Genomic DNA, 72,089 nt, shown 5'->3' on the forward strand with positions numbered 1-72,089 from the left:
TTTTATCCTTTTACTGACCTTAAAAGATTGTGTTATCAATCCTAAACTGTAAAACAAAATACATTGGGTTGACTTTACCGGTTCGTCTCCCTGGTGTCATTGTGACGCTCTCTACTCGGTCCACCTTTTAGCTTGGGGAATTTTTTTCAAAGTAGTGTGGCTCAGCCTGGTCACAACTGCACAGCCACTGTAAGCAGCATATTAATAATGGTGCTGCCCTCCAGGAAAGGCTTATGTTTATTCTAAACTGTTTGGACAACAGTTTACAAAAAGGACATCAATCTGTCATAAAGAAGTAATAAAATGAAATGAACCACAAACTTGTCAGCTGAGTTCAAAATATTTTCTCAAAGATATCCGAAAAAACTGACTTTACTTTAAACTGCAGCAGAAAACCTGGTGTTCAGTACAGAACTTTTTACTTCCACCTTCACATCATTACTGCCAAAGTCTGACAGAACATCTTTGTCAAGTGTTTAGAAATTTCCTTCATTTTTACTCCATAAATAATTGGATTGAAAAGAGGATGATACAAAACTGCCTGCGTTGTCATTATCAAGTGCACGGCTTTCGGTAAGCTGGAGCCCACCCGAACTGTAATAACATCAAATGCACACAAACAGAAGAAACTGATTAAGACTAACAGATGGGGTAAACAGGTCTGTCCAGCTTTCCTCCTGACCTCTTTACAGCTGTGATAGGATATTATAAGTATTCTGGTGTAGGTAAAAAGTATGAATAGCAGGGGGAGAAGTGCAGACATGACGAGAGCAACAGCACCAAATACAGAGCGCATTTCAGAACCGACACAGTGAAGACTGTACATAAGATTGTTACATAATATTCCATTTAAATTCAATTTGCAGAGCTTCATATTAGCACTGAGTATTACCTGGACTGCGATAAGACAAGCAGGCAAAAGCCAAGCTATGCATAGAGAAGCAGTAACTGTCCATTTGGTCATGATAACTGGATACTGCAGAGGTTTACATATAGACACATACCTGTCGTGGGCCATCGCTGCCAAAAGTAAGAATTCTGAACCACTCAAAGAATAGAATAAAAAAAAGTGGAAGAGACAGGCTGAATACGATATGACCTGGTTAACAGATAAAAAGTCAGTGAGCAGTTTAGGGTAGATATTAGTGCTGAATACAACAGAGTTTAAAAGCAGAGCGGCAATGAAAATGTACATGGGTTCGTGGAGGCTTTTGTGTGTCCAGATAAGACATCCAATTGTTCCATTGCAGAAGATTATTAAAACATATGCTGTCATCATAATTACGAAATAAAGATACCTGAATTTTTGCAGGTCTACATGTCCATCAAAAGTTATATATGTTGTATTATGTGTGTTACTATTTCCCATTGTCGTTTAGAAAAATAATTGTTTCGTAAGAATAAAAAGTAAATATAAGCTGCGTGGATAAAATTTCACCTATTTGCATTGAAATCAAACAAGCACATTTGATGCTTGTTCAGCTCCAAAATACACTCAGTCTGAGCATGCTGACAGATTTTATTAGATTGCTTCATTCTCCATGGATCTAATTAAACTTCCTGTCAAACAGATTTCAAAAGGCAAAGAACTTTATGAAAACTTAGAGGCCCAAGTTGTTGCTTTGGTTTGACAACTTTAAATTAAGCATGTGTCACATGATACATAACACATTACTCGTATCCTTGCTGCTTTCCCTGGTGGTAAGTTTGTTTGCTGAATTTGATTTTCCTCTCTAGAGATGATAACCAGTACCACCAAGGTGGCAAATTAGTAAAAAAAAAATGTGTTGAGCAGACACGTGCTGTGAGCTGTAGGTTTAGGTACGGAGACATACACCAATGATAATTTATATGTGCAAGCAAGTGCCACGTGCCTGCTTTATCTCACAAAATCAACATCGTAAAGACACAAATAAAAAACTTGCAAAGCTTGCTAAATGATTCGATTTGGTAGAAGTCTCTGGACTCTCCCAGCTAACTTCGACAACCAGTAGCGTAAGTTGACAATTTATTTTGATATTCAAGTCCAGAAGAGTAAAAAAAAATAATCAAACCCCTTGATTCATTTTGTATTGATCATCTCAGATCAGCCTCTGCCAGAAACAAGCTAACAGAGAAAGCTCCACCCTCTGTTCTGTCTGATTGGTCAACGGCTAGGAGTAGTTACATTAGGCAGTGAAGGTGGGCGTGGCTTTCTTCTCGCAAATGGGCACAACCAAGTAAAGATGACCAATCACTGAGTCCCTTCCCTGGGACGTCGCTAAAATTTTGAAGTAGAAAAAGCTCTCTAAAACCATTTGTTTCTGTCGCCGTGGAAACCAAACATAGAGAGTGCTGGAAAACACTGTCACGGGGAGGAGTGGAAGGTGTGGACCCAAATGCAGAGATGAGGGAACTGGGATGCAGGTTGAAGACGGCTTTTAATCTTAACCGAGGCAAACAGGGAACAAACAACAAAGTACAACAAAATGATCCAGCAACCAAGAACTAAAACTGAAGGGTATAAATACACTGGGGAACCAAACAAGAAACAGGTGTACGGAATGAACTGAAACAAGACCAGGTGAACTCAATGAACAGGAAATCAATAAAGCTAAACAAGAGAACCAAACAGGAAAAACTACAAAATAAAACAGGAAACCTGAACTAAGGAAACACAAACCACCACATCATGACAGTACCCCACCCGTTAAGGGCCGGCCACCGGACGACCCAAAAAAGTCAAGACTCCAGAGACGGGTGGGAGGTAGGGGCCCTGGAGGAGGGACCAGGGCAAAACAGCGTCCAGGAACCCAAGGCGGCATAGTCCAGGAGGACAGCCGGGAAGACGGGGGCAAGCCTGGCTCTGGAGGGCGGCCGGGAGGCCGAGACGACGGGACAGAGGAGGAGCGTCCCGACCCGGGACCTACTTGGGACAGAGGAGGTGGACGGGATCTTGGTGCTGGCATGGGAGCCTGCAACGCCGGATGGGAGCTGGGCGCTGGCGTGGGAGCCTGCAACGCCGGATGAGATCTGGGCGCTGGCGTGGGAGCCTGCAGCGCCGGACGGGATCTGGGCGCTGGCGTGGGAGCCTGCAGCGCCGGACGGGATCTGGGCGCTGGCGTGGGAGCCTGCAATGCCGGATGAGATCTGGGCGCTGGCGTGGGAGCCTGCAATGCCGGATGAGATCTGGGCGCTGGCGTGGGAGCCTGCAGCACCGGACGGGATCTGGGTGCTGGCATGGGAGCCTACGGCGCCGGACGGGATCTGGGCGCTGGCATGGGAGCCTACGGCGCCGGACGGGATCTGGGCGCTGGCGTGAGAGCCTGCAGCTGGTTAGCTCCTGTTGTCTCCGGGTTAGCTCGGTTAGTTCTTAGCTACACAAAGCTCGGAGTTCGCTCGATGTCAATCATCCACCATGACGCTCCCAGCCCCCCTCTCAGCTGTACCTCTTTGCCCATATATATACTTTTCGTGTCAGACGACACGCATGCCTTTGCCAAGATGGTGACGGTAGGAACCGCCCACCGAGCTTTAATCTGGCTCTTCAGAAACCTATGGATGATGTCACGGAGACTACGTCCATCTTTTTATATACAGTCTATGCTTTGACCGTAATACAGCGAGTTGCAGCTTGTCTGCCTGGCCAGATGAAGGGGCTCTTCTCGTTTTTCAATTAAGCAATGATAAGCAGCAATAATGCCAATAACAATCATTTGTAAAAACTTTAGTGATTTATTTCCTAATTATGTTGACAGCATATATTTTAATCTTCTTAACTGGAGTTGGCGTCAATGTATCAGATGATTTTGACTCAGAACAATCGTTTTAGAGGTTTATTCGATCAGATCAGATCGGATCACTTGCATTGAAAGACCAGCTGACCAGATCCATGGTTTCAGATTTGGAAGGGAATGCAGAGAGACGCTCAGATAGATACTGATGAGGACAAAGAGCAGCAGGGCAGGGTGAATGTGGGAGGGAGAGACAAGCGTCCGCCTTCGTCGTAGCAGAAGGAAGTTCTTCTCCCCCACATCTTACTTTATGTATAACTCCTTATCTCTTTCATGCTTTTCTCTTTAGTTTACTTTGTTGGATAACTATACTCTTCAGTCATAATAATCACGAAATGTGTAAAATTAAAATTGCCAAATAAAATTGCAGCATAAGAGACAACAAAATACTCAATCTGTTTTTTATTCAAATCTCTACTTCTATCTTGCAAAGTGAGTTTAAGATGAGCAAAGTTTTATTCAGTTGCAGATTTACAATGATAATGAAGATAAATGACTGTATTAGATTTGATCCACTGGAAGGCAAAGAAGTGCTTTTTAAAAAAGATGATTTGAGTAAAAAAAATCTTATCTCACTCACCAACCAGTCATACTAAATATTACCTCTGCCAAGGTGGAAGTCAGAACTCAACAAGATATGGACGGATTTATATGAAATTTTAAGATGTGATCCAGATTGCCGGGATTCAAGAATTTTTTAAATGATTCTTTAATCCAGCAAGTTAGAAGCTTTAAGGTCAAAATTACCTCCAACTCAAAAATAATGTACACTATCAGTGTTGAAGTCTAGAGTATGCACGGGTATACGAAGTATACCTACTCCTTTTTTCAGTCAGCATTGAGTATACACACTTCTAAACCCCCTGTGATGCTGCTTTTAAACATGTACCTATGTCGCCCAGCAGCTCGGCTAAGTTTAGCTACATTGGTGCAGTTAACCATCAGCTACATTGGTACGGTGGCTGGGGGGGGGGGGGGGGGGGGATTAGGGTTGGGGATATAGGTGGGTAGGGGGGTGAGGGGATAGGGATGTGTGCGGATGAGTAGATGTGTGTGTGTGGGTGGAGGGGTATGGTGGTGGGTGGGTTGTATGTAATGGGGTGTGCCTGTGTTGGAGGAGTGAGGGTGTCTGTGGGGGGGCTGTGGGTGGTGGAGGGGTGTTTGGTGGGGCATGTGTGGTTGGGTAGAAGTAGAGGGATGGGGTGGCGGGGGGTGAGCGTGTGTGGGGGCGGGGTCGGTTGGGGTTTGTGTGACTTGGTATGGGTGAGTGAGTAGAGGTGGGGTGGGGTTGTGTATGTGATGGGAGATGTGTGTGGATTGCGGAGGGGTGTGTGGATGGGGGCTGAGAGGGGAGTGCGTGTTGGGGGAGGGAGGGTATGCATGTATATGTGTGTGTGGTTTGGTGGTGGGGGGATGGTGTCCTGTACCCAGGGAGCGCAACTGGCACACTGGGGTGCGACCTGGCTGCCGCTAGGTGGCGGTCTGGGGATCCTGGTCCTTCGTCGGTGGGGGCTGTGCCCTCTGCCTGCGGGGGCGGGGGGCTGCTCTCGGGCTCTTGGGGCCCTGGGGCCTGCGCTCTATCTGCCCTGGGTGGCCGGTGCCCGGCAGGATCGGCCCTTGCCGGCCTGGGCCTGCTGGGGCCTGTTCCCCCTGACTGCGGGACTCTGGTTGGGGACCTCCTTCGCCACTCCTGGGAGGATGCATGGCTGGCTCCGGAGTGGGGTGGTTGGGGTCTGTGCCTGGGGGTGACTGTCGGTTACCCGGGTCTCTGGGTTCTCCAGAGTAGTGGTCCCCATTTCTTGAGGGACCACTACTCACAATCATTGGCTAAAAAGAAAAATGACAACAATTTGGCGGAGGTTTGTGCTGTCTGAGTGCTTCTCGTGCCAGGATCTTCAAATCGGGTCTTCAAGGACGGGTGTTCTGCAGGTATTGGACGTTTCCCTACTGCAACACACCTGATTCAAATAAAATTGATCTCCACAGCTTGTTGTCAAGTTCTGCTCAAGGCTGTAATGATCCATTTATTTTAATAAGGTGTGTTTTTGAAGGACACATTCATTTCCTGCAGGTTAATGGCTTTCGAGGACCAGAGATTCCTGTTCTTGTCGTGTTTTTCGTCCCCGATCTGCTGGCACTCATCAGCTGGAACTCAGTCCGCCTGGGGCTTCCTGATTGCCTCTGCTGTGCTCATCAGTCTCATTCAGTTCACCTGGTCTTCTGGCCATTTTATCATGACTCACAGTCTACTTGAACACTTTCCAATCTCTTCCCCCCTGCCAGATTATCACCAGACCAATGTCTTTTTGTTGTCCAGCGGTCTATGGATTGCCTCCTGTTACCAACCAACCACTTAACTGGTTGAATAAAACTTTCTCAATTATCTTGGACAAAAAATAGTGAGGTTAAGACAAGTCTGTAGTTGGTTAGAGACAGGCCTGTAGTTTGGGAGACAGGTCTGTTGTTGGGGAGACAGGTCTATAGTTCAAAGGTGTCAGAATCCAGTCCTCGAGGGCCGGAATCCGGCAGGTTTTTGTTGTTTCCCTCCACCAACACAACTGATTCAAATCAATGGATCCAGCAGCTTCTTGTCAACCTGTTTGAGTGTCGGTCAGGTGTGTGTTGGAGCCCAGAGACAACAAAAACCTGCAGGATACCGGCCCTCCAGGACTGTAGTTTGACACCCCTGCTGTAGTTGGTCAGACAGGTCTGTAGTTGGTTAGCGATAGGTCAGTAGTTGTTCATCATTGAGGTGTCCAGAATCTTTTACATGAGGAGGCTTAATGGTAGCTATTTTTACTGACTAGGGAACAATCCCTGATGCCCGTGATCTCCACTTTCTACTGAGGTTAAAATTGTTTTTGAATAAGTCAGATTGTATCATGTTGATTTTAAATGACGAACTAGTTCTTGCAGAATCTTTTCAGCAATTACATATTAAATATTGACATAAAAGCAGAGTCATTCTTAGTTTTGGACAGACTAATTTTTTTGTTTGACTGCAGCTCTGATAAAAAATAAGATTTTAGGAATCCCTTTAAAATAAAACTAAGATTTTCAAAAGAAGTAAAATTACCAAATGAAATCTTTTCACACTGGAAGAAATCTTCAAATAAAGAAGCTTCTCCTCCTCCTTTCCTCCTGTTTCCACATTTATTCATGAAACTAATTTCTTTAAGAACAGCAGCACCTGTAACTTCTGTCAGCCATGTTTCTGTCAGAAAATAAATCTAAACTGTGAGAAATGATGAAGTCCTTAACTAACAGTGACTAATTGGACAGAGAACTAATATTGAGTATAGGTAGCTTTATGGAGTTTAGTCTGGTCTCTGTTCTATGCCGAGTTGTACATGGTACAGTTAACAGATGGGATAGATTCGTCACACAAGTTGACTGCTTTCAATTCTTCATTTTCTAACTAACACAGGAATCCTACTGGGCTTGTTCTGAGAACAGCGGTCAGTAGTAGGTCTACTAGACTTTTTCATTTTTTTTTCTTAAACTGTTTAATATTAATATTTTTTTTAAGGAACAGTTGGAACACCCTGAATTTCCCCCCTGGGGATGAATAAAGTATCTATCTATCTGTCTATCTGTCTGTCTGTCTGTCTATCACAGCATCATGGCCTGCTCTCTTTGTTTTGACTGCTTTGTGAACATCCTGCATGTCATTCTGTGCTCTGCTCTGCCAGGACAGATCATCTATGGGGAGGATGGTGACAGATGGTGGTACTGAGGTCTGGACTGCATAGGAACATCTTCTGGAGACCTTGGGTGATGTAGAAAAGAGGATCTGATGAAGGGTGAGAGCTGGGTGTTGTTTGTCTCTCTGCTGTGTCCTTCGCTCTCATCCGTACGCTCATGTTTGGGTTTGCCGTCCCAACAGCATGACGCACATGCACACCGAGTAATCTGCATCCAGTTAGGTTTGGATGCACCTCATCAGCACTTAAACGTTCCTTACAGTTCCAAAAGGTATTGAAGTTATGGATGAACTGTATCCCATGAGCAACACATGCATTGATAGTCATGTGTTCAGGCCCAGTTCTTTTCCCTGCTGTAGGAATGGGGCCTAAAATGAAAACATGTGCGCTCAAGAGTGACATATTCCCTCCAACAGCAGAGAAAAATCTTTCTTCTGGATCTCAGAGCCTGTTCTTCATCTCAGAATATCATAAGACCCCATGTGGACATCTGGATGTCAAGACAGAATGGTCTCTGTCAGTTCCCTGATGTCTCAAAATAAGGAATATTTTCTGTCCTTGCTTTCTCACATGCTGCAGTATAGAGTCTCCAATCAGAGTTTTATTCATGTCTCTATTGGTGGAGTTGTTGTTGACATCTTTGGTCCTCCTTTCCTCTTCCTCTTTCCTCTTGCCATTGTTGCTTCAGTACAGTTTTTCTCAGTCGCTTTAGTGCATTTCTTACATTACTATATAAATTTGTACAAATTTAGTGCATTTCTCAAAAAAAAAAACAGATTAGCAGAAACTGCAAAACTTTGTTGATAACCTGCAAAAGCTTGTCATTTGCTCAAAATGGATTTTCATTCCTCAAAAGCAAGTATTCATGTCAGTGAACGTGTCAGTGTCATGAAGATGAAAAGTCCTGACACCACTGTTTATGAACAAGATAATGAAGTGACTTTGTCATGTTTCCATTATGATAGTTTACTCTGTAAATGTTTTCCAATGCAAAAAAGTCAGATCTTTGTGACACTACCTGAAAATGCTCAAGACATCACTATATACTATTCGCACCGCCATTTGAAAACTACAGTAAAATTAGATTTTACTGTATTTAGTGAGGTAACTGAGTACAAGACACTGAAAATGTACGTTTCACATTTTTACTGCATATGCTCTTTGCAATTCTAATTTGTTCACAGCATTGTGCAAAAGAAAAAACACACCCTTATTTGCAACAAACAAACTCCCTTTGGGTAGAGCTGTGCACAACTGTAAATAATAATGCAGTACATATTTTGGAAATGAACACACAACTGTTGTGGAAAAAAGTCTGTCAATGACGAGGAGTCTGGTTCTGAAGTGATAAAGATTACAAAGTTTATTGAACAGAAAAAAAGAACAGAATAATACAAATTGCAATTTGGAGAGACAGTCCAGAGGTCTGACGGGCAGATGTCGGGAATGCTCTAATGGAGGTCCAGACTGAACTGAACTTTTACCCTTGCATAAGGGCGTCAATTGTCTGCCCTGAATCTATGTTATTCTAAACAAGAAATGTCTGTTGTTAGCTGTAGCCCTCTTTAAGGAAGAGAGTGCTCTAACTAATCAGATCTCAGATGTCTGAATGCAGTCAGGCCCGCTACACATTGCTATGTCTGTAAAGGGGAATAAGCAGACACTGTGTAACTCAGCTTAAGTTCTTAAGGTCATCCTGACCTTTTCAGGAAAGCCCACAAAGCCATAATCAGAAATACACGATAGGACTATGAAGTATATGAAAATCTACTATAAAATTTCTACGACACAACATATGTAGAACTGTAAATTATTCATGTGCATCCAGACGTTCCCCTCTGTCTGGCCACATATTTTCATCTACATTACAGCGAATATCATCTCTTGCAATGTAGTGAGGAAAGCATCTCCTCGAGTGGCGAATCCACCCTGCAATGATGTCATTACATGCTGCATCCATGGCCACTAGCAGGGCCATTTGGGTATGTGAATGCCAAATCTTTACTGTAACACTACAATGCACTAAATGTGTGAGGCAGTAAAACTGTAAGTCTAAAAAGTGACAAGTTCTAGTCCCACTGCAAGCTTTATGTATGACACAATGACAGTAGCGCAGTGCAGATTGTTTGGTGCTGAATTACTGTCCATTCATTCACACCTTTTCTCCCAACAAAATGTTTGAATAATTAAATTTACGGTGGTTTTTCCAACATTTGGCTGCACCCTTCAACCAGCCTCAGCCATTGTGAGGCCGTGATTGACGACATGATCCACAACTGTAGCCCTGATTTCATCAGTAATCCGCCCATGTAGTCGGCCTCTTCTTCCTTTTCCTCTGTTTTGTCCCCTTCCCATTCCTCCCCGCACCCTAGCCCCTCTTCCACGAAGCTGTCCTGCCATTTCTGTGTCACAGTATTGTAGAAATGGTACACACACTGTCCTGCTTGGTTCATATGTGCTTGTGAAATGGGGGTTCATGGGACCAAGCTCTTAGTGATTGTAGTGAAGTTGCTCATCATTGGTTGCAACCAATGCTTCAGACACCCCTTCTCATTAGTGAGAGCAGAAGTTCACTAGAGACAATTATTCAATATAGGAGACATTTTCAGGAAAAAAAATTGTTTCAAAATATTTATACAATTTGCTTGACATATTTTGACAGGTAGTTCAACATTTTTGTATGTAATGACTCAAGAAATGAAATGAGGACCATTAGTTTTACATGCAAGAACTATTCAGCATCACAAGTATAATTAATTTTGACTAACATGACCTTAGCAAATGACAATGTTGTAAAACAGCAGAGAGTTGTATGGAAGCAATTGATGAATGTTCAAAAGCATTTGTAATTTGTTGGAAGGAATGAGAAACTGCTATGATGATGTGCACAAATGACTAAATGTTGTGGAAGTTGAACTAACTGTTGTGTAAATGTAAACAGTGATGTGAAAAATGCACCAAAGTGACTGAGAAAAACTGTAAGTTACAGAGCAAACAGTGGGCCTCTTCAGCAACTGTTGTGACAACCAGCTTTGTTGTCAGGGCATATTTACAACTCTTTTAATAAGACTGTGCCATTCATGAGATTTTTCCAACTCCAGCACATCTGATTCAGATTTATTGACTTGCTTGTCAAGTTCTTTGCCAGCCTGTACTGCCAGTTGGGTCAGGAAAGCTGTCTGTAAACCACCAGTCAGTGATAAATGTTGAAAAGTGTGCCATGGAGATCGGATCGAAACCGAGGAGCAGTTGGAACATCCCGCATGTGGAAATTGAGACTTTGCCCACACTGCAAGGACAAGTGTCTTAATGTGACTTCTTTGCCAATATATGACTTAAATCTGATGTCTTTTTGACAGATCAACATCAAAACTCCAACAAAGGCAACTTTTATATGTGGTACTAAACTAGATACAGGTCCGTTGTTCTTGAAAAGAGAAATAGGGGATTGGAGGATTGTTTCCTGCAGTTTTGTTGTACAATGAAAATAAAGGGTTTCTGATTCAAATTCTCAATTCAAACTTTCACATTTCATTCTACTTTAACGTCACTGAAGTAAGGCAGAGGTCTACAAAGAAGGAGGTCTGACTAGACAAGTTCCAATAATGTGTGCCGAGCTTGTGGCAGCTTGTGTTAGAAAAACTCCTAACACTTGGAGGACTGCAGCCCTTGAGGACCGGAGCTGCAAACTCTGCATTAGGCAATACTGCTGTAAAGTGCAACATCATGTGCCAACTGCAGTAATACACAGCAGAAAAAAACTTATTGCATTAACATGTCTTTATAATGTGTTATGCATCAGATAGTTTTAGCTTGACAGATCAGCAGTTTTAGATGTTTATGTATTTCTTTCATTTTGAGACCATATATTAATGGATTAAACAAAGGATGATACAAAAATATCTGCAATGTCATTATCATACGCGCTGGTTTTGGAAAATTGGATTCTGTTCTAACAATGATTATATCGTATACACTTAAACAAGTCAGACTAAATAAAACCAGCAGGTGGGGTAAACAGGTCTCAGCTGCTTTTTTCCTCACCTCCTTACAACTTCGATAAGATATTATCAGTATTTTTGTGTATGTGAAGACAATGAAGAGCAGAGGAAGTATTATACTATTTACCACAGAAAACGCACCAAATATAGTAACTGATCTTGGTATGACACAGTGAAGTGAGTAAATTGCATTGTTACAAAATATTCCTTTTACTTCTAAGTTACAGAGTTTCACTTCATTGTTATGCAGCAGAATTATTAAGATCATAGATGGAAAAGCAGGTACAAACCAGGCTAAAACCAGGCAAATGATAACCGTGGTGTGTGTCAATATATTTGGATATTGCAGGGGCTTAGATATAGACACAAATCTGTCGTAGGCCATGGCTGCTAAAAGAAAAAACTCTGAACCACCAAAAAGGTAAAATAAAAAAAACTGAACGAGACAAGCTGAATAAGACATGACCTGCTTCTCAGACACAAAGTCTATGAGCATCTTTGGGTAGATATTAGTGCAGGTAAAAATAGAGTTCAGAAGCAAAGCTGCAATGAAAATGTACATTGGTTCATGGAGACTCTTGCGTGTCCAGATAAGACACACAATGGTGGCATTACTGAAGATTATTAAAATATACACAGTCAATATCATCACAAAGTAAAGATATCGGAATTTGTGCAGGTCTACATACCCATCAAAGGTTATATATGTTGTTGCGTTGAGGGATTTACTATTTTCCATTAAAGTTTCCTGAACTAAGTGTTCACTGACGAAACATAGAGACTGCAAAGTCAATACCAGAAACATGGATCGAATAAGAACAGCATTCAGCATATGTTCACCTCCAACATACATGAAGGAAATAATCTGAGTATGGTGAACGTTTTATGAGACCGTTTTATTCTCCATGGAACTAATTAAACTGTCTCACTTGGATACTTCAGCTTTAGTTTGACAACTTGTATTTAACTCTTTGTCATCATGTACTTTACATGCAATGTTTCATCATGCTGGTGCTTTTCTGTCTAGTTTCCTTTTTTTTGCTATACCACATATTCCACTTTAGTGATAACAGCAAGTACCACCAAACGTTCTAAATTAGTAACACAAGAATTTCAAGCTTTTCTTGGAAGTCCAAGCAAATTATAGCTTCTGTGAAAGACAATTTTTTGAAGGGGTAAACATTAGACAAGTTGAAGAATATCCATCCATCCATCTTCTGCCTCTTATCCGGGGTCGGATCACGGGGGCGGCAGCCGAAGCAGGGGAGCCCAGACTTCCCTTTTCCCAGCCACATTTTGCAAATCTCCGAGGCATTCCCAGGCCAGCTGAGAGATATAATCCTTCCAGCGTGTCCTGGGTCATCCCCGGGGTCTCCTCCCAGAGGGATGTGCCCAGAACACCTAACCAGGGAGGCGTCCTGGAGGCATCCTGACCGGATGCCCAAGCCACCTCAACTGGTTCCTCTCAATGCAAAGGAGCAGCAGCTCTACTCTGAGCCCCTCCCGGATGACTGAGCTCCTCACCCTATCTCTAAGGGAGAGCCCGGCTACCCTGCGGAGGAAACTCATTTCAGCCACCTGAATACGAGATCTCCTTTTTTTCGGTCACGACCCACAGCTCTTGACCATAGGTGAGGGTAGGAACATAAATTGACTGGTAAATCAAGAGCTTTGCCTTCTGGCTCAGCTCCTTCTTCACCACAACAGACCAGCGCAGAGTCCACATTACTGCAGATGTCCCACCGATCCGTCTGTCGATCTCGTGCTCCATCCTTCCCTCACTCGTGAACAAGACCCCGAGATATTTAAACTCCTCCACTTGAGGCAGGACCTCAATCCTGATCCGGAGAGGGCAATCCACCTTATTCCGGCTGAGGACCATGGTCTCAGATTTGGAGGTGCTGATTCTCATCCCAGCCGCTTCACACTCGGCCGCGAATCACTCAAGTGAGAGCTGGAGATCATGACCAGATGAAGCCAACAAGACCACGTCATCTGCAAAAAGCAGGGACTCAATCCTGAGGCCACCAAGCTGGATCCCCTCAACACCTCGGCTGCGCCTAGAAATTCTGTACATTTGAGTTATGAACAGAATCAGCGATAAAGGGCAGCCTTGGCAGAGTCCAACCCTCACCGGACACGAATCCAACTTACTACCGGCTGACACCTGTCATACAGGGACCAGACAGCTCATACAAGGGGGTCTGGTACCCCATACTCCCGGAGCACCCCCGGAAGGAGCCCTCGGGGGACAAGGTCGAACACCTTCTCCAGGTCCACAAAGCACATGTAGACTGGTTTGGCAAACTCCCATGCCCCCTCCAGGACCCTAAAGAGGGGATAGAGCTGGTCGACTGTTCCACGACCAAGACGAAAACCACACTGCTCCTCCTCAATCCGAGATTCAACTATCCGGCGGACCTCCTCTCCAGGACCCCTGAATAGACCTTACCAGGGAGCTTGAGGAGCGTGATTTCCCTGTAATTGGAACACACCCTCTGGTCCCCCTTCTTAAAAAGGGGGACCACCACCCCAGTGTGCCGATCCAGCAGCACTGTCCCAGATGTCCACGCGATGCCACAGAGGCGTGTCAACCAGGACAGCCCCACAGCATCCAGAGCCTTAATGAACTCCAGGTGGATCTCATCCACCCCCAGGGTCTTGCTGCCAAGGAATTTTTTGACCACCTCAGCAACTTCAGCCGCAGAGATAGGAGAGTCCACCCCTGAGTCCCCCAGCTCTGCTTCCCCATCATGTCAGTAGGATTGAGGAGGTCTTTGAAGTATTCCCTCCACTGACCCACAACGTCCTAAGTTGAGGGCAGCTGCTCCCCATCTCAACTGTACACAGTGTTGACGGAGCACTGCTTCCCCTTCCTGAGCCGCTGGATGGTGGACCGGAATCGCCTCAAAGCCATCCGGAAGTCTTTCTCCATGGCCTTCCCTATGCCCGAGTTTTTGCCTCGGCAACAGCCGAAGCCGCATGCTGCTTAGCCTGTAGGTATCCATCAGCTGCCTCCTGAGTCCCACAGGCCATAATGGCGCGATATAACTCCTTCTTCAGCTTGACGGCATCCCTCACTGCTGGTGTCCACCAACGAGTCCTGGGATTACCGCCACGACAGGCACCAACAACCTTACGGCCACAGCTCTGGCTGGCCGCCTCAACAATAGAGGCACGGAACAATCAATCAATCAATCAATCAATCAATCAATCAATCAAACTTTATTTGTGGAGTACTTTCACATACCTCAAAATAACCAAAGTGCTGTACAGGTAAAATAAAATAAATCAACATTAAAAGCACTAAAATAAAGACAACATAATAGTTAAAAGACAGAATAAGACAGAAAAGACCTACTGCCCCTGCTCTCCGGAGTTAAAAGCCATCATAAAAAGATGAGTTTTCAAAAGAGATTTTAAACCACTTAAAGTCCCAGCAGACCTCACTGAAAGAGGGAGACTGTTCCATAGTTTGGGGCCTACTGCAGAAAAGGCTCTGTGTCCACGAGTCACGAGTCGAGTCCTCGGGACTACTAGAAGCATCTGGTCTTCTGATCAGCCCATTCGGACTCAGTGTCCCCCGCCTCACTATGGACATGTTTGAAGCTCTGCTGAAGGTGGGAGTTGAAGCTCGCTTTGATGGGGGACTCAGCCAGACGTTTCCAGCAGACCCTCACAACGTGTTTGGACCTGCCAGATCTGACCAGCTTCCTCCCCCACCATCTAAGCCAACTTACCACCAGGTGGTGATCAGTTGATAGATCCGCCCCCCCTTCACCAAAGTGTCCAAGACATGTGTCCGTAGGTCCAACAATATGACTACAAAATCGATCATCAAACTGCGGCCAATGAAGTCCTGATGCCAGGTGTACATATGGACACTCTTATGTTGGAACTTGGGCTGTGTCTCAACCAGTGCACTAACATTACTTTGCGCACTATGTTTCAGTGCGTAGTGCGTTTACACTGACTTTTGTGCAAAAAACTCAGTGCACTGAAAGTACCCGGATGCTGCCCTAAACCCGCCCATAAATGCAGTGTGGAACGATGGACACTTCGCGCACTAAATCGACACCATTTTGCTGACATTGCGGAAGAGGATGGACTTTCCATCAGTTTACCAGGTAAATAATGGCGGAGTTTAACGCTGGTCCAGGCTGGGATTCATTTGTGTAAATGTAAGTATTAAATTATTCCATTACGATTGTGATGTATACTGCAACCTGCTAATCAATCCCTGACGACAGTTATGGATCTGACCATTTGTAGTGCGCACTACAGAGAAAAGTGCGTAGTGCACACTATGCACTATGCACTAACGAATTGAGACACAGCCATGGTGTTCATTATGGACAATCCATGACGAGCACAGAAGTCTAATAACAAAACACCATTTGTATTCAGAGAGGGGGGACTATGCCTCCCAATTACTCCTCTCGAGGTCTCACTGTCATTGCCCACATGAGCATTGAAGTACCCCAGCAAAAACAATGGAGTCCCCAGAAGGAGCACCCTCCAGCACTCCCTCCAAGGACTCCAGAAAGGGTGGGTACTCCGAACTGCTGTTCAGTGCATAAGCACAGACAACAGTCAGAACCCATCCCCCCACATGAAGGCAGAGGAAAACTACCCATTCATCCACTGGGGTAAACCCCAACGTGCAGCCACCAAGCTGGGGGCTGATGAGAATGCCCACACATGCTCTGCACCTCTGACCATGAGCAACTCCAGAGTGGAAGAAGGTCCAGCCCCCCTCGAGGGTACTGGTTCCAGAGCCCAAGTTATGGATCGAGGTTAGTCCAACTATATCAAGTCAGAACTGCTCAACCTCGCGCACAAGCTCAGGCTCCTACCCCACCAGAGAGGTGACATTCCACGTCCCTAGAGTAGGCTGCTGCAGCCGGGAATTGAACCATCAGGGTCACCGCCCCTTGTTGCCAGCCAGCTCACATTGCACCCGACCCCTACGGCTCCTCCCGCAGATGGTGAGCCCATGGGAGGTGGGGCCCATGTAACCCTTTCAGGCTGAGTCCAACTGGGCCCCACGGGCAAAGGCCCGGCCATCAGACGTTCGCTCTCGTACCCCACCCCCAGGCCTGGCTCCAGAGGGGGTTTCCAGTAACCTGCGTCCGGGCAAGGGAACATTTATGCCCAGGTTTGTGGTCATCATAGAGGTCAATTAGCCGTGCTTGGTCTGGTCCCTCCCCTAGACACCTGTTTGCCATGGGTGACCCTACCAGGGGCATAAAGCCCCAGACAACATAGCTGCTAGGATCTTAGGGACACACAAACCCCTCCACCACGAAAAGGTGACGGCTCAGGGAGGGGAAGTTGAAGAATAATGCAGGGATTATTGGTTTACTAAAATGTCGGGGCCTCGGATGAGCATAACGATACTCTGGATGTGATACTTCGGTATTTGCCAGTCAAGATATTGACTTCAATATTTTGAGTGTCCCAATTACACTGTGCAGATAAAAAAAAAAATCAATGTGTTGTTTTTTGTTTCACACATCAACTATAAAGCTCAACACTGCCCTCATGGTTTCCAGTGCCAGTTTCATGTTTTATGATTTAAACATAATCTGATCCGGATCAAAGAAGTGGACCAGGTTCGCCTCCAAACGCCCGTCTCAGCCCGTTTGAAATGGACCAAATACAGGAACTGCACTACCAAAAAAGTCACTTCGTCCTTTTGACGTAGCATTGCATTTTGGGTAAATACAGAGCGATCACTTTAAGAGTCCTCTGCCTCATCTGTGGTCTTGCTGTGTCCAATGTTGCAGTGTATTTCAGCAGGATACTTGCATAAAACAAAATTAAAAAAAAAAAACATGACAGTGACAGTTTCCTGCTCCATGTTTACCTCGCAAGAGGAGGAAACCTAGTTTTTTTCTTCATGTAATGTGAATTCACCCTTAGTATAACAGCACTGGGAAAAGAGTCTTCCTCCTCCCCTTTTGGCTTTGTCCCATTCTCAAGGGAATGCGAATCACATGCTCCCACCTACCGATCTGATACAAAATTTGCACATTTTTATTGGCACGTTTTACACTAGATGCCCTTTCCTAATGCAACCCCTGAATTTATCAAGGCTTGAGACCGGCCCTTGAACACGGGCTTGTGCCTCCTCAGGGCTGCATGGCAGGGGACTCCAACCACTGACCTTCAGGTCAGTAGACAACTGGCATTTTGCAGTATCAGAGTAATCTAATTAGTTACTTTTCCCACTTTTGCAAGATCATTACCATTACTGAACGTTAAAAGTGTCACCTTACTTCAATTTTATTCAATAAACTCCATCCATAATCCAAGCTGCACACGCTGACTCATCGTGAGGAGACCAGGCGGGTTAACAATAGGGGTGTTTTCACATCAGGACAGTCCGCTTGACTCTGTCCGATTGGGGACTGGGCCCAGTTGTAGGGGGGGTGTATCCATGTGGACTGAGATCATGTTCACGCTGCATTTTGGTCAAACAAGCCAAACCTTTACAATAATATATCCTCATTCCCACCAAAGGTGACGCTGCACTATTTAGCAAAAGTGAGGACAAGACCAGCGTGAAGAAGAAATCTCTGTTGCGAGTTAACACTCTGGGGACGCCGGCAACGTCGGCGATGCCAGGGACCATGTTGTGTTTAATCAAGCATAGCTTTCGAACCATAAAAGATAGAAACATACTTTTTTTCCCCTCTTAATTGGGAGACCCCCGGCTTTCAGACGGTAGTTCTGGCATCACTGTAGCCCATTCATAGGTGATACAGGTTTGTGTCAAAATATATGTTCCAATCAGAGCCTTTGTCTTTGGCGCATGACGTGTTTTTGTCCAATCAGAGCCGACGATGCCTCAGGAAACGCCTCCAAACAGTGTCAATCACTATGTATCGGTGTCATTAGCAGTCGGATAGCTGCCTTCTGTATTTACAAGGCCGATAAATTATGAAAACAACAGCTTTTACGCACGCATACCGTGTGTAATTGCTCAAACAAACATTTGCATTACTTAAGTAGTTTATTTCAACATAAACGACACGACAGCGTCGTAACAGATGTATAACTTGGTAACAGATACAGTGTATGTAGCTGACAGTGATTTCGTAAAGCTGCGGTCCTTCAGTCCCCTTCAGTAGTCATGCTTTGAAATTATAATACTTTATAATTATGATAAGCAAAGGAGCATCATTTACATAGCAGTTTATAAAATTTCAATCAAAATAAAAAAAAAGAAAAAAAAAACAAGGTATAGGACATTATGGGGCTTTGAAAGGTGGTGTTTATTAGCATTTAAACTAAACATATAGCAATATTTCTCTAAAATACCCTTGGTCCCCAGAGGGTTAAACATGGAGACTAAACTATCGCCGAGTTGAGTGTTTTATTTCGTCTCATGTGAGTATACTGCAGAAATACACTGCAATAATGGACACAGCATGAATAACAAACAAGGCAGAGGACTCTTAACGCCATCGCTATCGCTATGAAGACTCAGCTCTTCAAGGAACACTTCAACACTTAGTATAGCTGTATTTATTGGACAGTTTGAGAACTTAGCCCAGTTCTTTGCAACAAACTTTATGATATTAATTATTTGTATTATAACATAGGTGACATTATATGGTGGGAAGAGAGTAAACAAAAAAAAAGAAAAGCCTGTAGCACTTCATGCAAGGATCTGCATCCAAGTGGACAGTCCACTAGCACCTTCCTACGATGTCCTCTACTGTTTAATTTTGTGCTTGCGTTGTTCTCACTCATATGTAAGTCGCTTTGGATAAAAGCATCTGCTAAATGGCTGTAGAATAGAATAGAATTTACCCTCAATCCAATGCGACTTCAAATGCAGGAAGCGACTTTTTATTTTTAATCCGCTTCTTGTATTTGGTTTGCTTGAAACTGCCTGAGACCTACATTTGTTGGTGGACTGAGTCCGCTTCTTTTGGTCTGATTCAGAATTCGTTTGGCGCATTCACATTTCCCCAGACAAAGCAGACTTTCTAAGTAAAAAGACTTGGATTTGAATCAAAAAAGCTAATGTGAATGTGCCCAAAATGTAATTATGATTGGCCAGGGTGGAAATATTAGCACTACTTCACATTAACTGAGGTCAAACAAGCTGTTAAACTGATGATTTTTTAATAAAGAAAATACTTGAAATCCCGCAGCTGGTGTGTCTCAGGCATAGACTGTATATACAAGATGGATGGAGTCTCTGTGACATCACTCGTAGGTTTCTGAAGAGCTGAATTGAAGCTCACTGGACGGTTCTTACATGGCCATCTTGGCAGCATCACATACGTCGTCACTCCTAGAAATGACAAAAATGGGAGAGAGGTGGAGCTGAAAGGGGTTGCTGTGAGCATTGGGATGGATGATTAGAAACTGCTCAGTAAAATCCAAAGTGTTTGAGCAATAGGCTATGGCAAATTAATTTTTTTTTTTTTTCTTTTACACTCACGCAAATATTTACTTGGTAACTGGTTTTCATTACAGAGTAATTCAGTAACTAATTCAGTTACTTTTTGGAACAAATAGTAAATAACTATAACTTAATAACTTTTTTTTTTTTTTTGTCTTGTCCAGCATTTCAACAGGCAGAATGATTTTCTGGATGTCGTGTTCTGTTGGGAAAATTTACTTTGCCAAGGGAAGCATACAATGTTCCCCTTGATATTTTGGATTCTTATTTTAATTTTTTATTTATTTTGCATAATTTTTTGTATTACAAAGTTTGTATTGCTGGACCGGATCGGAGAAGATAGAAGAGGGACAGAAAAAAAAATTGTGAAGAAGAGAAAAAAGAAAAAGAAAGAATGAGACAGAGAACAACCTACAAACATAAACATAAGCACACATAAACATCCACCTATATATACAAATATACTTACAGCTATACACATTGTAGTCATGTTCCCCCTGCGGGAGGATGAAGACATCAACTGTCAGGGGAACCTAGAACTCACAAGCTAAATCAGACACAGAAAGTAAACAAACCTGCAGACGACTCAGTGACTGTGTCACATGCAGAACTTACAGAGTGGAACATGTTCAGAGAAGAGCGATCATGCCAATGTAACCCTGCCCACACAAAGGCAAGAGGAAGGCCAGAACCCCGAGGCCCAGGCAGCTGGCAGCCCTCCCCAAGCACAGACCCCAACCATCCTGCTCCAGAGCCAGCCATGCATCCACCCAGGAGGTGGAAAAGGATGACCCCAGCCAGATCCCCCACGGTCAGGTGGAACAGGCCCCAGCAGGCCTGGATTGGCAAAGTCCGGCTCTGCCAGCCACCAGCCACCCAGGGCAGGCAGAGCGCGCATCAATGACTTTTTTAAAGTAATGCTGCCAACACTGGCCCTAAAAATAGATGTAATAATGCATGAAAGTGATGCAGCAGACACACATAAGGCTCTGTATCTGTCTTTACTAAAAGAGCATAAATCAACCCTCAGTCATTCACTTCACTCACACAGAATCTCCAACTTCAGCTTTGATGTGAATTTTCCCATTATTTGATAAAACACTTTAAAGATTACTTTGAATAACAAAAAACATTTTTGGAAAAAAATTATTTTATCATATTCCTAAATATAAATTGTATAATATGAGCCGACCAGCACACAGCCTTTACATTTTATCTTGTTCTGTCAGTGTGCTTAGGGATTAAATATTATGATTAGAAGTGAAAGTATCTATTTTCTCTTGGTCAGAACTTGCAAGAATAAATGATCATTTAAAATAAAAATCTGTACAGCAGTCTATCACACACGAAAGGAAATTAATGGCACATTAATAGTGTTGGAAAGAATTTAATGAGGAAGTTCATCAATCTGAATCAGGTGTGTTGGAGTAGAAACATTTCTAAAATATGCATAGCAATCTGTCCTAAGGACCTGAATGTAGTACATAAAAAAAAAAAACAATACCTTCAAACTGTTTACTAGTTATTTTAAGGCTGACATGTACGTCATATACTGATGCTGCAAATAATCCAAAAGAATATCAGTTTCATACAAGATTAAACTGTGCAAACTGATATGATACACAACAGAAAAAGACAATATATGTGTACATGTCTTCATAATGTCTCCATTGAACATGTTATGAATCAGATGATTTTAGCTTGATGGAACAGCAGCTTTAGATGTTTATGTATTTCTTTCATTTTGAGCCCGTATATTATTGGATTTAACAAAGGATGATACAAAAATATCTGAAATGTCATGATCATACGTGCTGCTTTTGGAAAATTGGACTCTATTCTCACGATGATGATATCATATACACTTAAACAAGTCAGACTAAATAAAACCAACAGATGGGGTAAACAGGTCTCAGCTGCTTTTTTTCTCACCTCCATACAACTTCGATAAGATATTATCAGAATTTTTGTGTATGTGAAGACAATGAAGAGCAGAGGAAGTATTATACTATTTACCACAGAAAACGCACCAAATACAGTGACTGATCTTGGTCTGACACAGTAAAGTGTGTAAACTACATTGTTACAAAATATTCCTTTTATCTCTAACTTACAGAGTTTAACTTCAGTCTGTTGCAGAATTAATGAGATTGTAGACTGTAAAACAGGTACAAACCAGGCTAAAACCAGGCAAATGATAACCGTGGTGTGTGTCAATATATTTGGATATTGCAGGGGCTTAGATATAGACACATATCTGTCGTAGGCCATGGCTGCTAAAAGAAAAAACTCTGAACCACCAAAAAGGTAAAATAAAAAAAACTGAACGAGACAAGCTGAATAAGATATGACCTGCTTCTCAGACACAAAGTCGATGAGCATCTTTGGGTAGATATTAGTGCAGGATAAAACAGAGTTCAGAAGCAAAGCTGCAATGAAAATGTACATTGGTTCATGGAGACTCTTGCGTGTCCAGATAAGACACACAATGGTGGCATTACTGAAGATTATTAAAATATACACAGTCAATATCATCACAAAGTAAAGATATCGGAATTTGTGCAGGTCTACATACCCATCAAAGGTTATATATGTTGTTGCATTGAGGAATATTTTTCCATTAAAGTTTCTTGAACTAAGTGTTCACTGACGAAACATAGAGACTGCAAAGTCAATATGAGCAAAATGGATAGAAAAATAACAGCATTCAGTGTATATTCACCTCCAACATACATGAAGGGAAGGATCTGAGTATAATGAAGGTTTTATAAGACTGTTTTATTCTCCACGGAACTAATTAAACTTTCTCACTTGGATACTTCAAGTGAAACTTTAGTTTGACAACTTTTTAACTCGTCATCATGTACTTTACATGCAATGTTTCATCATGGTGGTGCTTTTGTGCTTAGTTTCCTTTGTTTGCTGGACCACATATTTTACTTCAGTGACAACAGCAAGTACCACCACAGTACCATTACTAAATTTGGCTGCATTCGCACCATAACGTTAAAACAATAAAACTGAAAAGTTTTCTTGCATTCTGACTTTTCACGGCTATGGTTTTGGTGGATAAAACTGCAAAGGTTTGACCAGCCTCCACAGTGAAATTTTCTTGCAATGCAAGGCGGTTCATGTCCATGTAAACTGGAAATGAAATTTATTTTATTCTATTCTATAGGCATTTAGCAGACACTTTTATCCAAAGAAACTTACATATGAGAGAACAACACAAGCACGAAATCAAACAGAATAGAACATCACAGGAAGGTGCTAGTGGACTGTCCAGTTGGACACAGGTTCTTACCTGAAGTACCACAGGCTTTCTTTTTCTTTTTTTTTTTTTGTTCTGCCTTCCCACCCCACAATGTTAAAAACAGGGGCAGCTGGCCAATAGAGGGCGCTAGGGCGCCGCCCTCCCAGGCAGCTCCCAGCACGAAGCATTGTTCATAAGAGTTTTGCAAAAACATCAAAAATTAAATTTTTGTATTTACATAATGGATATACCCAGTGACACAGTGATAAATTGGTGTAAATTGATATTTTTTTTACAGAAAAACCTTTATTTAAAATGTGTTTTTACTGCATGTCTACTGCATGTCTATATGTGTCAGGTCCAGCTTTGGGGCGATCGAAAAATCGCCCCGAGGAGGTGGGGTTTTGCAGCACATTAGCCAATAGCATAATCATATTGCCGGCGAATTTAGCCTATCAGCGTGGTCCAAATAGTTCCCTGAAGGGTGACAATTTTATCGCCCCAAGCCTGAATTTATGCAGTTGGATGACACTCAACAGATGCCATTTTTCACACGATCGCACGATGGAAACTGTAGGAACTGGAATTAACTCTGTCAGATCTCTCCTTCAAAACCCATTTGAGAGGAGAACTTTGATGGAGAAGATTCAGATAAAAGAGCTGGGCCCGGATCAACCTGACCTCACCATCAAACAGCCGGCAAGCGAGAAGGGAAAACCTTATGTGAGAGGATTCTCCCGTAACTGGTACACCAGAAAGGCTTGGCTAGCTGGATGCAGCTATGCTAACGCTTTATTTTGTTTCCCATGCTTGCTTTTTAAAACGTCCGGGACAGATCCCGCCTGGACCGTTACGGGAGTGAGGGATATAAAGCATCTGTCTGAGAAAATTAAAAAACACGAAAATACCAGTGCACACATGGATAACTCCGTGAAACTAGCCATGTTGGGAAGGCAGAACATAGCTACGCATCTAGATGACGGTCACAGGCTGGCGGTGAGGAAACACAATGAGGACGTGGATAAAAACAGACATGTTTTATCCAAAATAATTGACTGTCTTAAGTTTTGTGGCGCCATTGAGTTGGCCTTGCATGGACATGACGAGACAGACTTGTCTGAAAACCCCTGTGTTTTTCTGGGGCTGGTAGACTTCGTTGCCTCCCTTGGATAACGTGCTTGAGGAGCACCTGAAGACAGCGACTGTATTTAAAGGGACATCGAAGACGGTCCAGAACGAGCTACAGGACTGCATGTTGTCCGTGGTGAGGAGTTACATCGTGGAGGAAGTGAAGAATGCAGATTTTGTTGCCATTCAAGCGGATGAAACGACTGACATTTCCACCCACTGTCAGCTGGTGCTTGTACTGCGCTACATAGATGGCAACAATATACAGGAGCGGTTCTTCAAGTTCATTAATATCCAGAATGCCTCCGCGGACACCATCAGCTCAGCGCTCCTCCAGGGGCTACACACCATCCTCCCAGACGGACAGAAGGCCAAACTTATCGCCCAGGCGTATGACGGTGCTGCTGTTATGAGAGGGGCCACCGGGTGTGTGCAGCGCAAAATCATGGATGTTTATGAAAATGCTCATTACGTCCACTGCTACGCACATCAGCTGAACCTAATCATGCAGCAGGCAACATCCCACATGCTCAGGATCAGCACGTTTTTTTCCGACCTCGCTGGATTTTCTGCCTTCTTCTCCAGGTCACCAAACCGAACCGCGGTTCTGGATCAGGTGGTTTCTCATAGACTGCCCAGAGCCTCCGCAACATGCTGGAACTTCCACAGCCGCGCTGTAAACACTGTGTACGAGCACAAAGACGACCTGCTGAAGTGTTTCCAGACCATCAGAGACTCCAGAAACTTTGACAACCAAACTACCAGAGGGGCTGGGGGCTTTGTGAGGATGCTTGAAGACGAGGCTTTCTGTTTTTTTCTGGCACTGTTCCACAAAATTATGCCTCATGTGGACATGCTGTTCAACCAGCTACAGAAGAAGAACATCGACCCTGTCTGGATTAAAGCTCTCCTTCAGCGGTTCCACGACAATATGCTCAAGATCAGGTAAATAATTATATCAAAAGTAAGAGGTGCTTCTCCACTCTGAAGAGGATCAAGACCTTCCTGAGGAACTCCATGACTCAGGATCGCCTCAATGCTCTGGCAATGCTGTCCATGGAGAAGAAACTTGTGAGGGATATTCCTGACTTTAATAAGAGGGTCATTGAGAGGTTTGCCATGCAGAAGGAGAGGAGAGCAAGGTTCCTCTACAAATGAACAGAAACTTTACACAACTGATTTCCAGAGATGGGAGGTTGTCCCACCATCAAGTCATCTCCATGCCATGTGTTTGTTCTGTTCAGCCACAGCAATCAGCATCAGAATCAGCTGCTTCAGTGGCTTAAATGGAACACTGTTAATAAGCCATTTTCCTTTTATAGATGACTACATTAAGAAGTTTTGATATTTGCTGTTATGGTGTTATTTCATGCAATAAATTGTTGAATGTGTAAACTTCAATGGGAACTATCTTAATTTACTCTTTTGCATTAGCTAATGTTTACAATCTTTGACAATTACTGGAAGTCACTGCCCCACCTAAAAAATATCTCACCAGCTGCCACTGGTTAAAAATATTAGAATACAAAGAATTAATACCATAATGTTTGTTGCAAAGAATTGGAATAAGTTCTCCAACTCTTCTGATAAATACAGCTAAACTAAGTGTTGAAGTTCTCCTTGAAGAGCTGAGTCTTCAGCTTGCTCTTAAAAGCAGACAAGGACTCTGCAGAGTTTGGGAGATCATTCCACCATTGTGGTACAACAGAGGACAAGAGTCTGGCTAGTGATTAAGTCGCACGTATTGGTGGTTACATGAGGCGTCGTTCACTGGTGGAACGTAGCTGTCGAGAACACGTGTAGGTCTGGATTAAGGAGTGAAGCTAGACAGGAGCTGTTTGAGTTATTGTTTTGTAAGCCAAAAGCAGAGCTTTAAATTTGATGTGTCCTGCAACCGGAAGCCAGTGAAATTGGCAGTGGAGTGACGTGAAAATATGGGAAATCTCTGAACAATGTACGATGTATTGAACATCATCTTGCCATTGTGCATTCAGACCCTGTTTAAAGTGGAACTATTATGTGCATTTCAGGCTAATTTATTTCTATTTCTGAGCCCAGAAGGGCTGGGATTGATCGAGTTACTGTCACAAATGGCTTTATTTACTTCAGACCGACCCTCTCCGTAGGCTGTCAGATCAGCCTGCGGGCAAAACAAGTGGATTGAGACTCTTCCGCATTAAGCCCCGCCTCCCACCACTGCACTACATCGGGAGCGCGCACCACACCTGCTTTCGCCATCATTGTAACATCTCATAAACAGAAGGATTAGGCTAATATGAGCTCAATAAAAAAAACATAATACAATGTCAGTCCATAGCATACAGCTCTACATGTTGGAACCTGAATCAGACCCTGAAAACGAAGTGGAAAACAGCAACCCACAGCAACGAATGCAGCAGGATGTCTCTCTTTGGTAAACTCACCAGCCATCGTTGGAAAGAACTTTATACCACGTTTTCCACCCGCCTGATGTATTTGTACATGCCCTTGTTAACCAGTAGAAGGTAACCAATCACCGAACCTTATCCCCCGGGACGTCACAAGGATTTCCAAGTAGAAAAAACTCTCTAAAACGACGCGTTTTTCATCGCTATGGAAACCGAATGGAGAGCGTGCTGGAACTCAAACTCAAACTCAAACATGCGTTTAGGTGATAAAAAACGGCGCCGTTCACATGTCTGATGAGGATTCAACACTGTAACACTGTAGAAAGCTCAGAAAACTCCAAATACCATAATAGGACCCCTTTAACGTACGAAAAGCATTACCATAATGGTGGACCCCAGTGTCATGTTTGTGCAGCTCTGGAGTTGATACTTTGGTTGGAAGATGGGAGAGTTGCAGCCACTCCATTTTTTTTTTTTTTTATAAACATGTCAGTGTTTGCATTCACACATGAGGCAGTTGCACACCAAGTGCTACCGCATTTAGAATGGTTTACACAACATGCCACCGAGTTTGGCATGTCTGCAACCACTGTAGAGTTGGATGATTTAATTTGTAGCCATTGATTCAGCCGCTCTTTGCTTTCACGACTACTGTGTCAGTTGTCCCATCCACCATCAAAATGGTTGCACTCTAACTGCTATGCTACCATAGTCAGGGTTCACAGCCAAAAAAAAAGAGAAATAAAAGGGAAAAACTAACAAAAACACATAACATAATCACTTAAACAGTGCATGAGCAAGTGTCATATGCATTGTATGCTTACCCAAAGGTTTAACAATAGAGCATGGCTGATTCATGCAGAGTACAATATTACAATAAGAGTACAATAAGAGTATCGTCTCAAATTGCCTCAAATTGTTGAGGCGGCCAGCCAGAGCTGTGGCCATAAGGTCATTGGTGCCTGTCGTGGCAGTAATCCCAGAACTCGTTGGTGAACACCAGAGGTGAGGGATGCCATCAAGCTGAAGACGGAGTTCTATCAGGCCTTATTGGCCTTCGGGCTCTGGAGGCAGCTGATAGGTACCGAAGGGCTAAGTTGCATGCGGCTTCGGCTGTCGCAAAGGTAAAAACTCGGCGTGGGAGGAGTTTCTGAGGCAATGGAGAAAGACTTCTGGACGGCACAGAGGCAATTCTGGTCCACCATCCAGTGGCACAGGAGGGGGGAGCAGTGCTCCGTCAACACTGTGTACAGTGGAGATGGGGAGCTGATGACCTCAACTTGGGACGTTGTGGGTCGGTGGAGGGAATACTTCAAAGACCTCCTCAATCCCACCAACACGTCTTCCCACGAGGGAGCAGAGCTGGGGGACTCAGGGGTGGACTCTCCTATCTCTGGGGCTGAAGTTGCTGAGGTGATTAAAAAGCTCCCTGGCGGCAAGGCCCCGGGGGTGGATGAGACCCGCCTGGAGTTCCTTAAGGCTCTGGATGCTGCGGGGCTGTTCTGGCTGACACGCCTCTGCAGCATCGAGTGGACATCGGGGACAGTGCCTCTGGACTGGCAAACTGGGGTAGTGGTCCCCCTTTTTAAGAAGGGGGACCGGAGAGTGTGTTCCACTTACAGGGAAATCACACTCCTCAGCCTCCCTGGTAAGGTCTATTCAGGGGTCCTGGAGAGGAGGGTCCATTGCGTGGTGGAATATCAGATTGAGGAGGAGCAATGTGGTTTTCGTCCTGGTCGCTCTTTGGGGTCCTGGAGGGGGCATGGGAGTTTGCCCAACCAGTCTACATGTACTTTGTGGTCCTAGAAGGGTGTTTGACCATGTCCCCCGGGGGCTCCTGTGTATGGGGTTCCGGACCCCCTTATGCGAGCTGTCCGGTCTCTGTACGACAGGTGTCAGAGCTTGGTCTGCATTGCTGGCAGTAAGTCAGATTCGTTTCCGGTGAGGGTTGGACTCCGCCAAGGCTGCCCTTTATTACCGATTCTGTTCATAACTTAAGTGGACAGAATTTCCAGGCACAACCGAGGAGTTGAGGGGATCCAGCTTGGTGGCCTCAGGATTGGGTCTCTGTGTTTTGCGGATAATGCTGTCCGGTTGGCTGGCCGTGATCTCCATCTCTCACTTGAGCAATTCGCAGCCGAGTGTGAAGCGGCTGGGATGGGAATCAGCACCTCCAAATCTGAGACCATGGTCCTCAGCCGGAAAAGGGTGGATTGCCCTCTCCGGGTCGGGAGCCAGGTCCTGCCTCAAGTGTAGGGGTTTAAATATCTCTTGGTCTTGTTCACGTGTGAGGGAAGGATGGAGCGTGAGACTGACAGATGGATCAGTGCGGTGTCTGCAGTAATGCGGACTCTGCACCGGTCTGTCGTGGTGATAAAGGAGCTGAGTCAAAAGGCGAAGCTCTCGATTTACCAGTCGATCTACATTCCTACCCACCTATGGTCATAAGCTGTGGGTCGTAACTGAAAGAATGAGATCTCATATACAGGCGGCTGAAATGAGTTTCCTCCGCAGGGTGGCCGGGTTCTCCCTTAGAGATAGGGTGAGGAGCTCGGTCATCCGGGAGGGGCTCAGAGTAGAGCCACTGCTCCTCTGCATCGAGAGGGGCCATTGAGGTGGCTTGGGCATCTGGTCAGAATGCCTCCTTGGTGAGGTGTTACGGGCAGGTCCCTCTGGGAGGAGACCCCAGGGAAGACACCCCAGGACACGCTGGAGGGACTATATCTCTCAGCTGGCCTGGGAACGCCTTGGGATCCCCCCCACAAAGTTGGCAAACATGGCTGGGGAAAGGGAAGCCTGGGTTTCCCTGCTTTGGCCACTGCCTGTGCAACAGGACCCCGGATGAGCGGCAGAAGATGGATGAATGGATGGATGGATGGATGCATGGAAGGAAGAGTGTGAATGAAAACGTTAAAAAGGTAGAAAGGACTGTAACATTTTGTAGACTGAAGATGTTTGTTAAATACGGCTACTGACATTTTAACTTAAGGCCTGTTCAGTTTTGGCCAGGAATATTTTCTATTTTTTTTTACCATTTTAAATTTAAATGTATTTTTCCAAACATAATAGACCTTGAGCTTACAATATTAATGCGTGTGTCAACTATTTCATTTATGTATCCACAAAAATCCACTTAAGTAAACAAATAGCTGTTGCTTTTTGAGGCAAATACAGTTATGCACTTAAAATGCAATCAATAAAGATCAATTACAAGGTTTGTAATTAATTAAATTATTTTATAATTGAGTCCTACCTCTAATTATTATACATTTTATTATATCCAAAAGGAAACTGTTGCCTTCTTTATCTGTACAACTCTAACTGAAACAGCTGTTAAAATTTACACCTCCAAATTCCCTTCACCTTACCTAGCAGCAGAGAAGCAGCGGACACAGGACTCTGCTCGAACTAGAAGAGCTGTATGGTATTTATTGCCAAAGCTTGAGGAAAATTTTTACCACTAAACAGGCAGCTACCTTCCATGCACTGCGCTCCAGACACAGCTGAGTGCTGTGCATCTATCTTGACCATAGTTATAGGGGCCACACTGCTCTTTTAACACAGTGCTGTACACTGCATGGTGTTTACACATTGATAAATAACTCCTGCAATTAGTTTTTATCAAAATAATCTGGCTGCGGGCCAATTTTGGCCCACATGCAACCAGTTACCAACCACAACAGTAGAGCCTGAACAGCCAACACAAAATTGGTGTGGAGGGGAAAGAAAGTTTAGCAAGTAGTGCCTTTATCTGCAAATTTAACTTGAGGAGGCAAGGTGTTTGTTTGCGGAGGCATTACCCCCCCCCCCCCCCCCCCCCCCTCCCCTCATTAAAAAAAGATATTTAAACGTGTCACAGACTTGTTAAAAACCTAAGGACCTGTATTAGAAGACATTGCTGTTGACTACAAAATGAAAACACAAAACCTTCAAACTGTTTATTACTGACATGCACGTCATATACACATGCAGAAAATAATACAAAAGGGAATCCCTTACATACAGGAATAAACTGTGCAAACTGAAGTAATACAAGACAGAAAAAGACAATATTGCATGTACATGTCTTGATAATGTTGATTTCTGTTGAACATGTTATGAATCAGATTATTTTAGCTCGATAGATCAGCAGTTTTAGATGTTTATGTATTTCTTTCATCTTGAGACCATATATTAATGGATTAAACAAAGGTTGATATACAAATATCTGCAATGTCATGATCATACGTACTGTTTTTGGAAAATCTGATTCTGTTCTAACAATGATTATATCATATGCACTTAAACAAGTCAGACTGAATAAAACCAACAGGTGGGGTAAACAGGTCTCAGCTGCTTTTTTCCTCACCTCCTTACAACTTCGATTGACTATTGACAATATTTTTGTGTATGTGAAGACAATGAAGAGAAGAGGAAGTACTATATTATCCACCACAGCCAACACACCAAATATAGTAACTGATCTTGGTCTGACACAGTGAAGTGTGTAAATTGCATTGTTACAAAATATTCCTTTTACCTCCATGTTACAGAGTTTAACTCCAGTGTTATGTAGCAGAATTAATGAGATTGTAGACTGTAAAGCAGGTACAAACCAGGCTAAAACCAGGCAAATGATAACCGTGGTGTTTGTCAATATATTTGGATATTGCAGGGGCTTAGATATAGACACAAATCTGTCGTAGGCCATGGCTGCTAAAAGAAAAAACTCTGAACCACCAAAACAATACAATAAAAAAAACTGTACGAGACAAGCTGAATAAGATATGACCTGCTTCTCAGACACAAAGTCGATGAGCATCTTTGGGTAGATATTAGTGCAGGATAAAACAGAGTTCAGAAGCAAAGCTGCAATGAAAATGTACATTGGTTCATGGAGACTCTTGCGTGTCCAGATAAGACACACAATGGTGGCATTACTGAAGATTATTAAAATATACACCAATAGCACAGTCACAAAATAAAGATATCTGAATTTGTGCAGGTCTACATACCCATCAAAGGTTATATATGTTGTTGCATTGAGGGATTTACTAGTTTCCATTAAAGTTTCCTAAACTACCTGTTCACTAACAAAACACAGAGACTGCAAAGTCAATATGAGCATTTAGTATATGTTCACCTCCTGAATACATGAAGGGAATGATCTTAGGCTGATGAAGGTTTTATGAGACTGTTTTATTCTCCATGGAACTAATTACACTTTCTCCCTTGGACACCTCAAAACTTTAGTTTGACAACTTGTAATTAACCCTGTGTTATAATGTAGTTTACATGCAATGTTTGCTGGTGCTTTTCTGCCTAGTTTCCTTTGTTTGCTGTACCACATATTCCACTTTAGTGATAACAGCAAGTACCACCACAATATCATCATTAAATTAAAGTGATACATTGAAAACTTGCAGGACTACAACCTTCATAGGAGCGAATTGAGCCCAGGCCTAAACTAACTTACAACTTTTGTTAAACTGGCTTCTTTAGTGTTCTTAATATTAAAAATGAGATACAAGCACAACCTGTTTTGCACTACTCAGATTAAACTTCATGCTAACATGACATTATTTTAACTAATAGGAACCCAGCATGACATATATCATGCATACAGTTTCTGAGACAGTTTGCATCACTTTATAGTAAAAACTTTGCTTAAAATCCTGTGGAACACAATCTGTCTTTTGTCTTCTGTCCTTTAATAGACAGCAGAAAGCAGAAGATTACAGCATAAAAGTTTTGACATATTACATGGTAATAAATGGTAAATATCCCCCCAAAAAATGTTGGTACATTTTTTTCATTTACATTTTGTTAAAGGCACATGACAGAACTTATGTCAGTTCTCCCGTTATGCGGCCCTTATCGAGGGTTTGCTGATTTGTCATCCATCTTGTATCATGACCTGTTAGCTCTCTCCAGCCAGCAAAAGACAATCTTACGATGTCTCTTGTTTTGTCACTTTCTCTCATCTAATCTTCTTGCCTTTCTTTGCTTAATCAGCTACTTTGCGTGCTCAAAACAACACTGTGATTATACTGTTAAAGCTGGGGTAGGTAATGATGGGGAACTAGCAAGATTTGAAAGTGGCACCCTGTCTTGGCTCCTCCCCCTCTTGTTTTGCTCCTTGTGTTTTTAAATTTGAATAAATTCAATAAAATTTTCAGGAGTTGTTGGAAATCTGAAAAGGAAAAACTAATTTATTTTTGGTGGTGATCTGGATCACTGTTTGGATCTAGGAATTTTTTTAAAAGCTGTGGCGGAGGTTTGTGTTCTCCGAGTGCTTTTCTACTTCGCAGCTTTTTCTACCAATGATTTTCTCTTTCTTGGCTGTTTAGCGGGAGGAGTCAGGTCAGAAAATCCTTTCTGCATTTTCTCACCAATGTTTGTCTTCCGAGTTTCTTCTTCACTACTTTGTATTGATATCTGAGACTATTTATATGCAGGGTGTGGCTATCAGGTATGCGCTGCGGGAGGGGGAAGAGGGGAAGAGAACCTTTCGAATTATAAGAAATGAACAACTCCGTTTTGGGAGAACCACTTCACTTTAAGCGAAACTCTGCTGCAACGTCACGCTGCATCTAGGATGTAAAAGTTGTGAAGTGCGGTTTCTCAGCCTCAGGATGCTGCTGGGCAGCAGCGTCGGTAGAAATGCACATGATGGATGCCATTGTGTCATTGAACAAGCTTGGGACACAGTTTTAAGGTCATTAAAATTGTGCAATGCATTTTAAAGGGACAAATAAAGACCTCATATAAAAAAAAATTGGACTTATTTTAAAAAATAGTAACAATGTAATTTTTAAAAAATTACTGCACTCTGCAGTACATTACAGTTTTCCGCTGGGAATTCATTTCATTTATTTTTTTCAATGGCAGCGTCTTCAAAAATAATTTAACCCTTATGCCCTCCTTGTGACACTTTTGTCCATTTTCATCAACTTTTCTTTTTATTTATTGATGTTATTCGTGATCCTTTTAGTTATATTGTGGCTTGTGGCATGACTTTTTTGCAAAAACTTTTTCTTTTTTGTTCATTTTTCCTAATTTTTTTTCATATTCTTTTTTTTTTTTTTTTCTTTTTCATTTTCTTGAAGAATTTTGTACTCTTGTGGCCAAAAACGTCCACACACACAAAAACTGCAGCAAAACAATCATACATCAGAATTTTTTTGAGACCTAAAACTGATTGACTAGTTTGGCATTTTTCAGTAGGATGAAGCAGTTTAAATGGTTTATTTAAAAAAGAAAAATTAAATCAGTTTTTGTACATAAAGACTTTTGGCCACAAGAGTCACCAGAGGGTCCCATAGCTGAGGAGGGCACAAGGGTTCAACACAGAATAACTTTGTTTGCTAGCATTATATTAAAATCTTTTTCATTGTCTTAAGATAAGGCATCTATTCAAACTTTAAGTTGTTATAAATACATTAGAATAGAAAACTATTAGAATCCATAGAAATAGCAATAAAGAATATTGGAAGATATTATCAAAAGGAATTGTTTATCATTCTGGTGAACTCTTCGTGATCATTAATCTGCCTCATGGAGCCTGTCTGAGTTTTGATTTATTAAAAGTTGTCTCATTATTTCCTTCTGGATACAGAAAAACTAGTGACAGGCAAACAATGACAAGAAAATATGTACATGACAGAACTACTATAGTTTATTTTATGTATTATTAATTGGTAATTGTGTCAGAGCAGCTGACCTACAAGATATTTTTCTTCCCCTTTCGTCGGTGCGCACAGGGTTTGCTGGTTATTACAGTTGAACTAAAATGACAAAGTTTACCTTGAGTGGTATTTGGCAAGATTATTGGAGTTACAGAATGCAAAGCAGGAACAAACTAAGCGAAAAGCAGAAATTACTGTGGTCTTTGTTCCTTTATTTGGGGATAGTGCAGGGGTTTGCAGACACATATCTGTCATAGGCAATAGCTGCTAAAAGAAAGAACTCTGAACCACCAAAGGAATAGAATAAAAAAAAATCGCAAGAGGCAGACTGAATATGATATGACTTATTTATCTAATAAAAAGTCTGAATCTGGGTATATATTAGTGCTATAAAGCGACGAGTTCAAAAGCAAAGCTGCAAAGAAGATATATCCCGGCTCATGGAGACTGGAGTGTGTGTCCAAATAAGGAACCCAATGGTGGCATTACAGGAGATTATTGTAACATTCAGCATCAACATCATCACAAAATAGAAAACTGAATTTGTCCAAGTCTACATACCCATCAAAGGTAACATATGTGGAATTTAGTGATTTTTTTTTGTTGTTTTTTTCCATTGATGTTTTCCTAAATTAATTATTAATTAAAAAATTAAAAGGAGACTACTGTACATTTGTCAAATGAGCTAGATGGATCGTAAAGACATAGTTTGACCTTTTCATGTAAACTAAACAGCCTGCACTGAGGAGTGTTTTCAGCATGTTGAAAATTTTTATTAGATAACTTTATTGTCTGTGGAACTAATTAAACTTTCCCCCAAAATAAACTTTAACCAACAGAGGATTTAATGAAAGTCTTTGACAACATTTCGTTAACTCTCCAAAAAAGAAACTTATGTTGGAAATAAGATTTATATTTTGAATTTTAAATTTAATTAAAATAAATATTTTCCCTTTTGATGTCATTTTGGATCGTATACTATCAACGACTTTTTTAAAAAGTTTATAAAAAACATATTTGTGTTTTATAATTATAAGTATCATCACATATCTGGATATTTCATTTGATGGAGAGGATTGATTTTTTTTTCATTGTTATATTCTGCATAATGCTAGATTAAATTTAAAAAATAAAAAAAAAATAAAAAAAAGTATGTTGCGTTTACAGCCAGCTTTGCACCATCAACCTCCATGAATCACCCTGACACGTGGCAGCTGTGTTTTGCTTTATGGCGCCACGACACACACCAGTAATAAACACTGATCATCTTAAATCCAGACATAGCAGACTCAGCAAATAAACAGAAGATATTCATTTAGTTCCACAAGGCTTAAATTTCACAGATTTCACATTTTAAACTAAAACCTGACTGATTAGTTTGTGGAATCTGCTCATCTCCATCTTTACATAATATTGTGTAATAAGTGGAGACAAATAAACCACCAACTGACTTGAATTAGTCCATTTCATCATCTTAAGCTGCACCCTCATCCGTCATTATATGCCACTGTGACTTCACACAAACTGCTTTGTTTCAATATTTAATTATATTCATCTCCAAAGTTGTGTTGTATACAACGGAGTACAGTTTGCTTTATAAAGGGCAACCTGTACATGCTATACTTATGTAAGTCGTCTTTAAGTTCATTTGAGTCTTCTTTAACCTACCTCACACAGCCTCTAAGCTTCAGTTTCACTGCGTTGTCACTGTAGGCCTATGTGCTCCGCAGGTACAAAACAGCGGTGTGAATAACACATAAAAAACACATAAATGTTCAAAATATTTATTCTTTTTGTCAGACCAGCTGACCAACACAAAGGCCTACACATAATTTTTATTCCCTTTTGAACAGAAAAGCAATAATAAATTTAAAAGTACTGAATGATTTACATTTTAGCATATTGAAGTACAAAGTCAAACAAATGAAAATACACGAAGATAAAACATGGAACCAACCTTGAACAGCCATGTAGTGACTGTAACTGCTTTTTTTTACTGTTTGTACTCACTTCATATCCACACACAGGCACTGTGCCAAAGAATTATTAGCAATCTGGACTAAACTGTGAAATTAAGTCAATATATTTGACAAAAATACCAGAAAAGCTGTTTTTCTTTATTAAAGCTTAATAATGAACTAAAAAACTGGATATTTGCAGTCAGTCTGCTGATGCATCAGATTGTTTTGACTCTACAGAACAACAGTTTCAAATGCTTATAAATTTCTTTCATTTTGAGCCCATAAATGAACGGATTGAACAAAGGATGATACAAAAATATCTGTAATGTCATGATCAACCGTGCTGTTTTTGGAAAATTTGATTCTATACGAACGATGATTATATCATAAACACTCAAACATGTCAGGCTGAATAAAACCAGCAGGTGCGGTAAACAGGTCTCAGCCGCTTTCTTCCTCACCTCCTTACAGCTTCGAAAGGATATTATCAGGATTTTTGCATACGAGCAAATAATGAAGACTATAGGAAGCATGACAACATCTAAGATTGCAAACATACCGTATACAGCGATGGATCTTAATTTTATACACTGAAGTGTGTAAATTGCATTGTTGCAAAATATTCCTTGTAATTTCAAATGACAGAGTTTAACCTCGGCACGGTTTAGCAGGATTATGGGGATAACAGAATGCAAGGCAGGAACAAACCAAGCTACGCTGAGAAAAATGAAAATTGTAGTGTTTGTCATTATATTTGGATATTGCAGGGGGTTGCATATCGACACATATCGATCATAGGCCATGGCTGCCAACAGAAAGAATTCTGAAGGGCCTACAAAGTAAAATATGACAAACTGGAAGAGACAGGCTGGATGTGAGATGGTCTGCTTGTTAGATAAAAAGTCGATCAGAAGCTTTGGGTAAATACTTGTGCTGTAAAGAACAGAGTTAAGCAACAAAGCAGCAATGAAGATGTACATGGGCTCGTGGAGGTTTTTGTGAATCCAGATCAGGTAGACAATCAGGGAGTTACTGCAGATGATTAGAATGTAAGCAAAAAACATAATAAAAAAATAAACATATTTGTATTTGTCAAGTTCCACATATCCATCCAGAATAATATCAGTAACATTTGACTCATCATCCATTTGTGTCTTTAAAAACTAAACACAACCAGGAGCCAAAGAGGGAAAATAATGTACATCATTAATATTAAATTATCATTACATTCATATTAAACTTCTACTGAATGTCCATTTGTTTTTACCTGAACTTGAAGTGTGTTTGGTATGTTTGCTGTTTGCGCTTCTTCAGAATGTATAAAATAAATAGTTCATGACTGTGGAAGGTTTTTATTAGTTTGCTTTAATAAGCCTCCAGACATATCCTCTCTGGAGGTCTGTTGCATCAGCGTTTAACCTCCAACACATGACAACAAGTATACAATGATATGAACTCACTGATTCAGCCAAAGTATTTACCAACATTCACTTTTCAATGATTGCTGAATTATTAGGGCCCCTTAACATGTAAATAATTGATGCTATGTGACTGAGGAAAGATTGAAAGAGCATTTAGAAATAATATGAAAAGCTCACAGTAAAATCTCCTGCATGTGAAAGGGTAGGACAACCCAGACACGGCACGACACGAATCAGAAAAATAGCTTTTTCCAGACAAAATGGTCTGTGCTTTCTTTAAAAAAGAAAATAAGTGATAACAAAAACCAAAACATTAGCAAGGATGTCATGTCCTGCAACTGAATCGCGGGTCCGTGGCTGTGATATGTCGGCCTGGAAGCAGCATAAAGCTGGAAATAGTTTTCATTTCAAACAGGAGGAGAGGTGAACTCCTTGTTGTTGCTACAGTTTCGAGGTCAGGCTTGTCCACCGCTGCGTGCTGCTGCATTCTGTCCAAATGCATTATGGAAGCGTTACATTCAGTGTGTTTTAATCCCACCTGTAGCACCCAATAAACCTAAACATGTATGTAAATACATGAAAGAAGGCATGAATAAATATGTCTTTTCAACCCGTAGATTGTATTGTGTGTGTGTGTGTGTGTGTGTGTGTGTGTTTGTGACCATGTGTAGAAATAATGATGTATATGCTCCTATAGTCCAGGTTTATTGACTTATTTTCATAATGATGATGATGATGATGGGCTTTTAATCAGCCTTGTGAAAAGCTGATCAAGGTGACTTTATATCAAAGTAGTTTAGTGTTTCTCAATCCAGGTTCTCAGGACCCCTGCCCTGCACGTTTTATCGGTAACTGTAACACACCTGAATGATAAAAAGGGCTCGTTAGCAGGCTGCGAAGGACTTGATGAGGAAGTTCAATAATCTGATTCAGGTGTTTTGGGCAGCAGCATGTCTAAAATATGCCGGGCAGAGGTCCTGAGGACCTGGATTAGGAAAGACTGACTTGGCTGGTGATACAACTGTGGTGGGAATTGTCTCAAACAGCAGCAAGACCACCTACAGAGATGAAGCTGACAAACTGGTAACATCGTGCAGAGAACGAGGAACATTAAAACTTAAATATTAAAATCATACACATGTGGATTTTTGTTGATACCCTTCGGTCAACAAAAGAAAAAACTCACAATGGTCAGAAATAACTTGATCTGACAAAAATGATAGTAAATAAAAAATTCTAGGAAATTTAACCAATGAAAGTGAGACATTACTTTTTAACAATGCTTCAACAAAATTATATAAAAAATAAACTCATGAAACATTGACCGAAGAGTACCAGCTGTTTGGTCCATGTCTGTAGTTGACTTCAGGAGGCACAGAGAGAAGACCACTGCGATAGGGGTGTCAAACTCCAGTCCTCGAGGGCTGGTATCCGGCAGGTTTTTGTTGTTTCCCTCCATCAACACCTGATTCAAATCAAATGGACCCAGCAGCATCTTGTCAACCTGTTTATTGTTTTTCATTCAGGTGTGTTGGAGCATGGAGACAACTAAAGCCCTCGAGGACTGGAGCTTGACAGTTGTGGAGTTGGTGGAGAAGGGTCCCACGTTTAATATTTCTTGGGTCCCACATCACAGACGATCTCATGTGGAGAGAAAACACAACTGCAAGGATCAAAGAAGCACATCAGCTGCTCTATTTTCTATGAAAACCTAAGAAAGATAATTTGTCTCCAGATTTGCTGGAGGTCTTTCATCATTGCTCTTTTGTGATTATAAGTCTGTCACAGCATAGTATGCCAACTACAGAGAACAACAAGAAATCCCTCAAACAGGTCAGAAAACCTGGTGAACCTCCACAGTCACCAGGTCTCAAACCAACAGAGCAGCTTTGGCTTGTGATGGAACTGGAGAATATCATCACAGATGTGCAGCAACTGTGTGATGCTTTCGTATTAATGGGAACAACATAATTCTGTCTCCAAGGCCTTGTTGGATCTATTTTATGAAAAATTCCTGCAGTTCCATCCATCTATTTTCCTAACCGCTTAGTCCAGTTCAACATCACGGGAAGCTGGAGCCTATCCCAGTAATCATTGGATGACAGGCGGGGTACACCCTCGGCAGGTTGCCAGTCCATCACACATTGCTGCAGTTTTAAAGGCAAAACAAAGTCCAACCCAGTACTAGCAAAGTGGACCTAATAAAGTGTCCTGAGAGTGTTGAAGAAGAAAGCCTTAGGCCAAATGTTGACTTTAACAAACATAAAACTTGTCAGGACTTTGGCTTTTTCAGTTTTGCTGCTTGTTTTTCTTTGTTCCTGCTGTAATATTTTCTTATTTTTCTCTGTTCTGCCAGGCAGAGCCGCAGCCATGGGGTGTGTCTACACACCTGCACTCAATCAACACTCATCATCACCTTCAGCATATAGGAATCACCGTTAAATTCCTTCAGTGACAGATTATTGCCAACTTCTCATGTTCTGCTGGAGGGCTGAGTGTCGCCAGATAGATGTAAAACATATAAAGCTTACCTATATCAAACACACTCTCTTGTACTCTCTTGTACTGCATGTGTTCATGTTTATATTTGAACGTTTCAATGTTCAGTACACCGATTCCATGTTGTCCTGACGTCATATAAAACAATGAGGAATGTTTTGGACTTTCACACAGTGCTCTAAAGCCAGTTTTAGGTAAAGAGGGTTTATTTCAGTGACTTTAGTGAGAGTGGGATTTTGATGTGGTGGTTTTAGTGTGTGTAATATGAAACACAACATGGACAAAAACTGTTGTTTTTACTTTTTATTTCATATTTTATATCTATTTACAGTCTGCAAACAGTTTTAAATATTTCCCAGTCATTCTCAAATGTGAAAATTATGCAAAGTAATCTGTTATTCCTGCTTTAATCTGTAAATTCCAGGACCTGCATGTTTATTCTGTATATTAAGTGTTACTTAACTATATTGCTGAGACTCATTCCAACCCTCTGAGGAATACCATTTTGAAAGCTTAAGCTGTGCATCCAGCACTGCCATCTTCAACTTGTTTCAGTCAAAGGTAATGTGGAAGGAGCAGATCTAAGTTAGAACCGGACAGCATTAAACCTCCACATGCTCAGGGCAGCCCTTTTCAGAACATTACATAATAACTCTTAAATGAGCTATAAAAGAGTAAGCATATGATTAAACACACACTCACATACTTTGCATAATAAAGAGAAAATGTCTTAAAAGGCAAATGCAAGATGTACACATGGATAGACCTGCATGTTTCTTTGTAAGTGTGAAATGCGTCAGGCCAGCTGACCAACATGTCGGTGCGTGCATGGCTTGGTTTCACAGCATCCAGTGAAGGTTATGATTTCCTCTCAGTCAGAAGTTCCAGCAACAAAATTTCAATCCTGTGAAAGAAACTGCATTCTTTAATGTCCAGAAAATGTTAATCTAAGGTCAGGTTGATTGAACACTTCTGATACTTTTTTTCAATGAGCACTTCAAAATCCCTGTTTTATTTAAACTACAATTGACCCAATAAAGATAACAAAATCCCTTGTAAATAAGAATAAATACTGCAAACTTACAGTAAAAAGAAAGAAATAAAAGTAGAAAAAATAATAAGTTGCATGTTTGCAGTCAGTTTGTTAATACATTTTAATGCATTTTAATTTGACATAGCAACCGCTTGAGATGTTTATGTATCTCTTTCATTTTAAACCCATATATTAACGGATTTATCAAAGGATGATACAGAATTATCTGTAATGCCATGATCAGCCGTGCTGTTTTTGGAAAATCTGATTCTATTCTAACTATGCTTATATCATAAACACTCAAACATGTCAGGTTGAATAAAACCAGCAGGTGGGGTGAACAGGTCTCGGCCGCTTTCTTCCTCACCTCCTTACAGCTTCGATGGGATATTATCAGGATTCTAGTGTATGTAAAAACAATGAAGAGCATTGGAAGTATTACAACAGCAAATACTGCAAACATCCCAAACACAGTAACTGGCCTCGGTGTTGCACAGTACAGAGTATAAATTGCATTGTTGCAAAATATTCCTTTTAAATAGAAATTACAGAATGTAACTTTAGTACTGCTGAGAAGTGTTACTGGGACTGCAGAATGTAGAGCAGGTACAAACCATGCCAAACCCAGGAATAGAATTATAATCTGTTTTGTCATCATAATGGGATATTGCAGGGGTTTGCATATCGACACATATCTATCATAGGCCATGGCTGCCAACAGAAAGAATTCTGAAGGGCCTACAGAGTAAAATATAAAGAACTGAAAGAGACAGGCTGGATATGATATGATGGGTCTGTCAGATAAGAAGTTAATCAGAAGCTTTGGGTAAATACTCGTGCTGTAAAGAACAGAGTTAAGCAACAAAGCAGCAATGAAGATGTACATGGGCTCATGGAGGTTTTTGTGAATCCAGATCAGATATACGATTGTTGAATTACAGCAGATGATTAGAATATAGGCAAAAAACATAATGAAAAAATAGACATATTTGTATTTGCGAAGTTCTACATATCCATCTACTATAATGTAAGTGACATTTGACCCATCATCCATGAATGCCCTGCTAAACACAACCACCAACCAGACAAAATGGGTAAATGATGTACATCATTAAACATGTGGAAAATATATATATCCAAGCATCCAACCTGTACTCATTGTGTCATCTGTTTACCTGAACTTGAAGTGAACCTGGTACGTTTGTTGTTCACTCATTCACAGGATGTACTAAATAAACGACTTGAGACGGGGGAAAGTTTTTATCTGATTGCTTTCATGTGTAATAAGTCTCCAGACATATCATCTCCCGAGGTCTTTCCATCACCTCTAATACATGATAGAGAAGAGCATTATACAGTTAAATTAACTTACATCATCACCCAAAGTATTTTGCAACATTAGCCTCGACCTTTTCCGCATCGCTGAGGATTTTCTTAGTTCAGTCACAATATCAGAAATACGAGTAATCATTTGAGCGACTGGGTTGTCGTTTGAAAACTTTGCCTCAACATCCAAGCAACGGTGTTGGAATTATTCATTCATTGATTCATTTTCTTAACCGCTTAGTCCAGTGAAGGGTCACGGGGAAGCTGGAGCCTATCCCAGTAGTCTTTAGGCAAAAGGCAGGGTACACCCTGGACAGCTCGCCAGTCTATTGCAGGACCACACAGAGACAAACAATCACTCACACTCACACTCGCTCCTGAGCAATTTAGAGTAACCATTTAACCTAACATGCATGTCTTTGGACGGTGGGAGGAAGCCAGAGTACCCGGAGAGAACCCATGCATACACAGGGAGAACATGCAAACTCCACACAGAAAGGCCACTGTCCAAGCCTCCCCCCAGCTGAGGATCGAACCAGGGAAGGTCACAGTGCTAACCACTATGCCACCGTGCAGCCCATGTTGGGATTATGTTACTGCTATTTATGTTGCTTGTTTTCTCTTCTGTTGAGAGGTCCTATTGGCAAAGTGGTGGTGCTGATTGAAGATTTTGCTCACCTGGTTTTAATGAGGGATGCCAATCACCTGCAGCTATTGAGCTCAGCCTACGTAAGAGCCAGGCTGCAATTCACTTGTTGCTGTATTGTTTTTTTTTTGGTTTTTTTTTTCCTACTTCCTGTCGGCTCTGTTTCTGGATCCAGCCTACTACCTGCAAACCTTAACAAATGGGTTTGCAAACAAAGAAAAATGATGCATCCAAAGTTAGATTAAACAAGGCCAGATATTCCATTTCAACATTGATGGGAAGTGAGACCACTGACCACTGGAAAACTTCTAATGTTGGCCTAATGGAACATGCAAATATGGCTACATGGCATGCTTAGAAAAACTTTGGTTTATTTATTATTCTTCATAACAGATTCAAATTATGGCATTTACATGATCTGCGATTGGGAATTTCCATTCATATTGATACAAAATATAGTCTGATAAAATATTGAAACACTTTGCTTCCAACCTAAGATGCTGCTTACATAAAGCACAGTTTGTCATCTCTTCTTGCTGCTAATTTGGGCTCAGGTCATGGGGCAGCTGCTTGACAAGGGAAGCCAATACTTTCCTCGCCCCATCACATTTGACATATTGTCCAGGGGGGCTGTGAAGCATTCCCATGCCAGCTGAGATATCTGGTGCTTCCAGCATGTCCTGGGTCTTCCCTGAGGCTTTCTGGTGGAACATACCTGGAATACCTCACCAGTGAGACATTAAGGAGGCATCCTAACCAGATGCTCAAGCCACCTTGACCTCTCAAAATACAAGAACATTGACTCTACTTTGAGCTCCTCCCAGATGACAAACCATTGCACCCCATCTCTAGGGGAGATCCCGGCCATCCAGCAGAAGACCATTTTAGTAGCTTGTTCCAACGGTCATAGATGGGGTTAGGAACATAAATCAACTGGTAAATTGAAAAGTTTGCCTTGTGGCTCATCTCCTTCTTCACTAAAACAGACTGATGCAGGTTCTGGTTAACTACAAACACCTTCTCTCACTCATGAACAAGACCCCGATGTACCTCCACTTGAGGCAGTACAACATTCTTGACCTAAAGAAGACACTCTACCTGTATTGAGCTGAGGAGAGGACCATGGTCTTGGATTTGGAGGTGCTCATTTCAACAGCTTCATACTTGGAGTGAAGAATTGGAGATTATGGCTCAATAAAAGAACCATATCATCTGCAATAAACAGAAATTCAATCCTGAGGCTACCAAACAGGATCTCTACAGCACCTTGGCTGCACCTAGAAATTCTGCCAATTGCCGTTATGGACAGAGCAGGTGACAAAAGGCAGCCTTGGTTGAGTCCAATCCTCAATGAAAACCAATTCAAGTCACTGCCAGCACTGACAACCTTACAGTCACAGTTCCGGTTGGCCGCCTCAGCAATTGAGGTATGGAAGGCAGCTCAAACTCAATGTCCCCACCTCACTTGGGAAAAGGTTGAAAGTCTACTGGAGGTTGAAGTTGAAGCTGTTTTTGACAGGGGACACCATCAGCCATTCCCAGAAGACCCTCACAACTCTTTTGATCATCAAACAGCCGCCTAGAATCTGTGATGAGCACAGAAATCCAATAACAAAACTTCACTCAGTTTCAGCTCAAGGGAGATGTTTCTCCCAGTTACGCCCCCTGGGGTCTCACTGTCTTGTCACCCTTTCAGCCTGGGAAAGACTGGGCCCCATGGACCAAGATTAAATGAATAAAAATTTGGGTACCAACAAAAATATCACATAAAAACAATAATAGACTAAAATAGAAGCCCTGAGTGGAAATAAATGAAGAGCCATTTGGGAGTGGAGTCAAAAGAGCCAAATCTTCCAAACTTCCCATCACTAATATGTATTTCTGATGATCGTCAGCTTTTTTTTCTTGAAAATGTTGCTTCACTTTAAAACATTACAATCCATGTGTTTTTAGGTCCTGAATTAAATATATTACCGATTTATAAAGTTTCCAATACAAAGTTTCCAAAAAAAGTTTCAATTAAACTTCACAAACTCTGCTCCGTTTTCATGGTTTATGGTTCATTTCTGTTCTCTATCAGTCTTGTGTTGTTTTTTTTTTTGTTGTTTTTTTTTTTTTTAATTTTGTCTTATTTTGAAGTCATGCTCTTGTATGTTTAGTCCTTCTTACTTCCTGTTCAGTGCACACCTGGTTGTACTTTGCTCATTTCACCAGCTGCTCCTGGTGTAGTGAGTTCTCCTCCTCAGAGCATACGTACTCATTGGTTTCTGTTGTTCTCTGTCACATCATTGTTGTAACGTTGCCATTGCTTTGTCTTTATTCAGTCCGGTTTGTGTCTTCGTTTGTGTTTTAGTGACCTGCTGCAGCAGGGCTGACACCTTCATCTGCCTTCTTCCTGTTGGTTCTGCATTTGGGTCCTGTTTGCAAACCTACAGCAACACATGCCTGGCCCAACAGTATTCTTTTTGATGCTCCAAACTGGTTAAAAAGTGATATATAGAATTTGGTCCCCATTGCTGCACAGAAAGCTCAGAGCACTTTATAAAGTCATGATTTTTACATTTCCTGTGCTGGTTTCTGTGACTCTTCCAACCAGATCCATCTCAACAAGCTTAAACAAAGCTGGCTCTCTGTAATGGACACAAGAGATGATGTGCAAAAATCAAATATACAAACCATTTGGTGACAAAGACAATTAAATATATTCATGCTCATTCAGTTGGTGCTTCCTTATCAGCTGGTACCGTAAGCAGAAGCATTAATCACTTGTTTAGTCTCTTCATGTCTCCACGTTTCCTGCAAAGATTTCATAAATGAAGCACATTTTATTATTAAATGATGCATCAAGACTCTGACAGTTTGGGGAATTTGCCTGACATACTCCTTCACACGTCAACTAACATCACAAAACACCAAACTATGGTGACGTACTTGTATTGGAATTATTTCATTTTCCTGTTTAATTGAGGCAACAGCCCTTTAAATGGGCTACTGTTTGCATTCCCCAACCTGGAAAATGAGCAGTGGTACACTGTTTTGTTTGTTTGTTTGTTTGTTTTAAAAAAGCCATGCAATGGGATTTAGTTCACTTTTAGATATTAAAACAATGATGACCCAATCTAGACAGAACCCACAGTTAAAACTGTGCCGTAGGTGTTTAATTAGGAATCAAAAGTTACACAGCTCCGAACAAACAGGCCTCCAAAGTTTGGAAAAGTTTATGTACCATCTCTGAGGAGTTTAATGAGACCTTGGAGGGTTAAGGAAATGTAATAAAAACATCTCACCATCTGAGATACTGCACTCTTTGAAATGTTTTGTCACCATCAGGTAACTGTGACTTAAATTAGATCATATGCTCATTATGCCTTTACGTTCTGTACTTTTAAATACATGCATCAGTTTTTAATGGGCCACATAGCAAATGTCACCTATATAACACTTGATGGGTATGTAGACGTGGAAAAATACAGGTATGTTTATTTTCTGATTATTTTTACAGTCTATGTTCTGATCATCTTCTGTAACTCCATCATTGTTTCTCTTGTTGTGATTCATCAAAACCTCCATGAGCCGATGTACATTTTCATTGCAGCTTTGTTACTGAACTCTCTTCTTTTCAGCACTACAATCTACCCAAAGCTTCTGATTGATTTTATATCTGTGAGGCAGATCATATCCCACACAATGTGCCATTTCCAGTACTTTATGTTTTACACTTTAGGTGGCGCAGAATTCCTACTGTTGGCAGCTATGGCTTATGACAGACATGCATCCATATGCAAACCTCTGCAGTATCCCACTATCATGACTAAAACTACGGTCTCGGTCTTCTTGCTCATTGCATGGCTTTTCCCGACTTGTCTCGTCATTGGATCAACAATTCTGAGTGCAACTCAGACAGTTTGCAGCTTCACCTTGAGAGGAATTATTTGCAACAATTCAGTTTACAAACTTCATTGTGCGACTTCCAGAATCCTGTCTGTGTATGGTGTGATTGTTTTGCTCAGTATAGTATTCTTGCCATTGCTCTATATAATTTTCACCTATGCAAAGATACTTCTCATATCTTATCGTAGTGGGAAGGCGGTGAGAACAAAAGCTGCACAGACCTGCTTACCTCATCTGCTGGTTTTAGTCAATTTTTCATTGTTTTGTGCTTATGATATTATCATACTTCGACTGGAATCTGATATTTCAAAAGTAGCACGTTTAGTGATGACTTTACAGTTAATGTTGTATCATCCACTATTTAATCCAATTATATATGGAGTGAAGATGAAAGAAATCTCTAAACACCTAAAGAGGCTGATCTGTCAGTGAATGATCAGCTGTGTTATCACTTATCTCTTTCAATGGTTGAGATTTTCCTGAAACATGTGAATTTATTGCTATATTCTAAGTACTTTAACATCTACCGGTATTTATAAAGTAAGTGTGTTTAAATACATCCTTATGTCAAACCTTTGATGGATTGTGTTGCTAAATATTTTTCTTTTGCTATCACATTTTTAATAAACATTCAATTTTAAAAGTTATCCAAAGGTTTGGTTCGTCTGAGTGGCAGGAAATGATAGGTCAGACGCAGTGTTGGTCAAGAAAACCAACCTATCCATGTTGTTGAATACCCTCGTAGCACCTTCAACTGCTTACTGTTTTATTTATTCATTTATTCATTTTTTTAACTTGTACTGTCCAGCATCGCAGCATACAGTATGGCAATCTGTGTGCCATCTTTTTGCCAGACTGATTTGTTCTGTTATGTGTACGGCTGCCCTTGATATTCTGAATATTTTTATTGAAATCATCATCGGACTTGATATTTCAGCGCTGGACCTGACAGGGGTCAAGAAAAGAGAAAAGAAATTAAAGAAAATAATAGGAAAGGAAAGAGAAAAGAAAAAGAGAAGAAAAAAGAGAGTCTCTAAGCAGCTAAAAACACAAAAACTACTACAGTGTTACAGTACAACAAGATATATAAAGTGGAGTAATAACGATATGCAAAAAAAAAAAAGAAAGAAAGAAATAGTAGAAACAGACACACAACCGTTATTGGACATACCAGCAGAGAGACTTCACAGATAAACATCTGTAACATTTAGCAGGAAGTAGGTGGAAAGATGAACACTTTTGTGGGCATGCACATGTGAATGTGCAACCTGTGGTCATGCCATCAAGGATCAACTGAGTACTAGTTAAAGCAGCGTGACCACGGCCCAACGAGGAACCCAAGGCCCCAGGGCCCAGCAGGCCCAACGAAACACAGAACCAGGGCAGCCAAAGCAGAGAGCGCTGCCATCCCCCAAGCCCAGAGCAAAGGAAACACCCAGGAAGGATGAGGCAGGGGCACTGAGTAGCACAGGCCGACGGCGAGCAGGCCTAGCAGGCACTGGGCGCTGAAGCGTGAGCCGGACGGAGAGCCAGCACCTCACAGGCCCCAGGACCATCCATACCCCCCCAGAGGGACCTGCCCGCCCAGAGCAAAACCACCGCAGGCCAACGCCACAATTACTCCAGGGGCGGGAATCCCAAGGACAAGGACACACCCGTGAAAAACAGGGGGTTCCCCCTGTTTTATTATTTGACAAGACTGAATGTTTACCGGTTACTTCAGCTGGAAACATGAGCTAATTATGTCTCATTCTTGGACAAAGTCCACACAGCAATGAGCAAAAACAGAAGTAAGTGTTTGAAACCAGGATCATCAGCACAAAGACTTTGACAACAAACGTAGAACAATTCATCAACAGCAATTGTTTGTTATAGGATTTGGCAGGGGCTGAATTTGATGACCTAATCTTAAACTTTTATTTCATTAATATGTTTTAAACGTCCAAATGTAGAGCAAGTGATTGATCCCAGTTTAGGCTGATTTGGTTAATGTGGGAAGACTTAATACAATTTTTGTTTCATTTGAACAATTGTGGCTTTCTTTTTGGTGGGGTGGGGTGACTGAAGAGATTACAGCAACAGGAAAAAGTCAAAATGATGTTTAATGAATGTTTGTTTATATTCAGTACAGAGCGATTCAGTCTGGACCCCCCCCCCCCCCCCCCCCAGTCTGAAACAAACCGCCCACTCTGATTGGTTGATCTAAACAGACTCTTGCCTTCCAGCCCCACTTATTCTTGAAAACATTCAAGATGGCGCACGGATGTAGCGGGAGTTCATTTCTTTTTGATTAGGTTTAAAAAGCAACTCTGAGTTGCCAATAACAGCATGTAGCCTCAGGTTTTTACAGCAAAACCGACACAGATCATTTGTCTTCATTACTGCAAGCCATGTTTATTTTCCTCTGTTGTGTTCGCTCCACTGAACACTTCTGGACACGGTAGCCTGCCGCTTTTCTGACGTCACGTCTGCCATTTTTCTGATTGGTTTACTCCGCGTTTGTTTGTCCCGCCCGAGAAATCCATTGATGTGAGTGACTCTCTAGACTCTACGCTGGTACAGTAAGCGAGTCTGGCTTGCCAGGCTATTAGACCACGCTGCACACTTGCACATTTACACGTGATACAACTTATCAGTTATTTTTACTTTTTACTTTTTCCCCCAAAGATTTTTTTGTCTTTCTCTTTGCAGACCCTCTCTGCCCCCTCAGATTAACCCTGTAGACCCCAGCGGGACTTATTTGATACATACAGTTTTTATAATGGACAATTTTGTACACATCCTGATACTTGTCTGCCCCCAATGAATACCAGGAAGTACAAGGTTAAATTATAATAATTTTGACATCTCACAGAAATAAATGGTAAATACCTACCCTCACCCCCCACCCCTATTCTTATTTTTCATGTGTTTGGCATTAAAGGTTCATTTGGAATTATCAGCATGAACTACCATTATCTTTTTAATCTTTTAATAAACATCCCCATTCACACAATTTGCTGGATTGTGTCTGTTTCATTTCCATTTTAGCAAACATATATAGCTAGCAACAGAACATGATGAAGCTCTTGTGTGAGAATTTTGGAGTTTCAACATAACAAACTGCTTTAATTTTGTGAGAAAACAGATGTCATACACAAATAAAAGGTGCAATTCAGATTTAACAAGCCCAAACTTGTCCTCCCTCTCCAACCCCAGCTGCTTCAGATCACCATATGAACAAACACCTGCCCACTATCACCACCATCCCTTTAAAGCCAGCTCACTCCTCCACAGCATTCACCAGTCTATCATCAAACTCCAGTGCCTGATTCTGCATGATTGGATTTTATAGCTAATATTATAATGAATCTTTATGTGAGAATATAGATATAATAACAGTACCTTTTTGTGCTCGGGTGTGAAATTCATTCATTCTAAACAGTAGGCTGAATTAAAGGACAATCTCAAATGTGTGATGAATACAATGAATTAATAATTACTTCTTGAATTAAGTTTCTGATGCTGAATATAGTAACTGTACCATGAACAGAATGCTGGCTGGAATCAGCACTGGACAGGGTTTCCTAAGACTGATGGAGACATCAGAATGTTTGGTTCGCAGGTGTCTCGAAATTGCATTACCGCAAATGTTGCATGCAATGCATTTAACCTATCCATTCAAGGAGCTGTAATCCCAGACAGCTGACCTGGGACATTTTGTACTTCCTTCCACTCAAATACACTGCTTAAAAAAATAAAGGGAACACTTAAACAACACAATGTAACTCCAAATAAACCACACTTCTGTGAAATCGAACTGTCCACACTTAGGAAGCAACACTGATTGACAATCAATTTCACCTGCGGTTGTGCAAATAGAACAGACAACAGGTGGAAATTATAGGCAATTGGCAAGACGCACCCAATAAAGGAGTGGTTCTGCAAGTGAAGACAACAGACCACTTCTCAGTTCCGATGCTTTCTGGCTGATGTTTTGGTCACTTTTGAATGCTGGCGGTGCTTTCACTCTAGTGGTAGCATGAGACGGAGTCTACAACCCACACAAGTGGCTCAGGTAGTGCAGCTCATCCAGGATAGTACATCAATGCCAGCTGTGGCAAGAAGGTTTGCTGTGTCTGTCAGCGTAGTGTCCAGAGCATGGAGGCGCTACCAGGAGACAGGCCAGTACATCAGGAGACGTGGAGGAGGCTGTGGGAGGGCAACAACCCAGCAGCAGGACCATTACCTCCTTCTTTGTGCAAGGAGGAACAGGAGGAGCACTGCCAGAGCCCTGCAAAATGACCTCCAGCAGGCCACACATGTGCATATGTCTGCTCAAACAGTCAGAAACAGACTCCATGAGGGTGGTATGAGGGCCCGACGTCCACAGGTGGGGGTTGTGCTTACAGCCCAACACCGTGCAGGACATTGGGCATTTGCCAGAGAACACCAAGAATGGTGAATTCGCCACTGGCGCCCTGAGCTCTTCACAGATGAAAGCAGGTTCACACTGAGCACATGTGACAGACGTGACAGAGTCTGGAGACGCCGTGGAGAACGTTCTGCTGCCTGCAACATCCTCCAGCAGGACCAGTTTGGTAGAGGTAATGGTGTGGGGGGGGCATTTCTTTGGAGGGCCGACAGCCTTCCATGTGCTCGCCAGAGGTAGCCTGACTGCCATTAGGTACCGAGATGAGATCCTCAGACCCCTTGTAGGACCATATGCTGGTGCGGTTCCTCCTAATGGGTTCCTCTTAATGAAAGACAATGGTAGACCTCATGTGGCTGGAGTGTGTCAGTTCCTGCAACCCGAAGGCATTGATGTTATGGACTGGCCCACCCATTCCCCAGACCTGAATCCAATTGAGCACATCTGGGACATCATGTCTCACTCAGTCCACCAACGCCAAGTTGCACCACAGACTGTCCAGGAGTTGGCGGATGCTTTAGTCCAGGTCTGGGAGGAGATTCCTCAGGAGAACATCTGCCGCCTCATCAGGAGCATGCCCAGGTGTTGTATGGAGGTCATACAGGCACACACAGGCCACATACACCACTGAGCCTCATTTTGACTTGTTTAAAGGACATTACATCAAAGTTGGATCATCCTGTAGTATGTTTTTCCACTTTAGTTTTGAGTATAACTCCAAATCTAGACCTCCATGGGTTGATACTTTTGATTTTCATTGATCATTTTAGTGTGATTTTGTTTTCAGTACATTCAACTATGGAAAGAACAAAGTTTTTAATAAAAATATTTCATTCATTCAGATCTACATCGTGTTACTTGAGTGCTCCCTTTATTTTTTTGAGCAGTATACAATTCTGAAAGAACACTGAGAGAAGACTTCGGAAATAAACAGCTGTTTAGGAGAGATTTTAAATTTTTCACGCACATCTACTGACTCTGCCGCTTATCAGAAAAGACACAAAATAATTTTGAATATCAGTATTTTAATTTTATGAAAATGTAGCAGGCTATATTTATGAATGTCATAAACATTTTTACTTTGTTTTTTGTTTAGTTGTTCCATTATGGACACAAGGTTGAAAAGATCACTGAGTTTTGTGTTTCACTAAGTTCTGACCTACGGTTCTGACTAACATGGCGCGCAACAACCATGGCATTCAAAATGATTGTTGACGTAGTGGAACGTGACATGGAACAGTCACGTGACTTCCACGTCACGATTCAGATCACGGAGCGTTGTTTCGCATTGCGCATTCCACAGTAGTTCAGTACGGACGGGAACACCATTTAAATTTTGACATCACTAGCTAATAGGAACCTTTTTGAGTATCCTACCTTTTGCAGGGTCAATTCTTCCGTAAACCCATGACAAATGGTTATGTGCAGGGCTCAGATTACACAGTGCCTTTTGGGGAAGCCTTAATCACATGCATATGCCTATATGTAATGTAGCACAGTCGAAAATATGGTTGCTGAGGGGAAAAAAAAACTCTTCTAGTACTGTAGCCGCTTAATCAGAAACAAGAATGGAAAGCTTTTTAACAACTACAAATATAAGCATATCAGTGCTCACTGCATGGACACAGCTCACGACAAACAGTGCTGAAGGAAACGCAACAGATCCTTCATCGTTTGGAAGATTTCATTACATTAAATAAATGAGAACACAACAGCAACAAATAAATGCTAGTATTTCCAGAAACATCTGGAACCTTCTTGAGAAAAAGTAACCTGAAAGTGAACAGATTTTAGTGCTTAAAGACTCATGCTGAATCTGTTTAAGGGAGGTCTTTGGGGTTTCCAACCCCGGTTATGTGTTGCGACAAACAGTCAAATAAAGATCTTACATGTGTTGTTGCCCTTGTTAACATGGTAACAGCTCTTCATGGGAGAGGCAGTGAGATCCATAGAGGATAAAGTCGTCTCTTTAAATAGTTGGTCTGGCTCTAAAAGTTTCCAGTGTGAAGATCAAGACAAAGTACAGGTGTTTGTGCATTAATCAAAGACTTTTTCTTTCTCCATGTATTCTTCATGTTCATGTTGTGTCTTTTGTGAGAACTGTCCTGCATACTAAAATGAATATAACATATATAAGTCTTAATGGTCATGTGGAAGTGGAAAAATACAGATATCTTTATTTTATTATTGTTTTTATGGTATATTTTTTGATAATCTGCAGCAATTGTACTATTGTGTGTTTAATTGTGATTCACAAAAGCCTCCATGAGCCTATGTACATTTTTATTGCAGCTTTGTTAATCAACTCTCTTCTTTTCAGCACTAATATTTTCCCAAAGCTTATGATTGACTTTTTATCTGACAAACAGATTATATCCTATCAAGCTTGTCTAGCTCAGGGTTTTATGTTTTACTCTTTAAGCTGTTCAGAATTTTTGCTATTGGCAGCCATGTCATATGACAGATATGTGTCTATATGTAAACCTCTGCAATATCCAGCTATCATGACAGGTAAAAAAGTCACTACTTTCTTGGCTTTGGCCTGGATTTTACCTGCTTATCAAATTGCTGTGCCATTTGTGAAAAATGCCAATACAAAGCTCTGCAGTTTGACTTTGAATGTTATTTTTTGCAACAACTCAGTCAACAAGCTTTTCTGTGTGATTTCAAGGCCTCTGATAATATATGGTTTAGTTCTTCTGTTCAGCATTGCTCTCTGTCCTATGCTTTTCATCTTGTTTACATACACAAAGATACTTATAATAACCTACCAAAGCTGCAGAGAAGTCAGGAAAAAGGCAGCACATACCTGTTTGCCTCATCTGCTGGTTTTAATCAACTATTCTTGTTTATTTACCTATGATATGGTCATTGTTAGACTGGAATCTGATCTTCCAAAGACAGCATCTTTTGTGTTGACACTGCAAATAATAACATATAATCCTCTTTTCAATCCAATCATATATGGACTTAAGATGAAAGAAATTAATAAACACCTCAAAAACATCTTCTTGCCTAAATAAACTAATGTAGGTTTTTACAAACATTTAAAAGTCACGACAGCAAGAAATATGGAGTGAAGCTAAAATCATGTCATTCCTTCAGATACAGAAACACAAAACAACTAATTTTACTCCTTAAATCCTTTTTCTAGGGACTAAAAGAATATATTTAAAACTAATAGCTTTGCCTCTGAGTCTTTAAATAAGTTTTATTTTACAGATGCAAACATTGAGAGATTTTCTCTTTCTTTCTATATATAAATGATTTTACTGCACAGTGAGTGTTTAAAAAACCAGACTTGATCCTCCATATGTGGAAATATTCTAAATGATTCTTTTATGATTTTATCGTGATGTTGCTGTTTGTGTTGTCATTTATGCTTTTTTACACTGTCCATAATGCTTTTAATGTTTCATGTAAAGCTTTTTAAATTGTCCACATAAAAGGTTAAAAAACAAATTAAACTTACCTTGCCTTGCTTTGCCTTAATGGACTGTAAATGATTTTTTAAATCTGCCTGACCACACTGGTAAAGTATATAAAGAAGGAGAAATAAATACAAGTAGCAGTTTGGGGGAGTATTTTATTCATACATTTACTGAGACAATATTCCAGAAACCATCTGTTGATATTGTTTTTTTATATCATGAGCTGATTGTGAAGCAGCAGAGAGAAATTATAGTTTTCTTAGTCAGTCAGCCAACCCTAAAACTTTAATACTTTACCACACAAATAAAAAACTTTCATTAACAATAAAACAGTTTGCTAAGGGAGGATTTTAACATAGAAACAAATTATAAATATATCCACATTTCAGCCTGGAAGCATTTTTATCTGCCAATCATTTAAATTGTAATTACCCTGGATGGTTGTTAGGTTGCAATACGCAGCTTCTGCTCGTTCACAACGTAATTTTATTGATCTTTTTACTAATAAGTATATTTTGTTTCTAAGGTTTCACCTGGATAAATTTGTTTGTAGTGAATTTGTAAAGAAACATTTAACACTACTTTTCATCCCAGCCGATGAAGAACATTCTGCACAAACAGCATTTTAATGTGTGTGAATAAACACAATAAAGACATAAAACAGTTTGGCTCCTGTGTGTAATGACTAACGAAGCATGTAGCTTTCTCTACTCACATTTACACAATCAATCATTATTGTACTAACAAATGCTAAAGAACAATTATTAGTATTTAAAGGGGATATGGCATGCAAAAATCACTTTTCTAAGTGTTTAGAATTGTCTAGTGAGGCATTTTAAGTCACGAACTGACAAAATTACTTCTATAAAAAAACAAACCCAGGACTAATTAGTTTTAATGTGACTTTGAAATTAAGCCTCTAAAAAGCCTGTTTTAAAGTCTCAATTTTTATGATGTCAGAGACTATTAAGTTTCTCCCTCTGCTGGTCTTCAACACCACCCATGTTTGTGTGGGGTTTGCTCGCCCCGCCCGTCTTCAGCCGACAGGAAGCAGTGATATGTGCATGTGCACCATTGATGATGCGTCTAAATGATCAGGTGTATGTCACAGAACTTGGAGGTTTAATACTTGAGTGTATAAAGGTTTTATATTTTGTCAAAATTTTTGTTTTATTCTATAAAAGACAGTCCATTGTTTTTGTATGCAAATGTGGTGAGAGAACCTCTCCAGGTGTTGCCACTTGGTGATCAGTCTGATTAGCACCTGGCTGACTGGTATAAAGGCAGTGCTGCACACAGCAGCGTCATTCTGAAATGGATCCAACAGCTTCTTGTCAGTTTCTGTATAATGATCCATTAATTCTAGTCAGGTGTGATAAAGCGGGGAAACATAGAATCTACTGAACTTTGACCACTAAACAATCTCATTTCCCGTCAGCACTTATGAATGATTCAGCCTTGTCATCGGTTTTACTGAACAAAGTTGACTAAATGTTGCACTTAACAAACACACAAAGTGACTGTCTTTTGAATGAGATGGTGGCAAAAAACTACTTAGTCCTTTTACAGGACCCCCAGGAACAAAACTGTTTTGTCTTTGTGTTCGGCAAATATATTCAGATTTTTTTTTTTTTTTTTTTTTTTAAATGGCATTTCACAGCTTGTTCTGCATCAGTTATTTTGGAAAGTAGTGTTCAATGTTACAAAACATGTTAGTAGCAAAAACAAGATGAAGAAAATGACTGTGAACCATCAGATGCTCCATATTGCAACATTTAAAAGTTATCAGGATAATTACGTTTCTTATATCAGATAAAAATGCTACAGATGGAAATATGCAAATCGTTATTTCTATGCTAAAATCATCACTTATCAGCTTTAAGTGAAAGTATATGTCACTCTGGCAACGTGGGGGGTGAAGGTGTGGACCCAAATGCAGGGATGACGGCACAGGGTTGAAGACTGATTTAATTTAACACAGGGACTCAGGACTAACTAACACCAAAAAAAAAATGATCCAGCAAAGAAAAACCAAGTGAGGACTATAAATATACTGAACCAAATGAGACACAGGTGACAAAGATGAACTAACTGAACACAGGTGAAACCAATGAACATGGAACCTAGACACCAGAGAACTAAACAAGGCAAACTACAAACCAAAACAGGAAACCAGAACCAAGGAAAAACACAAAACATAACAGTATATTAGCACATGACAATATGAATCACAAGGTTTTAAGGTTTTAACCTAGAAATCAACCAAGGGCTGACTTTAAAACAATATTTCTCTAAACTGCAACACAATTAGGACATGTAGCATAAGCATAAAACTTGTTTTATAGAGTAACATGTACAGGACTAAGCCTGGTTGATAAACCACTCACATTATGCAACAGAATTTTTATTAATACAAAAAAAATCTAGAAAATGTTATAGTGCCCTCTCCTGTGTGTGGCAGTGGTGGGCGTGCCTTGTGCTCATCACTATGGATTACACCCGATCCTCGTTCAGACAATCAGCGGTAGACTACTTAAGGGCGGCTCAGCCTACCAGTCTTCACCAGATTGTTTCACCCTGCGATACAACTCTCGGCCTTGAATTCTTCTCAGTGGCATTTTCAAGTTGATAACCTGTTTGTGTTTTTTTTTTTTTCTTCCTGTTAGAGATCCTGCCTGATTGCTACCCTTCTGCCTGCCCACCAGCCTGTTCGCTTCCCAGCCTGTCAGTTTGCCTCCCTGCTTGTCTGCCAGTCTGACCCCCTTTGAGACCCTTCAAAGCAGTTCATGAGTCATTCTCCATTGCCTCCAAACTCTTCCTATGCGACCACCAAAGCCACGTTCTGTTTAGCCTGCCAATGCCTGTCCACTGCTCCCAGCAGAACAACAAAACACAGCCTACTGTCCCATATTAATGGGCTGATAACTACTAATTACATCAATTCAGTTAAGTTAGAAGGTCAAAAGCAGGAGTCTGTTTAATCTGAACACTTCATTGGCTGTTAGGCATCTGACTAGACTTCTTATTACCAATATTAGCAGTGACCTGATCTAGACAAGGTTGTCTGAAGTTGGTCTTCGACGGCCACAGTCCAGCAAGTTTTCTAGATATCCCTGTGTAATGGATAGAACGGCTTGATGATGTAAAGTGGAACTGTAATATGATGCTTATTATATGATTATACAATATAAGGCTCTTTTATCCATAATTGTAATATTATATAGTAAAAAATAAATTCTATTCTACAGTCATTTAGCAGACGCTTTTATCCAAAGCGACTTACATATGAGTGAGAACAACACAAGCACAAAATCAAACAGTAGAGGACATTGTAGGAAGATGCTAGTGGACTGTCCAGTTGGATGCAGATCCTTGCATGAAGTGCTACAAGCTTCTTTTTTTTTTTTTCTTTTTTTTTGCTTACTCCCTTCCCACCATATGTCACCTATGTTACAATACAAAGAATTAATATCATAAAGTTTGTTGCATAGAACTGGGCTAAGTTCTCCAACTTTCCAATAAATATAGCTATACTAAGTGTTGAAGTGTTCCTTGAAGAGCTGATTCTTCAGCTTGCTTTTAAAAGTAGACAGGGACTCTGCAGAGCGGACAGAGTTTGGGAGATCATTCCACCATCGTGGCACTACAGAAGAAAAGAGTCTGGCTAGTGATTTAGTCCCACGTTGTGGTGGTAACACGAGGCATCTTTCACTGGTGGAACGTAGCTGTCGAGAGGGAGTGTAGGTCTGGATTAGGGAGTGAAGGTAGACGGGAGCCGTTTGAGTTATTGTTTTGTAAGCCAGAAGGCTTTGAATTTGATGCATGCTGCGACTGGAAGCCAGTGAAGAGCGATTAGCAGTGGAGTGACATGAGCTTATTTCGGGTGGTTAAAAACCAGACACGCTGCGGCATTCTGGATCATCTGCAGAGGTTTAACGGAGCATGCAGGCAGACTTGCCAGTTGGGAATTGCAGTAATCGATGCGTGAGATGACCAGAGCCTGAACCAGAAGCTGAGTCGTGTGTTCTGTCAGGTACGGTCTGATTCTCTTGATGTTGTAGAGAGAATATCGACAGGTACGGGCAACCGAGGCAACATGGACCTTAAGGGTCAACTGGTCATCCACCATGACCCCAAGATTCCGGGCAGCAGGCATAGGAACAAGTGTGACAGAGTCAAGCTTCACACTTAATTGCGGATGTAAGGAAGGATTGGCTGGACAGACAATGAGCTCTGTCATGGACAGATTGAGCTGAAGGTGGCGAGCCTTCATCCATGCCGAGATATCAGCAAGGCAAGCTGATATTCTCATTGAGACGGTTGTCATCCGGAGGAAAGGAGAGGAAAAGCTGTCATCAGCGTAGCAGTGATAGGAGAAGCCGTGAGAACTTATGAATGCACCAAGTGAGGAGGTGTATAGTGAGAAGAGAAGAGGGCCGAGCACTGACCCTTGAGGCACCCCTGTTTTCAACTCATGTGAGCTGGACACTTCTCCTCGCCAGGATAACCTGAAGGATCTTCCTGAGAGGTAGGACGAGAACCAGGAGAGGACAGATCCAGAGATGCCAAGCTCAGAGTGTGGAGACTCTATTATTACTATTATTCATAATAGTAATTAGGAAAAAAGGAGAAACGATTCATGAGCAACCACTCTTTATAGGGAAGTTTGTTCAGGTGAATGCACTTATTACTGATCGAGTTATCTGTGATCGACTACTTTGGTCGTGTAATATAAAACAGCCATGAAAAGTGTGCTTTAGTATAACATGTTAAAAATGCCACAACTTGAATATTGTTTCATTGTTTAACTGAATATTGATTTCATAGTGTTTCCTTTAAAGTGTGTGTTTTTAGACTTTTACCTGCTGATTGTCTGTCAATAGATGATGTCTGAGATAGCGTAGGGGAAACGTGTTGCTCCTGCTCATCCATTACAAGACTGGATGGGACGGCAGCAACACCGTCTCTGAATTTTCATTATTCCCCTTTATAGGTAAAATCTCTGCTTTTTTTTTTTTTGTAATAATTTTACATCTGTATTTGTTCTGTTATTCAAAAACTAACTTGGGAGTGAAATCTGTCCACAGAGCTCATTTTGTTTCATCTAAATTTGAACAATCAGAATTTTCTTGCCAGCTGCATCACGTCGAACAGGTCGCGCCATAAAAGATACCACTGTACTTTCTGTGTGCAACGTTCAGCACTTAAGAGTTTTATTAAACCACTGTGATCTGTAATATAATTTTGAATAATAACGTGATGCTGACTTGAATAGCGGAAGTCATCAGGCTTTTTATTCTGATAGATGAGTATTTCTATTAAAGGGGTGCTATGATGGTATTTGGAGTTTTCTGAGCTTTCTACAGTGTCACAGTGTTGAATCCTCATCAGACATGTGAACGGCACTGTTTTTTTTTGTTTTTTTTTATCACCTAAAAGCATGTTTGAGTTTCGGCACTCTCTCCGTTCGGTTTCCATGGTAATGAAAAACGTATCATTTTAGAGAGTTTTTTCTACTTGGAAATCCTTGTGACGTCCCGGGGGATAAGGTTCGGTGATTAGTTACTTTCAACTGGTTAACAAGGGCATGTACAAATACATCAGGCAGGTGGAAAACGTGGGATAAAGTTATTTCCAACGATGGCTGGTGAGTTTACCAAAGAGAGACATCCTGCTGCATTCGTTGCTGTGGGTTGCTGTTTTCCACTTCGTTTTCAGGGTCTGATTCAGGTTCCAACATGTAGGGCTGTATGCTATGTGTTGACATTGTATTTTGTTTTTTTTTATTAAGTTCATATTAGCCTAATCCTTCTGTTTATGAGATGTTACAATGACGTTGTAAGCAGTTGCGGTGCGCGCTCCCGATGTAGTGCAGTGGCGGGAGGCGGGGCTTAATGCAGAAGAGTCTCAATCCACTTGTTTTGCCCACAGGCTGATCTGACAGCCTACGGAGAGGGTCTGTCTGAAGTAAATAAAGCCATTTGTGACAATAACTCATTCAATCCCAGCCCTTCTGGGCTCAGAAATAAAAATAAATTAGCCTGAAATGCACATAATAGTTCCACTTTAATGTCTTTTATTAGCTTGTATATAGTTTGTGCTTGTAAAGTGATTTTGGCAGCGAGTGCTCAGTTATAATTTAATCCTATTGTTTTATTTTGTAATATGTTCATTTAAAAATGTATTGCTGAAAATATTGTCCTTGTGGAAAAAATGCATTACAAGACTGGACGTGACGGCAACAACATCGTGTCTGTGTCGATTTTTCATGATTCCCCTTTACATGTCAGGGTTTGGACTCCTTGTGCTTTAGTTTCAGGTTTCTCGTTTTAGTGTGTGGTTCTTCAGGTACCAGCAGCAAAAAGCAGTTTCCACTGTTAAAAATGACACCGGAGGTCATCACAATTTAAATTGATAAAGAAAACTGTTAAAACCAACTAAAGTGCCCAATAAAACAGTCCAATAAAAGTCCCAAAAGATAGGGCTAAAAAGCTAAGAAAATAAAATAAAGATACAAGTCCAAGGCACGAGCATCCAATCCGAATAAAACCAATTCAAAAGGGGAGGCACCCTGGCTAGAAGGGGGGCAGAGGTGGGCCCTTGTCCACTTGGTCTCTTGCACCGGCCCTGTAGCTCTTTGCCACTTCCTCCTTTGGGTGGCTGCTATAGAAGACAGGAAGCACTAAACGGCAGATTCCAGAAAATCAGATGCCACACGTGCACACAGTGAGATGTTGGTTCTTTCCTTCACTTATTGCTTAGTCAGTGTTGGACCAAATCCGTCCCAGCTGCAAGACTCGCCCTTTCTGGCCTCCTGCTGAAGCTGTCGGTTTCCATCTGTTTCTTCTCCGATTGCCATCCTGGCTGCCTCTGCTCTGCTTCACTCTTCTCTGTTGGCCTTCCTGTGCTCTTCACCCCTCTACACTTAAATATCCCAACCCGAATCTTTTACACCAATCATTCATTGGGCATGTACCACAGTAACCAGTGTCCAGGTGTCTCTTATTAGTCTAATTTTAACCAGTTAGTGTTCTGATGAAAGAAATTAATAAACACCTCAAAAACATCTGTTTCAGGTAACTAATGTAGTTATTTACATTTATGGATTGATCATGACTGTGAAGAGATGATAAATGATGTCTGAATTATATAACTTTTTCATGTCATTCTGATATAGAAACATCAAATATTTAAGTTTACTCCTCACATCCATAAAGGAAAAACCATGTTTCCTTTACATTTATCATTAATTTACTGCTGTGATCAGCAAGATATGTTCTCCTTTTTCTGTACTTTTAAAGATCATGTCGCATAATGTAAGTGGTTTAAAAACTAGGCATGTACATGTGGAAAATCCTTAACAAACTGTAAATGAGTATTACATTGTACTGAATCGACCGAGCCACGGAAAGTCAATAAAAGAGAGATTCTATTTGTGGTGGCATTTATTTATTATTATTTGTGGCATTTTAAAATCAAAATAAATTTCCCATTAATATTTAAACTGATAGTTTATGGTGCTCTTGACACTTGATAGGATAGTCTAGTCATCTGCAGGGGGAATAGGAATGTGGAAATGGAATAAACAGAAATAGGAAATGGCCTGTTTGTGTCTATGTGTGTGAATATAGGTACATGCGTCTATATAGGCAAATGCGTATGGGTGTATATGCGTACATTTATGCAGATGTCTCTTTATTTCTTTCTTTCTCTTTCTATCTCTGTCTTTTTCTCTGTCTCTACGAGGTGTTTTCTTTCTCTTGTTGTTGCTCCTATCCTCACTGATCTGGTCCAGCAGTAGAAACTCAAAAATTTACACAAAATAAACAAAGAAAAATAAAAATCTAGAAAATCAAGGGGATCATCATACCAGTAAGGCTCCCCTTGGCAAAGTAAATTTTCTCAGCAGAACACAGCATCCAGACAATCATTCTGCTTGCTTAAATGCTGGACAAGACAAAAAAAAACAAAAAAAAACAAAAAAAAATCAAAACAAAATTTATGTCTTCGGCACCTTTCACGGCAGAGGCAACACAAAGTGCTTTACAAGATAAAACCAAGTCATAAGGATTAAAACAGTTAAGACATTTAAAAACAAAGATGCAAGCTCTTTCCACACATTCATACACACACAAGGACAGACAACAACCATAACCCCCACTCCCCCACCCATCCTCACATTCCCTTCAATAACATCAATACCTGAATATTGTCTGTTTAACTGAGCACAGGAATAATTAATAAATCAGATGAAACATTAAATTAAGTGATAAAATTCTGATGTAATGGTGATTTGAGGAAACAATATCTAGGGATCCATCCACACCACAGACAGTCCCTGCATGCTCACTGGGGGTTGCGCCACAGCAACCGCACAACTCCCAGGCAGCAAAGGGGCCACCCCGCAGCCGTGAAGCTGCAGTGCTGGACCCCGCGCCACCCAAACAGGAGCAGTCGCCATGGCAACAGCCCCCAGACCAAACAAGCAGGGCTCCCAGCATGCAGAATCCCCATAAGGAAAACACTGGAGTTAAAACCAGAAGATGAATAACCTTAAGAAGCAGTAAGAAATAAGAGCAACAATAATAAAAATACATATAAAAGGACTGCACAATAATGTGCTTTAAAAAAAAAAAAAAAAAAAAAAAAAAAAGAGGTTAAATAACATAAAATGAAAATCAGTAAAAATAAATAAATAAACAAATAAATAAAGTGAAATAAAATAAGTAAATAAAATAGAGTAAAATTCAGTTAAATGCTAAGCTAAAAAAAGTGGGTCTTGAGCCTCTTCTTTAAAACATTAACAGTCTCTGCGGCCCTGAGCTTCTAAGGAAGGCTGTTTCACAGTCGAGAACCCAAATAATGGAAAGAGGTTTTAGTTCTGACTTTAGGAACAACTAAAAGGCCAGTACCAGAGGACCTCAGGGTCCACGAGGGCTCATAATTAAAAAGAAAGTCAGATAAATAGGAAGCCCAAGACCATTAAGACATTTATAAACAAGTAAAAGAATCTTAAAATCAATCCTGAAGCGCACAGGAAGCTAATGCAGTGATTTTAAAACTGGTGTAACGTGTTCCCGCCCTCTGGTCCTCTTCAGAGCTCATGCCACTGAATTCTGAAGTAATTGTAGGCTGGAAGCTGACTTTTTGGGAAGACCAGAGAGCGGGGCATTACAGTTATCTAATCTACTGGAAATAAAAACACGCATCAGGACCTTTGTGCTGGCAAGATATAGAAAAGGGTGGACTCTGGCAATGTTTTGTCGTTGATAAAAACCTGTTTTTGTTAAATTGATTTGATAAATTCCAGCTCAGAGTCCAGACGAACACTTAGATTTCTCACACACTGGGAGGGATTAAAATGTTGTAATTTTGATAAAATGAGCTCTCTCTCGCCTTCAGGACCGATAATTAAAAATTTAAAGAAGTTCTCTGCCGTCCATGACCCCATACCTGAAATACATTTTAAAAGAACATTAAGTGGCTTTAAGTCATCAAGGGACATGGCAATGTAAAGCTGTGTATCCTGAAGACGTCCCCAAGTGGAAACGTGTGGTTAAAAAGTACTGGGCCTAATATTTTTCGAAAATGTTGTTTATTCAAAAACTCATGTAATTGAGTAAAAATAACTTTTTCTATTATTTTACTTAAAAACGGTAAGTTGGATACAAGTTGGTAATTATCAACAATGTTTGGATCTAAGCCAGTCTTCTTCAGAAAAGGGCCTCAGCACTGTCATGTTAAAGGCAGCAGGGAAAACACCTATCTGAAAAGAGTAGTTTACTTTGCCTAAAAACTCACACTCAAAGAAATCATAAAATGTTATTAAAAAGCGATGTGGGAATGGAGTCTGAAATGCAGGTTGATGGATTTAGCTGGGAGAAAACTCAACCAAACATCATTGCATCAACCACAACAAAACTCTAGTGTTTCAGATAAAAACAATGTTTCAGATCTGTTAAAATCAACATTATGCTGAGATAAAAGATTGGATCTAATAGTATTGATCTTACTTCTGAAGTGGTCTGCAAAGTCCTCACATGCAGCATCTGATGGCTGCATAGAGGACTTGTTAATATCTGTGTTCATTAAAATATTAATGGTTTTACAAAGACATTTTTTTTTATTATTTTTGTTATCTGTGATGAGGTTTGAGAAATAGTGTTCTTGCCAGTTTGATTTTGTTATTATAAATTTTGAGTTGCTTCCTTAAAACATCCTTACAGTCATGACTTAAAATGTCATGGACTGTTTTGTTTTCCTCCATTTCCTCTCTGCTCTCCTGCAGCTTCTCTTTAACTCTTATTTCCTCATTTCTCTACGGTGTTCTGAATTCAGTTCTAAATATTTTTGTTTTAACCGAAGCTGCTGCGTTAATTGCTGACTTTAATTTGTTGTTAAAATGGTCGTCAGTAAGTAAGTAAGTAAATTTTATTTATATAGCACCTTTCACAGACAGAAGTCACAAAGTGCTTCACAAAAAAGCAAAATACAAAAATAAAATACATATAAAAAGATACAACAAAAACACTGTATATAAAAATAGACACAGAAACTGCTGGTCATAACACCCCTAATCTACACAGCTGGGTATGCCTGCCGAAACAAGAAGGTTTTAAGATTGCACTTAAACACATCAACAGACTCAAGCAAACGTAGGGAGGGTGGAAGATCATTCCAGAGCCTCGGTGCAACAACCTGAAAAGATCGGTCTCCTCGGGTCCTAAAACGAGAACGAGGGACCATGAGTAAGTTTTGATCCAACGAGCTCAACCTCCGCATGGGGGTATATGGACACAACAAGTCTCTTAAGTAGGAAGGGGCCTGGCCATGCAAGGCACTAAAAGTGAGCACCAGGATTTTGAAATTCACACGAAAAGAGACAGGGAGCCAATGGAGAGTTTTCAGAATTGGCGTGATATGAGCCCTTCGGTTGCATCGAGTCAGCAACCGCGCAGCAGAATTTTGGACCTGCTGCAGACGAGACAACTCTTTTTTGTTTAGACAAGAAAACAAACCATTACAATAGTCTAAACGAGAAGACACAAAGGTGTGGATAATCATCTCAAGCTCACCTTTGGATACCATTGTTCTAAGTTTAGAGATTTTCTTCAGCTGAAAAAACAATTTTGAGTGAGCTGCTTTGAGTGATGCTGTAATGACATTTCCTTGTCAAAAATTACTCCGAGATTTCTGAGACTTGACTTACAAGACAAGCTGTGAACACTCAAATACTGTTTGATCCCTGGAATAGCTTCATCAGGGGCGATCACCAACACCTCAGTTTTTTCTGAATTAAGTTGAAGGGAATTTGCGCCGAGCCATTGTTTAATTTGCACTAGACAGTTCATTAAAGAGTTCAGTTTCTGAATCTCCGAAGCCTTAAAAGAACAGTACAGTTGAATGTCATCAGCAAATAAATGGTAGGAAACATCATCAAACTCCTGAATAATCTTTCCTAAAGGGAGGACATAGAGCAAAAACAAAATCGGACCAAAAACAGAGCCCTGTGATACTCCACACAGAAGATCAGCAGAGTCAGAATATGGTTAGCTGAGACACTAAAACTCCTGTCTGATAAATAAGATGAGAACCATGCTAGGACAGAGCCAGACAGTCCGACCAAGTCATGTAGTCTTGTTAGCAAAATCTGATGATCGACAGCATCAAATGCCGAGGAGAGATCCGACAAGACAAGTACCGTGCATTTCCCAGAATCTGCAGACATTATAATGTCACTAGACACTTTCAGCAGTGCAGTTTCCGTTGAATGATGTTTGCGGAAACCAGACTGGAAAGTGTCAAAAATGTCGTATTTTTGCAAGAAAGGTAGCAGCTGCTCGGAGACAACCTTCTCTAAGATTTTAGACATGAATGGGAGTTTTGATATTGGTCGGTAATTCTTAGGATCTGCGGCATCCAGATTTGATTTTTTAAGAAGTGGTTCAACAATGACATGTTTAAAAGCACTGGGAAAAACACCAGAGGTGAGTGACAGATTGATCACTTTAGTAACCCAGGGGCCAATGACATCAAACACTTTTTAAAAGAGTTTAGATGGCAGCACATCAGATGAACTAGAAGACGGCTTCATCTTGGTGACCAGAGCTGAAATTTCAACCTCCGTCACTGGTTTAAAAGAGGACCACTCCTGGAGAACAGGCTCATTAACAGGGTTACAGCTACTGAGCACTGGAAGACTGTTCTTAATGTCCTGAATTTTGCTAAGAAACACTTTTAAAAAATCATTGCTATCAGCTTTGCAAAAAACAGGAATAACAGGAGCAGCAGGACAAACAATAGAATTTATGGTGTCAAAAAGCACTTGAGGTTTCTTCTTGTTTGAGATAATCAACTGCCGAAAGTAGTCAGATCTGGCAGTTTTTATCATTTCATTTAAAGACGACACCAGTTCCCGGAGGTGCAATCGATGGACCTCAAGTTTAGTGGACTTCCACAGACGTTCAGTTTTCCGACATAGCCGCTTCAAATTCCGAATAATGTCATTTATCCAAGGAGATGCAGATTTTTGAGACACCAGAGTAGATTTAGCAGGCGCAACCAGATCTAAAATTTCTTCACAGTGATTGTTAAATCAGTTTATAAAATTGTCAACATTGTCACATTCCAAAAACAGTTGTGGATCAAACATGGCAGAGAAACTACCTGCAGTATTCTCAGTGATAATGCGTCTCTGTGATTTGACCACAGAAGGCGCAGGCTCAGGTGCAGAAAGCAGATCACATAAAACACAACTATGATCGCTCACATGGACATCCTCCACACTAAGGTTGGCAACGTTAAGGCCAAGTGAAAACACTAAATCAAGGACATGACCTTTTTGATGTGTAGGGACGGAGACATGTTGCTCAAAATTAAGTTTGTCATTGTTAAAAGTTCCATTGCTTGGCAGGAAGTGCTGTCATCAACATGCAAATTAAAATCTCCCAGAATTAAAACATTTTCCAACTTTATAATTGAAGATAAAAAGTCACTAAAATCATTTAAGAAGACAGCAGCAGGACCAGGAGGACGATAAACCAGCACACAATAAAACGAGTGTGAAGAGACAATTTACCACATCTGAGACTCAAAGGAAGAGTAGGTTTGAGAGTCCATCCCTTTGCAGGTGAAGATGTCTCTGAAAACCACAGCAAGACCTCCTCCTCGACGGGAGGGGCGGGGCCTCCCAAGAACAGAGCAACCATCAGGACAGAGTTCATTTAAATGAACGAACTCCCCTTCTCTTTGCCACGTCTCCATAAAAAACAAGAAATCCATATTTTGCCTGGTAAAAAGATCGTTCAAGGCAAAAGACTTGTTAGCAATAGAACGTGCGTTCAGTAGACCAAGCCGAGTCAATGATGACGTCACAGACAATGTAGCCGGACGCAACGGGATAGGTCGGAGACACGACAGGCGATCACGTGATGTCCAGCTGATCTGGGAGCTCGCATGAAGAATGTCCAGTGTAAACACAGGACGACGTGATGGCTGTACATCCCAACGATCATAATTCCAGTAACGGACAGGCTCCAGATGACTGGCCAAAGAGCCACAGGAAGACAGCGGCGAGAACGCTCCGTCGCCACAGCAGGCACCGCGGAGAGGGATCACACGCAAACACCTGGCCCGGTAATACACGGAGGCGATCCCAGCCACACGTGAAGAATGTCTGCGCTTCACCTGGACGCCTGCCCGAGATCCTCGCTTCCTTGGTCTTCTCTTTTTTCCTGGAGCACGAGACAGCAACAGATACTCAGGTGAGTCGGGTGTGCAGACAAGAGGAGGAGGAAAAGTTTGACTGTACTTATCCCAGTCCAAGAAAAGAGCTTCCATAGACTCTTTTATGCGGAAAAGAGAGCCGCGATCGTAGCTCCGGATTGCAGATACATAGCCTCGAGATATATGGGATGATATGACCACATATACTGTGAAAATAAACAACAACAAACGGCATAAGAGCCGGCGTAAGAGCCGAGCAGTGGCGTGGCCAAGCACAGGCGCCATTTTCCCAAGTGTGATGGCGTCAATAACACTAGATGATGCAGGAAAAACTCTGAGCAGGAGTTCCAGATAAAAAAATCAATAAAATTTGCAGCCACTTCTGAAGTAATATATCGCCTTCTTGACAGTCCTCACTGAAGCGTCCTGTTTTATTGAACTGGTGATGTTAAAAAACACACAGTAGTGGTCTGACACTGCCAGGTCAACAACAGAGGACACACCGGTAGTCAGGCCATAAGTTATGACCAAGTCCAGGGTGCGTCCTCTGTTGTGGGTAGGCTGTGTAACATGGCGTTTAAAATGTTTAAAAACCCACAGACATTGGAATCACCACTGTTATCAATGTGAAGGTTAAAGTCACCAGTTATTAAAATCGTATTATTTTTCAGATGTATGGCTGATATGAAATCAGAAAATTCTTTAATAAAACATGAGGGAGGGTTTGGTGGCCTATAAATTGCACCAAGCCAGGTTTCAGTTAAAAAGAGACAGTCAATGTTATCTAAAATGAATAAGAGAAAATTTATTTGAAAGTGATCTGACATTCAAAACAGCCATGTTCAATCTAGCAGGAATGTTTGATTGTGAGTTTATGGGGATGTGTCTTGTACTAGGGGTTATGTGTATGGGTCAGAGACATCTAACAGTGAAGGTATGTAAATATGGATGGAAATGATTGTCATTTCTGCTGGTAATATGTACTGGTATGTGGCGTGTCAGAGGATGTTTTGGCTTGAGCAGGTGTGTAGTGGCTGGACCGTCAATCTGAAAAAGCTTTGCTGGAGTGGAGGGTGAGATCAATGTTCATGGCTAGAAGATGGAAATCTGTTTGATTTAGGTGTAAACCGTCTGATCTGAAAAGGTGTGGTCTATTGTTAAATGTTGTGAAGTTGTCAATGTATGGAATATTGATGGAGTGGCAGTAACCTTTTAACCAGATGTGGAGTTGTCGGATGCGGCTGAATTTAATGTCTCCATAGTGGGGTGAAGGTTGTGAGCCAGAGATAATACAGCATGAATTTGACTGTTGGATGTTGTGGATGAGGTTGATAAAGTTCATTTTTAGAGTTTCTGACTGTTGGAACTTCAGATCGTTTGTACTTGAATGTTTCACAAGAGCGGAAGCAGAGGGGTGTTGAAGAGAGAGTTAGGGGTCGAGTCACTGATAGTCTCTACAATTGCACATGAGTGAGAAGATGTGAGGCACCTGTTCAAATGGACATGTCGGATGATGGAGTCCCCCACAATAAGCACGCAAGAGCCGGTTCCAGACACCAAGCCCTCCTTCCCGCTGTGCCAGAAGGTGGAGAGGGGGCCCTTGCAGGAACAGCTGTGGCAGCTGCGTTTGTTGTGGGAGCGACGGCAGGAGTAGAGGTGGCATTCAGCCACTCCAGTACTTATAGTAGCACCTCCTCTGAGTGAACAGCGACGAGGCCCGTAGTGACCATTTACTACGTCCTTCAGGAGCTGCCGATGCTTTGCGGAAAATGAGCACCGGGATCCTCCGTCGGCGCAGATACCAACAAACGCAGCCGCCTGTCCAACACCACCCGGCACCGCACCCTCCCTCACGGCCACCACTGGGTCAATGCTGGGTAGTGGAGCAATCAGCCCACTACCCAATATGTGAGTGCTGTGAGAGCCTCCAAGCAATTAGAGAGTGCAAGTTCACCACTGCCCTTCCTCCTGCAGCAGATCACCTCCGAGCAAAGCTGGTGTTTAGGAGTTGAGCTGGAAGAAGGCCGCGATGAGGTTTCTCCATCCCATAGCAGAGTATCCTGGAGAGTCGCCTTCAACAAGGCAATGTGCATGGAGCACTGTTGGTGGGCCAAGTCCAGCATACTGTCAAGTAGTTCATTCTTGGATCTCAGTTTGTCGGAGAGCTTATGGATTTCTTCTTTGAGGTGCATAATTTGCACATCTGTGTTGGTAGTTTCTGGATCATACCCCAGAGGCATGGAAGTGGCCATTTCAGGTCAGACCAGGACTCGAACCAGCTAAAAACCTTTCTCTATGTTAAAATTGCGTTCAAACGACGCAGGCTTAAAATGTTACGTTTTTAAAAAGTTTTAATACTGGTAAAATAGGTAAAAACTAATGAAATTATACAGTTTTAAATGGTTTTATGGACTCTCCTCAGAGCATTTTACCATCACAGGTGGAAGCCACAAATCCTCCCATTGTCGTCATTTTAAATAGCAGGTTTTATGTTTAATACTTCATGTCCTTATTGAGAAGCAGCAGAAAGAAATATTGGGTATCATTCTTTGTCATGCAGTTCAAATCTGCAAATGTGTTGTCAATGAACGCTCAGAAGTGATGGTTTTAGCTATAATAAATAAATATTTCCACATTTCAATCTGGTGTCCAAGGCCAAGAAATTCCTTAGAACTGAGGGGTGTGCAAGACCATGAAAAATTTCAAATTCACAAAGCTTTTATTTAACATACTGTTGGGTGCTGGGGGACCACTGAAGATAAGCAAAGGGGAAATCCAAAAGATCAAAGGTGATGATGGGAGAGGGGAGAGACAGATAGCATAAACTTAAGGAAAATCAATAGAATGAAGAAAAAAAAACTGTTTCAAAGAGAGGGACGTTAAGCTGATGAATCATAGACGAGGTGATTGGTGGGGGGGAAGCAGGCTTGTGGTATTGAGTTCATCACTTCCAGGAATAAACAGAGGATCCATAAGAAAGCAAGAAGGAAAGTATGTTGCAGGCCGGGTTCTCAGACAGGACACCAAGGCAGCTGATGATCTGGCAGAGAGCCTGGCTGAAGATGTTCCTTTTTGTGTATATTTTGGTCAAACACAATAAAGACACATATTAGTTTTATTCTTATAGTTTTCAGCTTCTTTTCTACTATTTTTAAAGGCATACCACCGTAACAGCATGTGTAAGTGCAATATTAAGTCAGCTTTGTACAGAAAAAGCATGTGACTGATATCAAGGTTGTAATGATTATTTTACACTGTTTAGGCATCAACAAATTACAGCTTATTAAACTGCCATCCTCAAGAGCCGCAGTCCTGTGTCATGATGCAGAAGTTGACAAGGAGTTGAGGGATCCATTTGATTTTGACTCAGGTGTGTTGGAACAGGGAAACAACTAAAACCTGCAGATTGT

At 41.2% G+C, this 72,089-nt stretch overlaps 7 protein-coding genes and 1 pseudogene across 8 annotated transcripts in view; 2 read left to right on the top strand and 6 right to left on the bottom strand.

Annotated features, from left to right (window-relative positions):
- The window catches only part of LOC306766546 (olfactory receptor 5AC2-like), a 15,115-nt pseudogene extending 7,491 nt beyond the window's left edge, over positions 1-7,624 (bottom strand). The window contains exons 1-4 of the transcript in view: positions 7,543-7,624; positions 3,120-3,266; positions 2,910-3,032; positions 1,100-1,269 (exon numbers count right to left, since the gene is read on the bottom strand). The product of the transcript in view is annotated as an olfactory receptor 5AC2-like (transcript). The remainder of the gene's footprint in view (positions 1-1,099; positions 1,270-2,909; positions 3,033-3,119; positions 3,267-7,542) is intronic.
- A 3,651-nt stretch (positions 7,625-11,275) lies between these two features.
- On the bottom strand, positions 11,276-12,217 carry LOC306766547 (olfactory receptor 10K1-like; the record flags this gene model as incomplete). The annotated part of the gene is made up of 1 exon (XM_079254326.1): positions 11,276-12,217. The coding sequence occupies one exon, from the start codon at positions 12,215-12,217 to the stop codon at positions 11,276-11,278; it is 942 nt and encodes a 313-aa protein (XP_079110452.1).
- A 9,369-nt stretch (positions 12,218-21,586) lies between these two features.
- Positions 21,587-23,341, bottom strand: LOC306766548 (olfactory receptor 4C12-like; the record flags this gene model as incomplete). The annotated part of the gene is made up of 2 exons (XM_079254327.1): positions 21,587-22,535; positions 23,259-23,341. 2 exons carry the CDS (start codon positions 23,339-23,341, stop codon positions 21,587-21,589), a joined length of 1,032 nt encoding a protein of 343 aa, XP_079110453.1.
- Positions 23,342-30,770: 7,429 nt separating this feature from the next.
- On the bottom strand, positions 30,771-31,712 carry LOC306766549 (olfactory receptor 5F1-like; the record flags this gene model as incomplete). The annotated part of the gene is made up of 1 exon (XM_079254328.1): positions 30,771-31,712. One exon carries the CDS (start codon positions 31,710-31,712, stop codon positions 30,771-30,773), a length of 942 nt encoding a protein of 313 aa, XP_079110454.1.
- A 2,814-nt stretch (positions 31,713-34,526) lies between these two features.
- Positions 34,527-37,444, bottom strand: LOC306766550 (olfactory receptor 4B13-like; the record flags this gene model as incomplete). The annotated part of the gene is given in 3 exon segments (XM_079254329.1): positions 34,527-34,579; positions 34,582-34,663; positions 36,950-37,444. Coding segments are annotated over 3 exon segments (630 nt in total).
- Positions 37,445-41,370: 3,926 nt separating this feature from the next.
- LOC306766552 (olfactory receptor 5AC2-like) lies at positions 41,371-42,303 on the bottom strand (the record flags this gene model as incomplete). Its single annotated transcript, XM_079254331.1, has 1 exon — positions 41,371-42,303. One exon carries the CDS (start codon positions 42,301-42,303, stop codon positions 41,371-41,373), a length of 933 nt encoding a protein of 310 aa, XP_079110457.1.
- A 4,326-nt stretch (positions 42,304-46,629) lies between these two features.
- Positions 46,630-47,544, top strand: LOC306766098 (olfactory receptor 10AG1-like; the record flags this gene model as incomplete). The annotated part of the gene is made up of 1 exon (XM_079253706.1): positions 46,630-47,544. One exon carries the CDS (start codon positions 46,630-46,632, stop codon positions 47,542-47,544), a length of 915 nt encoding a protein of 304 aa, XP_079109832.1.
- A 6,096-nt stretch (positions 47,545-53,640) lies between these two features.
- Positions 53,641-54,546, top strand: LOC306766553 (olfactory receptor 2AT4-like; the record flags this gene model as incomplete). The annotated part of the gene is made up of 1 exon (XM_079254332.1): positions 53,641-54,546. The coding sequence occupies one exon, from the start codon at positions 53,641-53,643 to the stop codon at positions 54,544-54,546; it is 906 nt and encodes a 301-aa protein (XP_079110458.1).
- Positions 54,547-72,089: the final 17,543 nt, after the last annotated feature.

Source organism: Telmatherina bonti (assembly GCF_933228915.1).
Source record: "Telmatherina bonti genome assembly, chromosome: 15".
NCBI classification, from domain to species: domain Eukaryota; kingdom Metazoa; phylum Chordata; class Actinopteri; order Atheriniformes; family Telmatherinidae; genus Telmatherina; species Telmatherina bonti.